This window comes from Zalophus californianus, chromosome 9, assembly GCF_009762305.2.
Source record: "Zalophus californianus isolate mZalCal1 chromosome 9, mZalCal1.pri.v2, whole genome shotgun sequence".
NCBI classification, from domain to species: domain Eukaryota; kingdom Metazoa; phylum Chordata; class Mammalia; order Carnivora; family Otariidae; genus Zalophus; species Zalophus californianus.
In genome coordinates this window covers 64130154-64198316 of record NC_045603.1, presented here as the reverse complement: position 1 = coordinate 64198316, position 68163 = coordinate 64130154, and the positions used below count along the sequence as shown (strand labels likewise).

The window sequence follows — 68163 nt, the reverse complement described above, 5'->3', positions numbered from 1 at the left end:
GATCCTTGATCCCAGATTGGGGGAAATAGTTAGGATGTACATTATTAGGACAATTGGGGGGAATTCTAATAGGACTATTTATTAGATAATATTGTTCTATCAATGTTAAATTTCTTGAGTGGGTTAATAGTACCATAGGAAAATATCTTTGTTCTTAGGAGATGCATGCTGAAGTATTTGGGGGTGAAATATCATGATGCCTGAATCTTAATTTCAAAGGGATTGTGGCAAAATATTGACAACTGGTAAGTCCAGGAGAAAGGTAGAGTGGTGTTTATAGCAGGCTTCTTTCAACTTTCTCTGGGTTTGAAACTCTTCAAAATAAAATGGGGAAAAAAGATGGACAGTTTAAAGAAAAAACTTAATCCCGGAACTCACTCAAATGTTCGTGTGCATTAAAAATCACCTAGGAAGTTTGTTAAAATGCGGATTCTAGAGAATCAGGAGACCTGCGGGAGGCTTGGAATCTACTTTTTAACAGTCCCTCAGGTGACTGTCAAGTCCTCAGGCCACGCAGGGAGAAGGAAAATTCACTTAGCATTCCATGTCCATAAGCTGCTCTCCTGTTCTCCAGCTGAGGGGTAGCTGATTGGAAAGGTCAGGAAGGCAAGTGGAGATGTGATTTTAGGATGGGGCAGGACTGGAGATGGTGAACACAGGAGAAGATGAGGGTGCTGGGGGTGGCGTTTGAAGGCAGAGAATAGATTTTGCCCTGCTTCCCTGGCTTTTTGCTTGGCGGTGGGAGCTGCTGGGGTGGTATAGAGGAGGCTCCTAGGAATCAGGGCTCTGAACTCCTAATACCAGTGTTGCTATTCTATTTTACACACCCTTATGAATTTTTCTCAGCTATAGAAAGAAGGTCCAATAATGGTGAATTCCCCAAATTTCAATGTTCCGTGAACCTTGAGTCTTAGAGGTGTTCAGACTGCAAACATGTCATTCTAGCTTCTGACCAGAAGGTGGCAGCAACACATCTCTCTTTATTTTCCAGACCAGCTATCATGGGAAAGATTTTTTTCAGGGGCCTCAGAATTCCCTTCAGTTTAACCAACATTTATTTGACCTAGATCCTACACTATACTCCACAGCCACAAAGGTCACTAAGACCTGACCCCTGCCCTCAAAGATCATATTGTCAGGGATGGGGGAGTCAGATATATAAACAGATTAGTGCTAGTTTTCTAGCTGTGTGACCTTGGGCAAGTTGCTTAACCTCTCTGGGCCTCAGTTTTTTCAACTGTGGAATGAGAATCATAATAGTACCTATGCTGTAGAGTGATTAGGAGGATTAAAAATAATAACATGTATAAAATGTATGCCACATAGGAAGTGTTAGCTATTACTATATGATACAGTGAGAAAAATGATGGGATGGAAAAGATGCCCAGAGTGCCCCCTAACTGGGAGGAGTGGAGCCCCCAGAGGGAGATAATGGGGAAGGGATTCCACCCTGGTGCAGCCAGTCAGTCAGCGGGGACCCTGTGGCTGGACCAGCCTGGGAGAGAACCCACTTTGAGAAGTGTGGAGCCGGAATCCTCCCGGCTGAGGCTCATCTTGGCTCCTACAGGGCCAGAGCCCAGAACATCAGCAGCTCCTGACCCATCAGGATGTGCCTTCCTGCAGAGGGAGCCACTCTTAGCTTGCTGTGCAACCTCAGACAGACAACTTTGTCCCTCCGAGCCTTGAGTTCTACCTAAGTGACGGGGAAAGGAACCCACAGAACCACGGGATGGTGCCAAGTTCCACATCTGGGCACCACGGAGAATTGGCTGGATAGTCAGCCAGTACAGGGGAAGCAGGACTTGGAGCTAGGGGCGTAAAGGGTGCACTAGGAAGGCAAAGAGATCTTGAGGATGACACTGGACTATCCCCAGGATGTGGACTGGAGGTCGAGCCAGTCCTAGATCTCTGAAGGGCAGGGGGACCCCAGCTGACACTTCATTACAAGTAATCAGGGCTATGGCATGGGTCCTCTGTGTCTCAGTTTCCTCCCCATCACCCGGTAGGGGAAGAAGGCCATCAACAGTGCTGAGCACCTGCTATGAGCCTCATGACATGCTAATTACTTCATGCACAAGTAGTACACGAAGTACTTAGATCTCACTTACATGTCACAACACCCAGGGATGGAGGTGTCATTATCTCTATTTTACAGATGAAGAAATGGAAGCTCAGAGAGGACAAGTAAGTTGCCAAGGGTCACACAGCTCAGAAGTGCCCAGGCTGGTGGCCTGATCTCTTCTCCCATGACCTTCTCCTTCATTTGACTTTAGCCTCCGTTGCCCACTCCCTTAAAAACACCCTGGAAATCTTACCACTCATCAATACCCCAGCTCCAGAATCACAAATTCATGCATCTCACTCTCTGAAAACAACTTCCTACCCTCTCGGTGCCTCTTTCAATTCCCCTGTACTAGGACTGTTCTTTGGCCTTGCCTGGGAGACCAGCTATGGACCTCTTTACTCTCCCAGTCTCCCACCCTCACCTGCCAACACACCCTTTCTTCATCCAGCTTTGAGTCCCTGGCCTGTTGTTCGGTAGCACTTCCCAGTAAACTTCATTGCTCACCTTCCTGACAAACCCCTGAATGCATCTAATTGTCATTTTTCTCCAAGCCTTTACCAGAGCAGCTGGCTAATCCTTGTACAGCACATATCGCGTGCCATGCACTAAATGCCTCACATATTATAACTCAGCTAATCCTCCAATACTATGAGGAAGGTACAATTCTTATTGCCCTATTTATGGATAAAGAAAATGGAGTGAACAGAGGGAAATCACTCACCCAAACCCAAAAGCATACAGCTAATTAAATTGAGGAGCCATGATCACACCCAGGTGGTCTGTCCAGAGTCCATGTCTTCATCAGTACAGTGGGGAAAGATCAGCCAGGCAGTCCTTGGCTCCTTCCGCCCTGGGTCCAGAACCGCTCTCAGCCACTAGTGGAGACACTCCAAGAGAAGTCCAGATCCTCACTGCATTCGGCAGCTGGCAATATCACTTGGGAGATCAAGAATGATAATAGTAAAACTAACTTACGTTTCAGCCATTATCATATGTGTCCTAAGTATTTAATTCTCCCAGCAACAGTATGAGGTAGAGGTTACGATTATCTACATTTTACTGGGGGACATGGAAGGGCATTGTAACAAGCCTAAATTCCTACAACACACAATGTTGGAGTCAGATGGGAAGCTTGGCAGCTGGATGCCCAAGCCCTGGCTCTTAACTGTGACCCTTTCCTACCTTTCTTCCTGGCTCTTTCTGAGTAAGCGGGGGAGTCTTCTCTGACATGCTGGCTGGCCTGCTTCCCCCACCCAGGCCCCGACCTCACTCCCTTCCTCCACAGCTCCCTGAGCCTTGCTGAGGCGGCCCTGGTCCCCTCTCCTCTGAGGCACCGGGGTGGTGAGCTGGGAGCTTAAGCAGCGAAAGGCTGGGAGCTCCACCTGCAACTGCCTGGGCTCAGCCCAAGGGGCCTCTACGCGACGCTCAAAGGCCCAGATCTACCAGCAGTGACCTATAAAGACAGAGCCTGGGAAGGACCAGCTCAGGCTCCCAGTTTGCTCCCCATGGACAGCAGACAGGGACAGGGCAGGGCCTGGGCTGGGGTCCATGGGGCTCCAGGCCAAGGGCAGCTGGGGCTCAGAGCCTAGGGCTGTGGCACAAAGCACCAACACTTCCCCAGCATCTGCGCCCCGCCCCCCACAGCCGCCAAGCCCCTACCCCCAGCCCAGGCTGGGCCGCACCCCTCCCCACTCCTAGAAGTCAGGGGGACAGGCCCGGGTTTATCCATCCCATTCCCTCTCTCCCATCCTCCCTCTCCCCATTCCCCTGGCAACCAAACCAGACCCATCAAGGAGAAGGACCTGGCAGCTGTGCAGGGAGAGACTAATGGCCCGGAAGGAAGGAGGGGCCTGGAGAGGAGACGTGAAGGAAGGCAGTAGGGATGTGAGCAGGCGGGCGTTGGCCCATCTCAGAGGACACACAAAGGAGGGGAGGTTCCTCTGCCCTGCAATGCTGAAGAGCTGGCTGGCCAAGGAGCCGCCCTCCTCACCCCCTCACCCAGAGATCCAGCCTGGAGTCCCAAACCTTCTTCCCCAGTTGCCCAGCTCTAGTCCTCAGGGCCTGTCTGAGGTGGACCTGTCTGAGCAGGAAAGCCCTGGAGTCCCCGGCGGCGGCAGCCCTATGGCTCTTGGCAAACCCAGCGGGCCTCAGCACCCTGGCTCCTGCAGACCACCTGAGCTGCCTCTGTCTGCTCCGGGGCGGCCTGTGCCTGAGTTCTGGAAGCCACAGACATGCAAAGGCCAGACGTCAGCCTTCCTGAAAACTGGGGCGGGGGAGGGCCGGAAGGGATGTGTGGTTGTGTGTGTGTGTGATGTGTGTGCCTATAGGTGATGTAGTGCTCTTATGCATATGCATCTGTTTGTGTGCACAGGCTTGTGGATCTGCTTTGGGGCCTTCTCTCTCCTCTTTCAGTCCCTGGACCACCAGCGATGGACGCTTTCTCTTTCTCCATCTCTTCCCCATCCAGCCCTGCCCATCCCTGGGTACCTGAACTCCTCAATACTGGTAACCGGTTCCTGCCAGTCCATTCATCTCTCAGCCTTGGCAGCAGCTGCTGCCCTCAGCCCCCTCCCCTTCCTACCTCAGGAATCACTTTGCTTCCCGTAAGGCCCATGACTGAGCAGCCGTTGGTTGGGGGAAGGGAGAATCCAGTAAAGCTGGACAGCCTACAACTGGCTCGTTCAGCTCGGCCTCTGGCCGGGCACAGACCCTCCGGAGTGGGACCCAGAGCTGGGCCCAGCCACCCTCCACGCCCCGCCCCCCCCCCCGGGCCGACCCTGTGGCGGCCTGGTGTAGGTCCAGGTTTGGGAGCTGTGTCTTTAAGGCTGAGCCATCAGCAGGCAACCCCCTGGCCAAGTGTCCAGAGGAGGGGGAGGGGAAATGGCCAGTCCATTAGCTGCAGAGCTGGCGCCAGGCAGCAGACCTCCACGGGGCTCTGGGGATTACGGAGGGATCAGCCCTTCCCCACCCCCTGAGCTTGCTCGCCCTCCTGTCCCCCATTCCTCCCTGGGTGTGGTAACAGAGAGGTAGCTGACAGCAGGTAAAATCAGGATCTAGCCTTCAGGGGACAAGTGGGGGCACAGGCCCTGGGGCTGAAGCCAGGCCAACTCTCCATCTGCCCTGGGCCACCTCCTCACCACTCAGGCGCCAGAAGCCTGCCCTTCAACCTCCAGGCCTCCCATCCCCCCCTTTCTCTTACTGCTGTATAACTGACCTAACATTATATTAATTTCAGGGGGACAGTGTAATGACTCTACGTTTGCACATCTCCGATTTTTACCAGCTCTTTCAAGCGGGAACCCCAGCTCCTGTCAGGCCCTCCCACCCTAGGCTCCCGCTTTGGATGCCTGCTGGAAGGTGCTGACCCCCATCCCAGGCCTGCCGGTGGTCGCCAGGCCCGCTTCCCTCCCCGCCAGCAACAGGGGGAATCAAGTAGGCAGGGTGCCAAGAGCCTTGGAGGGAGGGTGCGGCTCTCCTGCTGCTCCGCAGGGGTGGGGCGTCCCCCTCCCCACATAGCCCCGCCGTCAGGCCAGTGGGAGGAGCTGCCCGTGCCCCCCCTGAGCCTGCAAGGCTATAAAGCCGCCTCGCAGCGGTCTGCAGCTCCCTCCCAGCTCCCGGACCAGCTCTGCCAGGGGTGACTGCCCATCTTCGGCCGCCATGAGCCACCCGTCGGGCCTCCGAGCCAGCGTCACTTCCACCTCCTACCGCCGCACCTTCGGGCCACCGCCCTCACTGTCCCCCGGGGCCTACTCCTATGCGTCCAGCTCCCGCTTCTCGAGCAGCCGCCTGCTGGGCTCGGCGTCCCCCGGCTCCTCCGTGCGCCTGGGCAGCTTCCGCGGCCCCCGGGCGGGCGCGGGCGCCCTCCTGCGCCTGCCCTCGGAGCGCCTCGACTTTTCCATGGCCGAGGCCCTGAACCAGGAGTTCCTGGCCACGCGCAGCAACGAGAAGCAGGAGCTGCAGGAGCTCAACGACCGCTTCGCCAACTTCATTGAGAAGGTGCGCTTCCTGGAGCAGCAGAACGCGGCCTTGCGCGGGGAGCTGAGCCAGGCCCGGGGCCAGGAGCCGGCGCGCGCCGACCAGCTGTGCCAGCAGGAGCTGCGCGAGCTGCGCAGGGAGCTAGAGCTGCTGGGCCGCGAGCGCGACCGGGTGCAGGTGGAGCGCGACGGGCTGGCGGAGGACCTGGCGGCGCTCAAGCAGAGGTCAGGGGGCAGGGCCGGGGCTGGGCGGCGGCCGTCGAGGCGGCTGCTCCTCGCTCGGCTCCCTGCCCGCCCAGCCGCCGGAGGGAGTGGCTCCCCTCGTCTACCCAGGCGCGTGCAGGGAGCAAGCTCGCCCGCGGGCTCTCACCGTCCCCCCCACACACACCCGCCCTCCTCCTACCACCGTGCTGCCTCTCTGGGGAGGGGAGGGAGGAGCCACTATGTCTGCCCTGTGTATAAAGGGGGTGCCATCTCAGCTCCCAGCCCGTTAGAGAGAAAGTCGGGCAGCTTGAAGACCCCTCCTTCCTCAGAGTCCTGGACAGTAGCAGCCTCTAACCTAGACCCTGGGGTGCGCGGGCGGATGGTTGGGCGGTGACCCTGCAACTCAGCCTCTGCCCATTCTCCTCGCCAGGTTGGAGGAGGAGACCCGCAAGAGGGAGGATGCGGAGCACAACCTCGTGCTCTTCCGCAAGGTGAGCCCGGGCCCCACGTCAGCGCAGTCTCCCCACGTCTACCCCCGCCTGCGCATCTAGGGTGACAAGCGTGGGCGCCAGGAGGCGACCAGAAGCCTCCAGAGACAGGCAGGGAGGGCCTGGCCCTTCCTCGGCCTGAGCAGTCCCTCCCTGCTCTTGAACCCCCTCTGACACCCCTTAAGGACGTGGACGACGCCACCCTGTCCCGCCTGGAACTAGAGCGCAAGATTGAGTCTCTGATGGATGAGATTGAGTTCCTCAAGAAGCTACACGAGGAGGTAGGTGGACCGAGTGTCAGTAGAGGCTTCGAAGGTTGCAGGTTGGTCTCATTGGAGCTGAAAGGCAGGCGCTGGAGAAGATTGGCGAATGCAGGGGAGGACTCGCCCGAAGGAAGAGAAGTGAGATTCGCTGGGTAGACGCAGCCCCTCAACCCGCCCTCTACAGGTGGTTTGACTCCCACCCCTGCGCCACCTGGTGGCGAGCAGCGGAACTGCACTCCATCACTTGGCCGCGGGCTTGGAGCACACCAGGGCGCGGGACGTGCGCTCAGTCCTCGGTGCGCTGCACTCCCTGGCGCCCCCTTCTGTTCATTCGAGCGTTTCTTCTCTTTTCTGTGCGTGAACTGCGCGGCCCGCATGGGATCCGCGCGGCAACCTCGACAACTTGTTGTCCTGGGCGGCAGGAGCTGCGAGACCTGCAGGTGAGCGTGGAGAGCCAACAGGTGCAGCAGGTCGAGGTGGAGGCCACCGTGAAGCCTGAGCTGACGGCGGCGCTGAGGGACATCCGCGCGCAGTACGAGAGCATCGCGGCGAAGAACCTGCAGGAGGCAGAGGAGTGGTACAAGTCCAAAGTGCGAGAGCCCGGGAGGGCGAGGGAGGGTCTGGGCGAGTGGGGCGCTGCGGGGAGCGCGCGTGCCGTCAGCTCACGGCTTGTGTTGCCTCGCACGCCGCAGTACGCGGACCTGTCCGACGCCGCCAACCGGAACCACGAGGCCCTGCGTCAGGCCAAGCAGGAGATGAACGAGTCCCGACGCCAGATACAGAGCCTGACTTGTGAGGTGGACGGGCTGCGCGGCACGGTGAGTACCCGACTTCGCGCCCAGGCCTGGGGGCGGGGGGCGGAGGATGAAGGCTGTTCCCCCAGTTGACCCCCTGCTGCCCTCCCAGAACGAGGCGCTGCTCAGACAGCTGCGGGAGCTAGAGGAGCAGTTTGCCCTGGAGGCGGGCGGGTACCAGGCGGGTGCCGCGAGGCTCGAGGAGGAGCTGCGACAGCTAAAGGAGGAGATGGCCCGGCACCTGCGCGAGTACCAGGAGCTCCTCAACGTCAAGATGGCCCTGGACATCGAGATCGCCACCTACCGAAAGCTGCTGGAGGGCGAGGAGAGCAGGTAGGGGGCGGGGCTGCTGGAGGGTGAGAGTGTAAGGGGTGGTAGGGATTGGGTGTTCAGGGAAGGGACGGGGCCTGGGTCCAGTCGCTGACCCCTTGCTTCGCTCCCAGGATCTCCGTGCCGGTCCATTCTTTTGCATCCTTAAGCATAAAGACGACTGGTGAGTCTCCCACGCCTGGCTTCCAATCTGCCTGTCCCCTGGTCCACTTCTGCCCCGACCAGACTCTTGCTATGTATGCTTCTGCTCAGGGATCGATTCTGCCCAGGAACGACTGAGTCCTAGTCTGTGCCCCCAAGCCCTGCCACTCCCCTCCCCTCAGAGATGAGAGGGAGGGCTTAAGAGGAGGGACACCGCAAGCCTCCTCTCTTCCACCCCGTCATCCTACTTTTTCCAGTGCCTGAGGTGGAGCCTCCTCAGGACAGCCACGGCAGGAAGATGGTTCTGATCAAGACCATTGAGACCCGGGATGGGGAGGTGAGATGGACCACTTGAGCCCAGGACCCCATCATTGCCCACACTATTTCTGAGCCCCAACCTGGCTGCCGCCGATGTTAGAGTATTGCGGGTTAGCGGTCTTTGGGGCTGGAGGGAGACAGGGCGATAGAGAAGGTGGACAGATAGGAGCCTCAGCTGGTTTTGCTGGAGAAGGAGACAGCCTACCCCACAGGAGAGCAAAGGAGGGTGGTGCTGAATGGTTTGTGCCCGTCACATGCCTTGCCCCAGCAGGTGGTGACTGAGTCCCAGAAGGAGCAGCGCAGTGAGCTGGACAAGTCTTCTACTCACAGCTACTGAACCCACTGGTCCAGAGCTCCCTACCCTGCCCTAGGCCTGCTCCAAGTCCCAGACCCCAACACCTCTACTGAATTAGTCCTCTCAGCTCTGCATGTGTCTAGGGGATGGCACAAGTCACCCCTTCCCTGACCTGTGGCCAAGCCCTACCCAGCCAGCAGTACCTGGCCCTTCTCTCCCTGCCCTGACACATATATATATGACCTGTATGTTCCACCTTATTGAGTCCTAGTAAGAGGCTGGCGATCCCCAGATCTGTTCTCCTCCTGCCATTATCCCATGACCAGTGGAGTGGGCCAGGGTCCGAGTTTCACTTGTGAATCAAATAAAACTGCTGTCAAGAGAAACATCTCCAGTGCATTTGTGTCTGTGGAAGTGGGGATGCCTGTGGGGAGCGGTCTCAGCAGTACTTCCCCCTTGCCTCTAGTCATTTCTTTTTTTTTTTTTTTAAGATTTTATTTATTTGACAGGGAGAGAGACACAGCGAGAGAGGGAACACAAGCAGGAGCAGTGGGAGAGGGAGAGGCAGGCTCTCCGCTGAGCAGGGAGCCCGACGCGGGGCTTGATCCCAGGACCCTGGGACCATGACCTGAGCCGAAGGCAGACGCTTAACGGCTGAGCCCCCCAGGCGCCCCGTCTCTAGTCATTTCTTTTCTGCATCCTGTATCTTGGCATCTCTGACCCCTGTCTATCCTTCTAGTTCTGCATCCACTCCTTCTCAACTTCTATTATGGCGGCCCTGAATGTCCAGGTGCCTTCTGGATGTGCCGTAGGCCCCTCAAACTCAACATGTCCAAAGGAGAGTTCCTCATTTCCCTCTGCACCTGCGATCATGTTCTTCCTTCAGGGTTCCCCACTCTAGAAGAAGGCACCACTAAGAACTTCTGCTGCCAAATTAGAACACCTCATCTTCTTCTCCTTTCTTTTCTTACCCCTCCAATTCTGTCAATTCTACTTCTTAATTCTTTCAAGTCTGTCTTGTTCTCCCCATCTCCACTGCCACCACCCTAGTCCAGGCCACCATCATCGTTTGCCAGGGTTCATTATCTCCCTCAGTGGTGTCTTGCCCTTGGCCTTGCCCTGCCACCCACCTAAACCTACTTGACACACTTGGCTAGCAAATCAGATTCTGCCACCCTCACTCTCCACCCTGCTTGAAAATGTCCACTTCTACAATGCCCTCCAACTCTATTCCATCCTGCCCTTGCCTTCAAGTCAAGATCCATTTCTGAGTTTGTTTAAAATGATCTTTGTCAGTCAATTATTGTGCTACGTGCAGGGAGTAAGCCAGGGTCCCCGCTCTCGAGGAGTTCCCAGTCTGGGGTAGGGGCGAGGGACTGACAAGCAGGTCATTACCGCCTTGTGAAGAGCGCTGTGACTGGGAAAGAAGATGACCTTGTGGGGACATGAGGAGCGTCTAACCCAGGCTTGCAGGAAACGTTCCCCCGCCCCCCATGATGCTGAGCACTGAAAGGAGCAGGAGTTATTCAGGTAAAGCAGGGAGAGGAGGAAGCCCTTCTAGGTAGAGGGTCAGGCAGGAGGTGAGGCAGAGCCAGGTTTTGAAGTGGAAGTACCTCTATCATTCTGGAATGAAGGACAGAAAGGAGGAATGGCCCTGAGGTTGCAAAGATGACATGAGGGCTAGGTCATGCAGGACCTCACGTGTCATATGAAGGCTTTCTCCGAATGCACCCTGAGGAAAAGGGAAAAAAGATGGTTTCATCAGGAGGGTGAGGCATTCAGATTTGCATTTTAGAAAGATCACTCTGGCTGTGGTGTGCAGAAGCCATTAGGAGGTGGAGAACCAGGTCAGCGGCTGTTGCAGGGGAACAGGCAAGAGGTGATAGTGAGCAGAGAAGTGGGTGGATTTGAGAAATATTCAGGGTGGAGGGACTCTGCTACACCCGAGGAAACATTGCCACTGGGGACAGGAGGGAAATAAATAGCAGAGATGACTGAAGGTTTTGGCTTGAGTCAGGCAGATGGTGGATCTTCCACAGAAACAAGGAAGACGAGAGGAGGGGGAGGAGGGGGCCCAGACAACAGTCCGTTTTAGGCCCTACTGAGTGTGAGATGTTACGGAGCAGCCAAGAGGAAGACCTGGCAGGCGGGTGGATCCAGAGGTCAGGAGTTCAGGTGTGATGGGATATTTTGAGATACTGACTCTATCAGGATGCTATCTGCTGCAAGTAACATAATACCTCATTTTTTAAGAAAAAGAAAGAAATCGGGGCGCCTGGGTGGCTCAGTCGTTAAGCGTCTGCCTTTGGCTCAGGTCATGATCCAAGGGTCCAGGGATCGAGCCCCACGTTGGGCTCCCTGCTTGGCGGGAAGCCTGCTTCTCCCTCTCCCACTCCCCCTGCTTGTGTTCCCTCTCTCGCTGTCTCTCTCTCTCTCTCTCTCTGTCAAATAAATAAATAAAATCTTAAAAAAAAAAAGGAAAAAAGAAAAAGAAAGAAATAGCTCATGTAACAAGGAGCCAGAGGTAGGCAGGCTCTGAGGGCTGTTTTTTCAGTAGTTCAATGATGTCATCAAGGACTTAGATTCTGTCCAAGGTTCTACTCAGCCTTCCTCCTTGAAGCTTTGTCCTTGGGATAGTTCTCCTCATGGTCCCAAGATGGCTGCCAGCAGCTACTGGGTGATGCTTCCCTCTTCACATCCAGTGGAGGAAAAAGAAAAACCTCCTCCCGGGTATGAGATACAAGTCCTTTCCTTTAGACTGTCCAGCTAAGGCCATTGGTGTGCCCAATCCTGGAGTAGTAACAGTTGCCAGGGAAAGCTACTGACCGGCTTGGGCTAATCATCTGATATGGAGTGGGTGCTGAGAATCAACCACAGTGTCCATTGCAAATATTGTGCAGGCTTCCCACCGCCATTGCCCTCCACACACAGGCGCACATATACACACGTTGTTTATACCTCTTGCTTTCTCTCCCTTTCATTCAGTGGCACTTATTACCTCACAGGAGAAATATTACTACAGAAAAACAGACAAAAGCTTTGGTGTGGCCTTGGGAAGGCAAGAGAAAGCTTTCAAGGGGGGAAGTGGCCACCGCACCGGAGGATGCAGGGAGCATGGGGTTGGATAACAGAAAATCTGGGCTCCATCAGCAGGGAAGATGTTACAGACCTCAGGGAGGGCCCCTCAGCGCAGGGCGGGGCCAGAGACAAAACACGGCCACTTGAAGAGTGAACCCAGGTGAGGCAGTGGAGAGCTGACTACTCTCTCGAGATACTTGAGGAAAGAAAAGAAAGAACCAGAGCAAAGGAAGACCTGCATTTAAGAAGTGAAATTTTGGAGAAAGGCGAAACCAGACCAGTAATTTTCAAACAGTGGGTCATGAAACATTGTGATATAAATTACTGGGTCAACACCAACATTTAAAAAGAAAAAGAGGGGCACCTGAGTAGCTCAGTCGTTAAGCGTCTACCTTCGGCTCAGGTCATGATCCCGGGGTCCTGGGATGGAGCCCCGCATCGGGCTCCCTGCTTGGCGGGAAGCCTGCTTCTCCCTCTCCCACTCCCCCTGCTTGTGTTCCCTCTCTCGCTGTGTCTCTCTCTGTTAAATAAATAAATCTTAAAAAAAAAAAAGAATAGAAAGTGTTAGGGTATGGTGAAACCTTTCAATGTATTTATATACATGTGTATTGGCTTGTCATATAAAATACATTTTTTTTATCTTGGATTGTGGCAAAAAAAAAAATTGAGAAAAAACCCATACTTGAACATGTTAAAATGCTGGGGAGAATTAGAAAGAATCAAATTGTCATGGGTGGATCCAGCCATCTGTTGAAATGACACAAACTCAGACTTGGCTATGATTGAAGAGTTTTAGGAAAACTTCAAATCCAATTCTAACCAAGGGGGATCAGATGTTAACCTCAGGAAGACAGGGCTGGGATTTGATTGTAATTAAGAAAGCTTATACCACATTGATTTCATTGTACTCAGCTTGCTGGAAGCACGGAGATAGTTCCCGTGACATCTATAAGAAGGTCATCTCAAAAGCAAGGAGGTGGCCATGTTTATTTAGTAGTTCCTAGAAGGAACCGGATGTGGTGGGTATGTGGGCAGGTGTCCTGGACCCCGGGGAGGTGCCCACTATTGTAGCAGGGATGATTCCTTAGGGGCCACCTGCAGTGGGTGGAAGGAGCTCATTATCTGCATTGCAAAGAACAGAGACTAACCAGACATCTCAGGCAAAGGGGAGTGAATTGTGAGCTTACACCCGGAAGTAAGGGGACTGAGAATTGCAGCTGCCTGGGGTGGAGTGGGAATGGCTTCCAGGAACCCAGAAACGGGTGGGTGACCTGGCCTCCTAGGAAGAACGGACTCTGTGGCCCCCCAGGCCCCACCGAGCCTGAGAAGTGACAGAAAGGCCCCTCAGCTGCAGACGCACACTGCTCCCTGATGGAGGCTTCTACTGCTTCTATGGCTCCTGTCACCATGAGCAAATGCCCTCATCCCCCACCCTGGCCTTTGCTTCTCACAGTCCTTCTCACTTTTTTTTTTAAAGATTTTATTTATTTATTTGAGAGAGAGAGAATGAGAGAGAGCACGAGAGGGAAGAGGGTCGGACTCCCTGCCGAGCAGGGAGCCCGATGCGGGACTTGATCCCAGGACCCTGGGATCATGACCTGAGCCGAAGGCAGTCGCTTAACCGACTGAGCCACCCAGGCGCCCTCATAGTCCTTCTCACTTATGGCTTCAATGGTCCTCTGGCTTCCAGGGTCTAATAGCCATTGCCTGCTGACTTCTAGGGCTTTCTTTGGTTCTGCTTTCATTTCCTTTCACAGAAGATGCCCACTTTACTAGCCTTAGCAGATTAATTGACATTTCCCATTTCCTCTGTAAAACAGACCAACACATGTCCAAAACACTGAGCTCTTGGGGCTGACAGGCTGCTTTCGCCCCCTGTGCACTTCCGCTCCCACCGATTAACAAATGTTGATAAATGTGGAACCATTGTTGGCTGTATTTGTTCCTAAACCTGTTTTGTTACATAATCCCACATTTTCAGCAAATGTTTTTTTAAACTCATCAAAGAATGTGGAAAGTACCGTTTTAATTTTAACAGATAGCATGGTGATTAAGAATCTGCATTTAAATCTTGGATCTTTACTCACTAGATACATGAAAGATCTATCTAGTATCTTTCTCTGGGAAAGATACTTGGCCTCTCTTTGCCTCAATTTCCTCATCTGTAAAATGGAGACAATTGTAACAAGCTACTTCACAGGATTATTGTGAAGAATAAATGAGATGATTCATGCAGGGTTGAGTGGTCTTAGCTATCCCGTAGGCAGGAGAATGAGGGGACATGGTTCAGAATATGGCCTCCCAGATGGCTTCCCTGAGCAAGGTGGCCTGGGACGATCATAAATTATAAACCAAGGATTGCAGTTGAGTTATTCTTCCACAGTATAAACATCAGAGGTTTTTTTCTGTTTCAAGAGGATAGCTTGAGCATGTCCTGCAGCTTCTCTTCATACTGTATTTATTTCCTATTACTGTTGCAACAAATTACCACGAACATAGTGGCTTAAAACAACAAATTTATTATCTTCCAGTGCTGGCAGTTAGAAGTCTAAAATGGGATGACAGATCTATGTTCCTGCTAGAAGCTCTGGAGAAGCCTTATTCAACTTCTAAAGACTGTCCACATTCAGTGGCCTGTGACCTTTTCCATCTTCAAAGCCAGGGACCCCATCACTGATCTCTGCTTGCCTCTGGTAAGGATCCTTGTCATTACATTGGGCACATTTAGACAATCCAGCTTAATCTCCCCATCTCAAAACCTTTAATTTATGTCATTAACGTCCCTTTGCCATGTAAGAAAATAGCCACAGGTTCTGGGCATTGGGATGCGGACAGGGGAAGGCATTGTTACACTCACCACGGTTCTGCCCTCTGGTGTCCAAAGATGCATGTTGGTCTCATCTACAAAATATATTCACCCCATTTCAGGGTCCCCCAAAGTCTCAACCCATTACAGCATCAGCTGAAGGGCAAACTCTCATCTAGATGTCATCAGCTCAGAAGTCTCAAATCTCATCACTTAAACCACCTACATTAGGTGTGGGTGAGGCTCTGGGTATAATGGATCCTGGGGAGCGGGGAATCTCCTCTCCCTCCGTGGACTTGTGACACTAGAAAACAAGTTATCTGTTCCTAAGATACAACGGTGGGACAGGCAGAAGGTAACAGCTACAGACATTCCCATCCAGAAGGGGAGAACTGGAAAGGAAAAAGGGGGTTGCAGAGCAAATTCAAAATCCACCTGGCAAAACCACATAAGGTTGCAAGGCCTAGGCATGCTCTTCTGTGGCTCCTGGCCCCGCTTCCCGGCCTCACTGTCTGGCCTGGGAATCAGCCTTCCTCTCTCTTGTGTGTTTTCAGCTATTCGTTTCCCGGGTGTACAGTCTGGGGTGGGGGGCGTCTAACAGCTTTCTTCCATTTTACCCTTTGTCTGGCTCTTTCAGGACAAACTGGTAGGGTCTCTGTTTGCAAGACATTCTCAGGAACCATGTGGGTCTCCTGTATATGGCTCTGGGATTTACTCCAGTAGACAAGAGGCGCCTCCACAGATCTTTTTAGACAATGCCATTTCTCTGCTTGGTTTCTGCTGACATGACTGAGGAAATCCATGGGTCACATGGCTGATCCCTCCAAAGGGGCCTTCATGCGATTGAGTACTCTGACCTCTGATCCTTCCTAGGCACTAGCAAAAGATTGTCCAGGTACATCCTCAAATTTCTCCTCAGAGCACACTTTCCTGACAGCAAATGGCCTAATTTTAGCATTGTTTGCAATCTGGGTGGGATGAAAATTTCTAAAATAACAAGTTCTGATGCCTTTTCTGCCTCTTTCCTCTCATATTTTACTATAAACAAGCAAGAAAAAAAAAAATCAGGCCACACCTTCAACACCCAGCAACTCAGATGAATACCCCCGTTCACCCTCACAAATTCTGCTTTCCACATAACTGTAAAACACAATTCTGCTAAGCTTTCTGCTACTATATAAAAAATATCTCCTTCCCTCCATCTATCAATAACATATTCCTCATTTCCTTCTGAGTCCTTGATGCCAGCAGCACCTTTAACGTCCATATTTCTCCCAACTGTCTGTGGGGATTTAGGTATTCTGCACGGTGCTTCCTCACTCCCCTCCGAGCCCTCACTAGCAAACTGTAACATTCCTATTTCTACTAACAGTCTCTTCAAGGCAAGCTAGGTAGGCTTTTCCTATCATCCTCCTCAAAGTTATTCCAGACTCTACCCGTTACCTAATTCCAAAGCCACGTCCACATTTTCAGGTATTTGTTACAACAGCACCCATTTCCCGGTACCAAAACCTGCATCGGTCAGAGTTCACCCGGAGAAGCAGAACCAGCAGGAGATATGTGTTAAGAGATCTATTGCAGGGAACTAGATCACACGACCGTGGGGGATTGCTGGGCAAGTTCAAACCCTGGAGGGCAGGCCAGGAGGCAGAGTGGGCCGCCAGCGTCCTGCACAGGTGGAAACTGCTGCCCACAGGTGGAGCCCCCTGTTGGTCAAGGAAGCCCCAGCTCGTCCCCGGAAGGCCTTTCAGCGGATCCAATCAGGCTCACCCAGCCGATCCAGGATAATCTCCCTGCAAGTTCCCTGATTGTGGATTGTAATCACATCTATAAACCTTCACAACAACGCCTACCTTCGTGTTTGGGGACTGTAGCCCAGCCAGGTCAACACATAAAACTGACCATCGAACATCCAAATCCCTAGAAATGACAGAAAACATGTATCAACAAATTAACAAATACTTAGCCACACCCTAAAACAAACAAACAGAAAGCATTCTTAGTGGTCCAGAAATCCAGAAATCAAGGTAATTCTTTTCCCCCCCCAAAGGTCCTGTTTTATTGTTCTCAGTATAGTCCCAGAAGTCCCCAAAGAATGAAAGCCAGTACTCCAACAAATAACTGAACATGTGTGTTCATAGCAGCACCATTCATAAGCGCAAATGGTGGGAAAAAAATGAGAATGTTCATCAGTGGATGAATGTATAAACAAAATGTGGTCTATCCACACGATGGACTAGTATTCAGCTATAAAAAGGAAAGGAGCCCTTATATACACCACAAAAGGGACAGAGGAATATATATATATTCCTGGGGTGTAGGAGCCAGATAGAAGAGGCAGGGCTCTGAGTTGGTTAGTTTGCATATTGAAGGCATGCTCCTGGCTGAGTCCTCTGCTAGCTGTTAAGAGCCAGCTAGCCCTGGAAAGGCAGCCTCTTTCTAGTTTTATGTTATTTATTTATTTATTTATTTTTAGTTTTATGTTTTTTGATTTCTTTTTTAGGATGTCAAAACACTATGATATGCAGAAAATTAAATATATATATAGATATACACATGCACACACACAGTGTTGATCCCACACAGTCAAAAATCCATGTATAACTTTTGACTCTCCAAAAACCTAACTATTAAGAGCCTGCTGTTGACCGGAAGCCTTGCTGATAATATAAACAGTCAATTAATACATAGTTTGTATGTATTGCTTTATATATATTATCATAGATTGTATTCTCACAATAAAGTAAGCCAGAGAAAAGAAAAGGTTATTAAGGAAACCGTAAGGACAAGAAAATGCATTTATAGTACTGTACTGTTGTGTTTTTTTTTTTTTAAAGATTTTATGTATTTATTTGACAGGAGAAAGAGAGAGCACGAGCAGGGGGAGCAGCAGGCAGAAGCAGAGGGAGAAGCAGGCTCTCCGCTGAGCAGGGAGCCCAGTGTGGACTCGATCCCAGCACCCTGAGATCATGACCTGAGCCGAAGGCAGATGCTCAACCAGCTGAGCCACCCAGGTGCCCCAGTACTGTACTGTTTTTATTGAAAAAAATCCATGTATAAGTGGACTCGCACAGTTCAAATCCATGTTGTTCGAGGGCCAGCTGTATATACATATATGTATAAACCCAGATCATCTGAAGAATTCTAGAATTCTCCTATTGAAGATTAAATTAGGGGTGCATTGCTCCAATATTTACAAAGGGATAAATGGAAAATATAAAAGAAAAGTCAAAAAATGGATAATAGATGCACAAATGCCTAAATCTGTCCAACAGGAGTTTGAGTGGGAGAGAATAAAATAAACTAGTACTTCCCAAACTTCAGCATGTATACAAATCGTGTGAGGATCTTATCAGAATGCAGATTCTGATTCAGTGGGTCTGGGTGGGCAGTGCTGCCAAGCCATGAACCAGACTTTAATAAAAATTCTCCAATGCAAAAGATAGGTGTAATTGCAAAGCCCTTCAAGTGCTCCTTTGGATAAATCAAAACACAACCAGGACATGTTACTGTTAGATTTCAGGACTCTCAGACCCACTCCAGCCCCACTGAATCGGAATCTGCATTTTAAGTCTCAGGACATCAACAATAAAGAGGAAATTCCAAAAGCTCACAGAGAATGCCTACAAGGGAATAAGGATCATGGCGACATCAGACTTCTCACCAGAAACACAAGCTACAAGAAGATGACAGAGAAATATTGCAAACACACTGAGAAATTGTCTCAAACCTAGAATTCTATCTTCAAAGTATCAATGATTTGATGAAATTTTAAGACGAAGAATTCGGAATTTTATCACCCACAGATTCTCTCTGATAGAATCTTTAGAGGAGATACTCCAGATAAGAAGTTAAAAAACGAAACAGTAGGGCAGACACCGCAGCCCTGAGCACCCACACAGGCTGGCCATGGTCAAACCCACCGTCTTCTTCCACATCGCCCTGCGCCACAGGCCCCTGAGCTTCGTTTCCTTCCAGCTGTTTGCAGACAAAGTTCCCAAGACAGCAGAAGACTTTTGTGCTCTGATCACTGGGGAGAAAGGATTTGGTTCTAAAGGTCCCTCGTTTCACAGAATTATTCGGGGATTTCTGTGCCACGGTGGTGATGTCACACTCCATCGTGGCACTGGTGGCAAGGCCAACTATGAGGAGAAATCTGAGGATGAAAATTTCATCCTGAAGCACTCAGGGCCTGGCATCTTGTCCATGACACCTGCTGGATCCGACACAAATTGTTCCCAGCGTTTCATCTGCACTGCCAACACTGAGTGGTTACCCAGCAAGCATGTGGTCTTTGGCAAGGTAAAGGACGACATGAATATTATGGAAGCCATGGAGCACTTTGGGTCCAGGAATGGCAAGACCAGCAAAAAAAATCACCATTGCTAACTGCGGACAAATCTAATAAATCTGACTTGTGTTTATCTTAACTACCAGACTATTCCTTCTGTAGCTCAGGAGAGCACCCCTTCACCCTTATCTGCTCAAAGTATCCTATAATCCTCATGCTCTCGCTGCAGTTCTGTGGGCTCCATATTTTCCTTGCTCCCTTCCAAGTCTAGCTGGATTGCAGAGTTAGTTTATGATTATGACATAAAAACTAAACAACAACAAAAAATGAAAAAGTAGGAAAAAGTAGTCATGGAAAAAAGTGGTGGGATATGAGAAGCAAGGGTAATAAAAAGAAAAAGTACTAAAACTTATTAAATCTAAATAAATAATAATTATAAAATCAAAATATTTTCAAGATAAGACAAAAACAAAAGCCATAAGGGTCATCTTGTGTGGATGCTTAGAGCTACCTGCCTGTCCTCCATCTGTCTATCTATCCAGTCATCATTTCTGCAAATATTTGTTGCGCACCTGCTCTGTATCAGGTCATATGCCAGGTATGGGACAAGGTTGCCCTGTGGGTACAAAGACGACCAAAATAAACTGTTCGCTCGTGGAAGTTACAGTTCAGTGGAAAAGACTGATAATAGTAAGCAGGCAATTAAATATATAATTAGAAACTGGAAATGCCATGAAGGAAAAGAACAAGGCATTGTGAGAGAGAATAACAGTGAAAGGAATAATAGGGAAGATCTTTCTGAGGAAGTAAGAGGGAAAAATAGAATCCCAATAATGGTTAAAAATGATAGGAGCTGACATTTATTGAGTGCTTACTCAATAAATTACTTTTCGAGAATTAACTCATTTAATCCTCAGAACAATCTATTAGACAGATACAATATTATCCACATTTCATAGGTGAGGAAATTTATAGATGAAGCAACCTGCTCCAAGTTCACAGAACTGGAAAGGAGGAGATGGGGTTTGAACCCAGGTGGCTTAGCTTTGGACGATGGACTCTGTGCTGAGGTTGGGAAGGAGTCAGCCAGCCCGGGAAGATGCCCTTAGTGTCCAGACAGAGCTCTCAATGTTCGAGGAACTAAAGAAAAGCTAGTGGAGGCTGATACTGCTACCTGTGCTCTAAAATTTGTTTTCCCTTCCAGCACAGTCATAAAAAGATCAGCTGGCATATTGCTGCTGAGAATAAGGACCGTATTTCCTAGCTTCCCGGAAAGCTAGGATGGCCATGTGACTAAGTTCTGGCCAATAGGATGCAAGCATAAGTATCACGTGGCAAACTGTACCCCCTCTTCCTTAAGGGTTCGCTGGCGAGAGCCCAGTTCCCCCTCTTCTTTGTTCCTTCCTCCAGCCCGTTGTCTCTTGCTCACATGCTGCCACCCGGAGCCTGAGGACGAGGGCCATACCCTGGAGATGACAGAGTAGTAAGCTGGAAGAAGCTGCCATACTAGCCCTGGACGGCATACTACTGGAATTGTAAAATTATTATTAATCATTGTTATTTTTTAGAGTAGTGTCAGGTTCATGGCAAATTGAGTAGAAAGTATCGAGAGCTCTCATTACCCTCCTGACTTAATCAACTCACGCTACCATAACAAAGTACTATAGACTGGGTGGCTTAAACAATACCGGTCCAGAGGTGAGAAGTCCAAGTTCAAGGTGCCATCGTGGTTGATTTCTGATTACGGTTCTTTTCCTGGATGTAGACAGCTACCTTCTCAGTGTGTCCTCACATGGGGGTGGTGGGGAGCAAGTTCTTTGGTGGCTCTTCTTACAAGGGCCCTAATCCCTCCATGAGGACCCCACCCTTATGACTTCACGTAAACCTAATGATCTCCCAAAGACCCCATCTCCAAATACCATCACTTTGGGGCAAGGCCTTCAACATAGAAATTTGGCAGGGTGGTGGGGCACGACACAATTCAGTCCATAGCACTCCCTGTCCCCACACACATACAACCCCCATCATCATCCTGTACCACAGTGTTCTATTGGATTTTTAAGTAAAATATAAATAAGTAAATCTGTATCTCATTTAAGCCACTGTTGAATGGGGTTTATCCTAACTGACCCAGCCATATGGAGAGGAGGCACGGGAGGACATCATGCAGGGCCTTGGAAGCCACAATACTCTGGGAGATCTGGTGGATTCTGACTGCAACTGCAAAGGACTCTTTAAAATGAGTGATGTTACAATGTTTCTTTTTCTCAAGAAGAAATGGAATTGACAAGTTATCACTATGGTTACTAGATTAAGGTCTCTCTAGTCCAAGAGATAATTTATACATTTTATAGCACACAACAAAATTCTTTTTTAAAAAGATTTTATTTATTCATTTGAGAGACAGAGAGAGACAGAGAGAGCACAAACAGAGGGAGAGGCAGACTCCCTGCTGAGCTGGAGCCCAACATGAGGCTGAATCCCAGGACCTGAAGATCATGACCTGAGCCGAAGGCAGAAGCTTAACCATCTGAGCCACCCAGGTGCCCCCACACAACAAAATTCTTATATCTGTTTGCTCAGAGTTGTATGCTTGCTACTTTTTTATTTTTTAAAAAGATTTTATTTATTTATTTGAGAGAGAGAGAGAACACAAGCTGGGGGAGGAGTAGGAGAAGAGGGACAAGCAGACTCCCCCTTGAGCAATGAGCCCATGCGGAATGATCTCAGGACCCCTGGATCATGACCTGAACCAAAGGCAGACACTTAACCAACAGAGCCACCCAGGGGCCGCATATGCTTGCTACTTTAAAAGTTTGTCAGTGGGGTGCCTGGGTGGCTCAGCCGGTTAAGCGTCTGCCTTCAGCTCAGGTCATGATCCCAGAGTCCTGGGATCGGGTCCCGCATCGGGCTCCCTGCTCAGCGGGAAGCCTGCTTCTCCGTCCGCCCCTCCCCCTGCTTGTGCTCTCTCTCTCAAATAAATAAATAAAATCTTTAAAAGAAAAAAAGTTTGTTAGGAACTAGAAAATGCTTGCTTCTTAATACCTCAAATAAGAAAAGAAAAACTGCAATTGGTTGTCAGCGTTGTCAGTCATTTGTGCATTGGGAAAGATTCTACAAGGGGAATACTGACACGTTTCTTCTAGGAAACAGTTACCAGGCCACATCCACAGAACCTGACCATAAATGAAGCTCTCTTTGCTACACCTTTTAAGGCAAATGAGTCTCGGGGCTCCTGGGTGGCTCAGTCATTAAGCGTCTGCCTTTGGCTCAGGTCATGATCCCAGGGTCCTGGGATCGAGCCCCCGCATCGGGCTCCCTGCTCAGCGGGAAGCCGGCTTGTCCCTCTCTCACTCCCCCTGCTTGTGTTCCCTCTCTCACTGTGTCTCTCTCTGTCAAATAAATAAATAAAATCTTTTTTAAAAAAAAGGAAAATGACTCTCAAATATTTGAAATGAGAAAATAAACCTCATCAGCAGAGGGTTAAAGAAAGCACTCTAGGTTAGGTCTGATTATTAACATCTGCGTATATGAATTTTAAAACAAAAGAATTATAGAAAAACCCTTTTTGGCTGATCTCAGTCTTTTTTTTTATTGCTGAATTTTCCATCTCAATTCATTAACTGGATCTGGCAAAGAGAAGAGAGCCCATATTAATTTGGGAAGTTCCTAAGATATTTGCTAAAGACAGTAGAAAAACTGAACTATTTTATTTATTTTTTATTTTTTTAAAGATTTTATTTATTTATTTGACAGAGAGAGACACAGTGAGAGAGGGAACACAAGCAGGGGGAGTGGGAGAGGGAGAAGCAGGCTTCCTGCCAAGCGGGGAAGCAGATGCGGGGCTCAATCCCAGGACCCTGGGATCATGACCTGAGCCGAAGGCAGACGCTTAATGACAGAGCTATCCAGGTGCCCCAAAAAACTGAACTATTTTAAACATGGTTTATAAAGGCCAGTCTTGACCTCATGGTTTTCAATATATTTAGATATAGAAAGAGAGATGTAAATGTGGTGTGTTCATGCATATGTGTGCATATAGACTATATTTGTGTGTGTAGACTATATTCCCTAGATCTGTTCACTGAGAGGAACTGGGACACCAATACGCTAATGGCAATGAGCAGAGTTAGTGTCCAGCTCTTGGTTACTTTTCTTTTCTTTCCTTTTCATTTTATTTCTTTTTTTTTCTTTTCTCTTCTTTCTTTTTTTCTTTTTTAACATTTTATTTATTTATTTATTTGTCAGAGAGAGAGAGAGCAGGGGGGGGTGGGTGGCAGGCAGAGGGAGAAGCAGGCTCCCCACTGAGCAAGGAGCCCAATGCGGGGCTCGATCCCTGGACCATGGGATCATGACCTGAGCCAAAAGCAGACACTTAACTGACTGAGCTAATGACAGAGCTACCCAGGCACCCCTCTTTTCTTTTCATTATTTTTAATAGGCTTTATTTATTAGAGCGTTTTTAGATTTATAGAAAAATTGAAGAGAAAGTACAGAGGTTTCCAAATACTTTCCCTCTGCCACCCTAAGAGGGAAAGGATTCCCCATATAGTTAACATTTTGTATCGGTGTGATACATTTATTACAATTGATGAACTAGGGGCGCCTGGGTGGCTCAGTCATTAAACGTCTGCCTTTAGCTCGGGTCATGATCCCAGGGTCCTGGGATCGAGCCCCACATCAGGCTTCTTGCTCAGCGGGAAGCCTGTTTCTCCCTCTCCCACTCCCCCTATTTGTGTTCCCTCTCTGGCTATATCTCTCTCTCTGTCAAATAAATAAATTTTTAAAAATCTTAAAAAAACAATTGATGAACTAATGATACATTATTATTAACTAATGTCCATAGTTTACATTGAAGATCACTTTTTGTGTTGGACAGTTCTCTGGGTGTTGCCAAATGCATAATGTCATGTGTTCACTATTACCGTATCATACAGACAGTTTCCCTTCCCTAAAAATTCTCTGTGCCCTGCCTGTTGATCCCTCCCTCTCCCCTACCCCTTGGCAACTTTCCTTCCTGCTACCTCTTGCCTTTTTCAGAATTTCATATAATTGGAATCATATAGCATATAGCCTTTTGAGATTGGCTTCTTTCACTTAGCAATATGAATTTAAGATTCCTTTTGTTGGCGTAATAGCTCATTTCTTTTTATCACCAAATAATATTCTATTGTATGGCCATACCAGTTTGTTTATCCATTTAGCTATTGAAAGACATCTTGGTTGCTTCCAAGTTTCGGCAATTATGAATAAAGCTACTAAAAACACTCATGTGCGGGTTGTTATGTAGACATAAGCTTTCGACTCATTTGGATCAGCTCTTGGTTTCTAAATAACTTACTCCAGTAAAAGGAACCAGAGCTCCTTGGAGAAATGGCTGATTCCAGAGCTGATGTAGGGAAAGTATAATTTGAGCGTGAAACTTGTTGCTATGCTAGAAAGAGAAGAAATGCTAAAAACTGATAAATGCTAAAAAGATGTAGCCAAGCTGACAGGACACAGAAGATGACTCGAAAGGGCCCCAACTGACCAAATCAGAGTCAACCTGAGTGTAAAAAGAAACAATATTAGTAACTGGGTAGTAATCCACTGAATATAACAGGAAAGTATGAGTCCATACTGATGTAATTAAGTAAAGTGAAAGTTGGATGAGGAATGGAATATTTACATAATCTCAACATACTCACTCACACAAAATAAAAATTACAAGGGGAAAGAGTGATTTAAAGCAGAGAAAGCTGGTCTTACTTTAATGAAGTAATCAAAGTAATAGGACATACGGAGGTGCACACCACCTGGTAGGATGCAGTAGAAAGAAAACAGCATCATTTCCACGACGGTCCTGCCAGAGATGCGTGCCCTGAGTCTAGTCACGAGGGACAGCAGACAAACCCAAATTGAGGGGCAATCTGCAAATAAAGGACCTGTAATCCTCAAACGCATCAAGATCATGAAATTCAAGAATGAAGGACTGTTCCAGATTGAAGGAGACAACCAAATGCAACACCTGCTTCTGGGCTGGGTCCTTTTGCTATAAAGGATATCACTTAGAAGACTGGCGAAACTGGGGCGCCTGGGTGGCTCAATCCATTAAGCGTCCGACTTTTGATTTCTACTCAGGTCATGATCTCAGGGTGGTGAGATTGAGCCCTGCATCCAGCCCTGCATTGAGCCAAAGCATCAGGCTCCGCACTCAGCAAGGAGTCTGCTTGAGATGCTCTCTCTCTGCCCCTCCCCCACCCCTCTAAAATAAATAAATCTTTAAAAAAATAAAAAGAAGAAGACTGGTGAAACTTGAATGGGGTCTGAAGGTTAGACAGAAAGAATGTATCAGTATTCTTTTCCTGATTTTGATGGTTGTATTGTGGTTATGTAGGAGAATGTTCTGGTTAGCAATAAAAATACACTAAAGCATTGGATGGAGATGGGGCAACATAGTGGTAACTTACTCTTAAATAGTTGAGAAAAAGTTTTGTGTACTAGCCATGAAAATTTTCTGTAAGTTTGAGATTGTTTCATCAAAAAAAAGGTGAAAATGAGAAAAACTTTAGATGGTTTCCCACTTCAGGGTTCAGGGTTGCCCCTGGTGCTGCTACTATGTTAATATAATATTGAAAGTTTTGTAATGATGTAAGAAAAAAATCAAACAAACAAAATAACAACAACAACAACAAAAACCCAGCAAGGTGTAAAGATTGAAAGGGAATGTATGTAACTTTTCATTTGCAGAAGATATAATTATCTCTATAGAAAACCCAAGAGAATCAGTAGAAAAACTAGGAAAACAAAGGAAAGAGTTCATTACAATTTCCAGATGGAAAATCAACTAAGGATTGATAATCCTGAATGGCTTAGTCAGTGGAGCATGCAACTCTTGATCTTGGGGTTCTGAGTTTGAGCCCCACATTGGGCATAGAGATTATTTGTGAGAAAGAAAGAAAGAAAGAAAGAAAGAAAGAAAGAAAGAAAGAAAGAAAGAAAGAAAGAAAGAAAGAAAGAAAGGAAGGAAGGAAGGAAGGAAGGAAGGAAGGAAGGAAGGAAGGAAGGAAGGAAGGAAGGAAGAAAGAAAAGGAAAGAAGGAAAATAAATTCTATTTCTCTGTAGGTAAAAGAAATATTTGCAGTGTCAAAGTGGACATGGGATTCATATACAGAATATACAGTAAAATCTTATAAATCAACAAGAATAAAGACAGGAAACGGGGCGCCTGGGAGGCTCAGTCGTTAAGTGTCTGCCTTCGGCTCAGGTCATGATCCTGGGGTCCTGGGATTGAGCCCCGCATCGGGCTCCCTGCTCCGCGGGAAGCCTGCTTCTCCCTCTCACACTCCCCCTGCTTGTGTTCCCTCTCTCGCTGTCTCTCTCTCTCTGTCAAATAAATAAAATCTTAAAAAAAAAAAAAAAGAATAAAGACAGGAAAGCCAATAGGAAAAAATGCACAAATGACATGAGGAAGCACTTCCAGAGAAAGAAGTTCTATTGGCTAACAAGAATATGAAGTAACACTCAAACTCACTAGTAATCAGAAAAATGCAGTTGAAAATAACCAAGAGTCTGGGGCGCCTGGGTGGCTCAGTCAGTTAAGCCTTTAATTATTGATATGGGCTCAGGTCATAATCTCAGGGTTGTGAGATTGAGCCCCGCGTCAGACTTGTTGCTGGGTGTGGAGCCTGCTTAAGATTCTCTCTCTCCCAGGGCGCCTGGGTGGCTCAGTCGGTTGGGCGTCTGCCTTCGGCTCAGGTTGTGATCTCAGGCTCCTGGGATCGAGCCCTGCATCGGACTCCCTGCTCAGCAGGGAGTCTGCTCCTCCCTCTCCTTCTGTGCTCTCCCTCCCTCTCTCTCCCTTTCAAATAAATAAAATCTTAAAAAAAAATTCTCTCTCTCCCTCTCCCTCTGCACCTCCCCACTCCCTCCCTCTTTAAAAAAAAAGAAAGAAAATAACCAAGAGTCCACTTAATACCCATTAGAATTATAAAAATTAGAACATTGTATAACATCAAATTATCAAGAAGATAATTCTCTAGCATTGTTCATAGAAGTGGGGAATGGATAAGTAAGTATGAGGGATGCCTATCATGGAATCCTATGCAGTTGTTGTAAGCAATGAACTAGATTAAATACAACAATAAGGTTGGATCCTAGAAACAGTTGGCTGAAGAAAAATAAAACCAAAATCATATCGTAATGCCACTTATGCAAATTAAAAACATATATCCTAAACAAACTGTAGTAGGTTGAATAATGACCCACTCCCAAAGATGTCTATGTCTTAATGCCTTAATGTCTTAATGAATCTGTGAGTGTTACCTTATATGGCAAAAGGGATTTTGCAGATGTGGTTAAGGACCTCGAGACGGGGAGGTCATCCTGGATTATACGTGTCACCCAGTGTTATCACGAGGGTCCTCATTAGAGAGAAGCAAGAGATCATCGTGAGCAGTAGATGTGATGACAGAGGCAGAGGTTAGAGTGACGGAAGAGGGAGCCACAGGCCAAGGAATTCTGGCAGCCCCTAGAAGCTGGAAAAGGAAAGAAATGGACTCTTCCCTGAAGCCTCCAGAAGGAACAGAGCTGTGCCAACACCTTGATTTTAGACTTGACCTCCAGACCCATAAGAGAATATACTGGCATTGTTTTAAGCCCAAATTGCAGCAATTTATTACAGCAGGAATAGGAAACTAATATACAATCTTACACGTTTTATGAGCTCACACTCATAGTCAAAAAGTTCTATCAATCACATTAGAGTGCTGTGTATAGGACAGAGGAATAGGAGAGAAATAAGGGGTGTCTGTGATAGAATAAAACTGCACACAGGTCTGTACACAGGTCTAGCAAAGACAAACAGAAGCAGGTCACCCTGACTGCTATGTAGAAAACAGTTTGGATGCTCTGATAGGCATGGCAGATATTCTGGACATTGGCTCTTTTAAAGAGTTCTCTGATATAAAAATCAGTCTCCCTTGTAACTTGATTCTGTGAAGGTGATGCCCTGATGAACAGGCATAAATATTTTGGTCATTGAAAGGTATATCCTCTTGGTAAATCGTTCCATTTCTCTTCTGAATTTGATTAGTATGAGTCAGTCCCTAGATCTACTCTGGGTAGCCTGACAAACTCACATTTCCAGGTTTGTGAAGCTGAGGACCAGACCTGCATTGTGCTGACTACCTTAAACTAATGTAAAATCACTATACAGCCAACCTCCAACCTGGTGCCTCCCCATCTTTCAAATTTGGCCTTATCCCAAACACCTATATCTCAAACACCTAGCAAAGGGATTTACACACAGTAGGTGCACAATGCTTGTGAGTAACCATCCCTGTGGGTCTAATGGCTAGAATCTGGCACATTCACAGTGCCTGTCAGTGGAAGGAGGTGACCTTCTTTCCCTCAACTCAGACCACCTTTCTATTTTTATTTCCTACTATTTCCTACATTCCATCTACCCCTAAGAGCTCACTATTCTCTGAACACTCCATATTCTTTCATGGTTTTTTTTGTCTTTGTAGAACAGCCTTTTCTCTTTTATTTTTTTTTAAGATTTTATTTATTTATTTGACAGAGAGAGACACAGTGAGAGGGGGAACACAAGTGGGGGAGAGGGAGAAGCAGGCCTCCTGCTGAGCAGGGAGCCTGATGTGGGGCTCAATCCTGGGACCCCAGGATCATGACCCAAGCCGAAGGGAGACACCTAACAACTGAGTCACAAAGGTGCCCCGCCTTCTCTCTTTTAAAGAAGTTCGAATAATACTCCTTGGAGGTCTTCCCTGTCACTCCATGCATTCATTTGATCAATTATTCATCCCTCCATTGACTCATTCAACAAATATTGAGTACTTTACAAGGCAGGCACAAAGCAGGCATTGAAAATATGATGGTAAGCCAAAAATAAAAGGTCACCACCCTCATGGAGGCCTAGCAGGGGGATGGAGTTTAATAAACACAATATATTATGTTCACATTGATGAATAATCAATTATCAACTGAGATGCATGCTCTGAGGAAATAAACACTGTTCTCTGAGAGCACAGAACCAAGGAATCTTTTTTAAAATCAGGGCAGGTTGTGAATAGAGGGGTTCAAGGAAGACCTTTAAAGGAAGTAACAGTGACTATCAACTTGGAGGCATGAATAGGCAAAGTGGAAGCAACAAAGGCATTCCAGACGGAGAGACTAGAGGGACCGTGAGGAGTTTGAGGAATTCAAAGAGGCAATGAAGTTGGAAAGCAGAGAATAAGATGCAGAGTGTGAGTGAGGAACAGTCAAGGCACAGTGGTAACATGACCAGATTTGCAATTTTGGAAAGATTGCTCTAGCTGCTATGTGGTGAATGTATTAAAGTGGAGAGCAAGAGAGAATGGAGGCTGGAAGACTCTTGCAATCCTCTAGGTGAGATTAGGGTGGATTAGGGAGGTGGTAATGAAGAGGAAAAAAGTAAATGAATTGCAAAGATATGAAATGAAAAGTAGTAAGAGTGAAAGAGAGATCGTAAGGAGAGGGAAAGAGGAGTTCGAGAATGACTCCTGGTTCTTGGCTTGAATAATAGAATCCGCTGTAGTCAGGGAGAAAATCTACCAGAGTCCTGTACACTTGAAACCATCGCCCATTTTCCCATCGTCCATTAGAGGTCACCACTCCATTGTAACCAGGGTATTCTAGGTTCCCTCTGTTTCACACCCCTGCCTGCCAATAATAGGCAGGTGACGCCCCTCTCCCCAGTCCTCCAGGCTGTGGGTGTTGAATGAGTTCCAGTGACACTGAGTCTTGTTTATCTGCGAAATGGAGACCAATCCTCACCGGGTTGTGAGGCTCCTGTGAGAAAAAGATGGTTTGTTTGTTTGTTTAAGATTTATTTATTTACCTAGAGAGAGTAGCGGGGGGGGGGGGGGGGGCTGCGGAGAGGGAGGAGAATCTCAAGAGAACTCTCCACTGAGTGCAGAGCCCCACGTGGGGTTAGATCTCACAACCCTGAGATCATGACCTGAACCAAAATCGAGAGTCGGAGGCTTAACCAACTTTGAGCCACCAAGTGTCCCAAAGATGGTTTATTTTTATTTTTATTATTGGTTAGGCTCAGTTCTATTCCCTCCAGCCCTCTCTGTCCGTTTGGAGGCGCTTCATCCTCCCAGGCAGAAAGTGCAGAAGACGTTTCCTATACGTGTCTGGAACTGCGTCCCCAGAGTTTCAGCCGCTCTCTAGTCAGAGTCGGCTCTGGGGATCCCGCCAGCCTCCAACACCGTTAGCCTCTTTCAGGACCGCCAGCCCTTCCCCCAAGGCCGCGAGAACAATCCTTCAGCCAGCAGTCTCCAGACCTCGCGAGAGTAGGGAACGCCCGTTGTGGCTGGGACTCGGAGCGCCACGCCTTCCCCTGCCTCGGAACGCCCCCCTCCTTTCTCTTTTCCCGCCTCCCACCCCGCGCTCCGCTCTCGGATTGGCTGACTGAGTCGGGTCAGTTTTTTCCTGGCCAGAAAGCGGCTCGACAGCTAGTCCTTCTTCTGGCCCCGCCTCCGAAGCCTGTGGATTGGACTGCTCAGCCAGGTGTCACGCGCCCCCGCGGGAGCGCAGAAGAGCCAATCAGGCGCTCGGCGTATTTTACAAACTGGGGAAGTAGCTGCAGCTGAAGCCAGTCAAGAAAAAGCGAATGAAGTGGGGTGTGAGCCAGAGTGGTTCCGAGGAAGGTGCGGCATGGAGATCTTGGAGGGAATGGGGGCTGCGGGGCTCATAGGGAAGAGAGGCAGCTCGGGGTCCTGGAGCGAAAGAGTAGGATCGGGGTGCCTGGAGGGAGCGGCTTCCTGGAGCGGCCTTGGAAGCATCAGGTCTTCTGGGCACATGGGTTTGGGCGGAGGTGGGAGCTTCAGGAATGTCAGAACTGATGCTCCGAACTGGCTGACCTTTGATCCCAGGTCCTGCTTTCTTCCCCATCTCAGCTGTAGCCGTCATGACCACCCTCCAAGCCACGAAGGATCCTGTCCTCAGGGGTGTATCTCCTACTCCTAGCAAGATTCCCGTCCGCTCTCAGAGACGCCCGCCTCTCCCCACAGTCAAACCCTGCGCCCTGGACCAGGAGAACCAAGATCCAAAGGTAAGAGGGGCCTGCTGGGTGAAGACAGTAGCTGCAAGGAGACAGCACATACCACCAATGCACCCCAAAGCTGACCCCAGCTTTTTGTCCTCCTCTCCCCCAGAGATTGGTGCAGAAGCTCAGCTTCGACTCAGCAGGCCCCAGGCGGAAAGTCACACATCAAACAGAGAAATCAGAGAGATTGGTGGGGAGCACTCAGCTCCGGAACCCCTTGGAGGAACTGAGGCCTAGCCCTGGGGGACAAAATGTGGGGCCTAGGCCCCCTCCCCAGACAGGTACCTGTTGGAGACTTGAAAACACCCAGTCTCCTTGTGTGGGCTTGGGGGAATGGGATGGTGCTGCGAGGTTTGGGAGCTTTCCACTACCCTGGTCCCCTGCTTACTCTTAAGAGTCCTGGACCCTGCTCCAGGACAGCTCTCTACCCCTAGAAGCCCTCTCTCTTTTTCCGCAAAATGTTCTCTCTTCAGGGAGCCTCGGTGGCTCGGTCGTTAGGCATCTGCCTGTGGCTCGGGTCGTGGTCCCAAGGGTCCTGGGATCGAGCCCCGCATCGGGCTCCCTGCTCAGCGGGAAGCCCGCTTCTCCCTCTCCCACTCCCCCCGCTTGTGTTCCCTCTCTCGCTGTGTCTCTCTCTGTCAAATAAATAAATAAAAGTCTTTAAAAAAAATAAAATAAAAATTAAAAAAAAATGTTATCTCTTCTAAAGCCTTTCCCAGCTCCCTCAGTCACAATCAATTGCTCTGTGTTCTAATACTTCACAGTTCTTTTATAGCGTGTCCTTACTTTGGCTTGAGCCTGTCACCTCTTTATAGTTTGATGGTAACTTCTTGAGGATGGGGGCTTTCTCATTCATCTCAGAGCCCCAGTGCCCAGAATAGTGTCTTACATAAAGTAAAGTTCTATGAGCTTTGGTGAGCTGAGTTCAATAATATGAGTCTCTTCGGCTCACCCTTGCACCTCAAGATGGCTACGCTGCAGCCCCTGGCCCCATCAGCCTTCCTCCTTCTCACTTTCCTTCTCCTCTTCTCTTGCAGAGGCTCCAGGGACCATAGAGTTTGTGGCCGACCCTGCAGCCCTGGCCACCATCCTGTCAGGTGAGGGGGTGAAGAGCTGTCGCCTGGGGCGCCAGCCCAGTCTGGCTCAGAGAGTACTGATCCGAGGGAGCCAGGGAGGCACCATCCGTAGGGGCCAGGTAATCAGAGAGGATACGAGGAAATCAGGCTGGTATGGACTGAGGAGGGAGTCCTGAGCCTGTGCTGATAGCTTCATTTGTGGTGTCAGGGTGCCCGGGCCTCTGCATATTTAGCCCCTAGAACCCCTGCCCACCGACTGGACCCTGCCAGGGCTTCCTGCTTCTCGAGGCTGGAGGGACCAGGACCCCGCGGCCGGACCTTGTGTTCCCAGAGGCTGGAGACTCTGGTGAGTGCCTTGAGGGGCTGATGCTCAGTGCTTCTGTGAGCTCCTCCCTGGGGCAAAGCTGGCCCTTAGGAGGGAAAATACCTTCTGATGAGCCAGAGCAGTTTTGGATGCTGATGGGGCTGGTGGTGAGGCCTGAAGGTTTGGGGCCCACCTCTGATTCTGCTTTTTCCTCTTGCTCCCATGGGTCAGATTCCACCTTCAGGACCTTCCTTTCACCCCTCTGCTCACCCCAGTTTCCAGGAGCTAAGAAGAGTGACAGGTGGCGGCAGCCGGTGAGGAGGAGAGGATCACTTGGAAAAGAATGATCCAATGTCTGATACAGGTGTCCCTCAGAGCTAGAGTTTTCCAGTAGCTTTAAGACTTCCCAGCAACCGAGGGAGGGGAAGGGGGAAACCTGTGACTGCCCAGGGTGAACCCGTGGAATAGGGTTCAGACCTCCACATCCAGGTCTCAGTATGACATCAGTTTTTTTCAGTTTGAGGGGGAAGAAGGAACAGAAATGAGAAATGTTGTCTCTTTTGTTTAGTAGCTGGAGCATAGACTATGGCAATAAATGGGATTTGGGTTTGACTCCTGACTCTCAGCACCTACTAGAGTAAGCTTGCCTTAACCCCCGATCTTCAGTTTCTTTAATCTGTCAAATGAGGATAATGTTTGTAGCATTAGAGGTTGTTGTGCAAAGACTTAAATGAGATGACGTTCGTAAAGCACTTAGCAAAGTGCCCAGCTCATACTTGGTACTCGGTGACTGCTAGCTTCTGTCCTTATTGTTGTCAGGACTTCAGTGAACCAGACCTCAGGATTGCTCCTGGAGACCCCAGTCCAGCCTGGTGAGTGTGTCTGGCCAAGGGAGAAAACAGGGGCAGATGGGCTGCCTGAAGTTGGAGAAAGCTCAGCAGGTGGGGAGGGGGCTCGAGGGGAAGGCCATATCAGAAGGAGCCGCAAAGGAAGGGACCTTGATAGGCCAGAGGTTGCCCAGTTGCACTTGTGTCAAAGGAGGTGATCCTCACTTCAACCCTTTCTCTGCCACTTCCTATAAGATTTACCTTCCACTCACTGTTCTGTCCTCAGCCCTAAGAGCCATCATCACATCCCTAGCCCACTTGGGGTGTTCAGATTAGTAAGTGATTACTGAGATAGTGCTGGGCTCTGAGGGGGATGCTGGATGGGTCCCCACTCCTGATGGTACAGTGGGGGCTGTCAAACTGGCACACCCTCTTTGGAGGTGGCAAAACCCGGTGCCAGATGTTGGTGTGTGTTCTAGCACTACAGCAAACTTCCTGTCTCCTCCTAGCTCCCTCTCTTCCTGAAGGAGAACATGAAGTTGTTACTCGCTCAGATGAAGGAGGAGGGGGCCCCCTAGGTCTGGCCCAGCGGGTACCATTAAGAGAGATAACCTACACCAGGGTGAGATGAGACCCTTCTGGGATGGGGGGAGGCAGGGGAGATGTTTGGGGGAATTCTTTGGCACTGGCCAGCACTGAGGATTGTGGGTGGGCCTTGGGATGTTAATTGAGTCTGTGTTTGCCCCATGGGCCCAAGGCCTCTCCAGAGTAGGACTAGTCTCTGCTTACCAGCTGTCTGGAGCCTGGGGCTGAGAGGTCACAGTCTGGTATATATTTGTATCACACATCAGATCAATGCTGAGAGTGAGACAGATCTGATGTTCATTGACTCCACAAGTTATTGACTAGTTACTGTGTGCCAAGCAGTACTCTAGGTTCTGGATACACAGTAGCAAATAAGTTCACATTCTAGAAGGGGGAGACACAAACAAACAAACAAACAAGCCCATATGTAAAATATATAGCATGTCAGGTGGCGATGAGTGAAAAGAAAGTAGACACTGAAGGGGGTGTGGGAGTTGGGGAGGGGGCATTGCAATTTCAAATAGATTGGTCAGGGAAATCTCATTGAGAAGATGATATTTGAGTGAAAACCAAAAGGAGTTGGGGAAGTGAACCATGCAGATATCGGGGGAAGAATGTTCCAGGCCAACTGAACTGCAGATGCAAAGGCCCTGAGGCGGGAATGTGCCTCATGTGTTTAAGGATCAGCAGAAAGGAGACTCCAGCTAGGCTGAAGCAGAATAAGGAGGACAACAGGAAGTGAGGTTAGGGTGATGGCAAGATCAGTTTGGGTAAGGATTTAGAAAACTGTGAGGCCGTGCCTTTTCCTTGGAATGAGTGGAAAGCCATGGGGAGGGGCGATGAACAAGGGAGAGACAGGATTTGATTAGGTCTTAAAAGAATCACACTGGCTGCTGTAATTGGGAGACAGGGGAGTGCAGAGGGGAGCGATCACTCTTCCACCTTGTTCCTCCCCACAGGACAGCAGTGCCTCCCACCTGATACCCTCCCCTGGCCGTGGGGCACCACCCATCACCCATCCATCACCCTTTGGACGGGCTCAGCGTGTACCCTCTCCTGGCCCCTCAGCTTCAGTATGTATCCACCACTCCCGGGGGCTGGGCGAGGGCAGAACAGTCTGGCTGGGATCCCTGCCAGGTCTAGGTTTTGCTCCTGCTCAGCCATCTTCCTCTCTCCCCAGACCTCGTATTCGGTTTTGCGGCGTCTTGCCATTCGTCCCAAAACCCAGTTCACACCCATCCTATCGGCCCCCAGGGTTCAGCAGGTAAGAGAAAGCAGGGGAGGTACCTGACCTGGGCCAGGGCGGGGGAGGAAGGGAATGGACGGGTACAGGGAGAGTTATGATGTCTCCCTTCTGTCCCAGGCCCAGGGTTTGAGTGGCCTCTCCCCTCAGTCATGCCCGGAAGAGCCTGCCCTGCCCTGGGTAAGTATCTGAAGCCTTTTTCCGTGCTGAGATCCCAGCAGTTTGAGGCAGGTGGGCTCTCTGGAAAAGCTACTAACTCTCCAACTCCCTGGGCTTCTCTGCTGCCCCTCCTCATCTAAGTTTAGGGCCTCTCAACTAACCCGATGCCTTCCTCCTGCGGGTGGGGTCAGACTGATCTTCTTTCCGTCCCAGACTGGCTTCCTCACCTAGCCCCTCTCCTCCCATGTGGCAGGAGCAGATTGCAGTCCGGTTATTTGACCAGGAGAGTTGTATGAGGGCGCAGGAGGGGCCTGGGAACCCCCCTGTGGCGACTCCTCACCCTAGTACAACCCCCAAGCTCCAGGAGCTGAAGATGCAGGTGGGTGTGTGTGGGCACCAGCTTTGAGGCCTGATTGGCAGTGGCAGAGCTGGGAAGGGGACACAGGAGGAGAGGAGAGGATGGGAGCAGGACAGTGTGGGTGGGGACTTGAACCCACACCTTGACATCACCCTGGGTGCTCTTCTCCTGCCCACAGCGCATCAGTATCCTGCAGCAGCTGTTGCGACAAGAGGTAGAAGGGCTCGCTGGGGGCAAGTGTGCCCCCCTTAATGGAGGCTCCTCTCTAGAAATGGTTGAACTTCAGCTCCTGCTGGCTGAGATTTCTAGAACCCTGAATGCCCCAGAGCAGAATTCAGGGGCCTTACACCTTCCTGAACTGTTACAGGGCTCGGGGCTAGCAGAGCCCTGCCTTCCAGACAAGTGTGAGGAAGCACAGCCCTGCCCAGGAGCAAAGCTGGAGATAGCTCAGCCCTGCCCTTCAGCAGAGCCAGGGCCCCCAGAATCCGGCCATAGGAGGGAGCCTGAGGTATCAGAGCCCTGCCCTCTGGTAGAGCCCGGACGCCTGCAGGGAGACTCCCACAGGCCGACTGGACTCCTAGAGCCCTCCCCTAGGATAGAACCTGGGGCATCAGAGGCCTGCTCCCTGGAACCTAGAAGTCCAGAGTCCAGCCCACAGCCCTGCTGCAGTCAGTGGGCTCCAGCGACCACCAGCCTGATATTCTCCTCTCAACGCCCACTTTGTGCCAGCCCCCCTATTCACTCACTCCAGTCTCTGAGGCCCCCAAGAGGCCAGGCAGGTAAGGAGTTGGTCAGAAGGGATTGCGAACAAAGGAGGTCCTCATCTCTCACTGGGAGCGGGGCCCCTACCTCGCACCAGGCGGTCCCATGCTTTCTTTTCTCCACCTACCCTGCCCCAGCCTGGCGCTCGTTCAGGAAGAAAGGAGGAGTTGCACCTCAAGCTCCATGCTCCTACTTGGCTTGGCCCCTGGTGGGGGAGTGGGAAAGGGCCATAGATGGTGGGAGTATAGGACCCCAGAGCCTGCCCTGAAGTCTCTTTGGCCCTCCGCCCTCAGGTCCCAGCAGTCTTGCCCCTCGAACCCTGGCCCTAAGGCAGCGCCTCAAAGCATGTCTGACTGCCATCCACTGCTTCCATGAGGCCCGCCTGGATGATGAATGTGCCTTCTACACCAGCCGAGCCCCACCCTCAGGCCCCACCCGGGTTTGCACCAACCCTGTGGCCACGCTACTTGAGTGGCAGGATGCCCTGGTGAGCCCCCCATCCGCAGCCAGGCTGTGCCTGCACAGCATGCCTGTGGAAAACAGGGTGGTGCGGGTGCTGGGGAGGGGGCGGGGGCAGGGGTCCAGTCTCTGCTTCTCCGCAGAGGTCAGTGGGGAAGGGTTGGCCATGGTTCAAGGATGGCGGGGCTGTGACAGTCCTCTCTCTCTCCAGTGTTTTACTCCAGTTGGTTCTGCTGCCCCACAGGACTCTCTATCATGATGCATCCACCTCCTGCCCTGCCTTGCTCCTTCCTTTTAGTCCTTATTTATTGTCCGCCCCATGAGAGTGGGAGCCCATACTGTACCCTTCAATAAAGTTTCTCAAGTGTCCAGAGTGTCTGTTTCCCGCTGGGCTGATCTAGGCCCGCTACAGCTGTTGCTCTCCAATTGCCCACACGGTGGCAGTGTCCTCCAGCTTAGAGGCAAGCCCTGGGCTCTCCGGATGCCCCAGGCGGCCTCACCTAGAAGCTGTCCCGGAGACGTCCCTCTCCTGCCCGCCCCGCCCCTCAGCAAGCTCTAGGAGTGCGTCTGTGAATTGGGGGAGTGGGGGACTGGCAAATCTGGATCTTTTCGGACCCGCTCTTCTTGCGTTTTGAGATCAGTGCCCCTCCCAGGAGACATCCACTCCCTCCTCCCCTAGAGCTCCTCTTCTTATAACTCCCCCTGCCTCAGGCAGAGAGCAGAAGCACCAGAGCCATATCTCTGGACTCCCCCCGTGTTAGTGCCATTCTGGCTGGCGTCTCCCTACACTACGAGGCCTCAGAGCTCTCTTGAAGCTGATACGCCTCCCTTTCTATGTCAGAGTAGAAGCCCTGGGCTACTCCCCTTCTCTTCCCTCGACCCCGCAGACAGGCCTTGCCAGGGATTAGTAAACCTTTGCCTCTGGCAGAGTGGTAGGACCAGAGTCCTTGAGAGGAGTGAGGGAAAGGGTCAGCCATTCTCCCCGGCACCAAGTTAAGAAGCGCACACATTCTCCACCTTCACTTTATTGGAAGAGGTAACAGCAGCTGTAGCCCCAGGGCCTAGGCAGGATGGGGGTGAAGTGGGGACTGTACAGAATGAGTTTTAAATGCTGGGGAAGAATTCACTGGTTGTTCCAGTTCACGGGAAGGCTGCTAGGCCGGAGCCTGGAGCCTGAAAATGAGGATGAAGGGAGGAGAGGATGGCGAGAGCAAGCTGTGGTGGCAGGGGACAAGCGCCAGCCCAACGTTTCCTCTCCTCCCACCTAGACGGCCTCCTGCTTCTGCTCTGCACCCCCCCCACCCCCGCACACACGGCCGCCACCAAACGCCAGGGCTTCCTTTCCGCCTGCAGCTCCCGCCCGTAAAGCTGTTCCCCAGCCCCCCTCCCCCCCCCCGCACCCCGCCCTAGAGAGGGCCCCGACCTCCGCCACTCTCCGGCGGCTTTCACGGGCGAGTACTCTGACCCCGGGGGGTGGGGGTGGGGCTTCCAGGGCCGCTCGGCTCCTGCTCCGCCCGGCCTCCTCCTGTCCCCAGCCACTTCCACCCCGGAGCGTGGAGAGTCCACCCAGCAAGGCCGCCTCGGGAGCTGGAGGTCCGCCCCGCCGCCAGGCTCTCAAAGGATGGGGTGGTGCCTTGGGTGGGGTCGGCTGAAGGTGGGTGACGAGGGGAGCGGAGGTGAAGGGCGAGCGGGGTGCGGGGGGTGGGGGCCCTGCTCAGTCTGGGTAGATGATGAAGCCGGAGAAGGTGCTGTACTTGTTGGTGTTACCGCCGTGCACCTTCCCGCCGTCCAGCTTGATGAAGACTTCGTCGCCCACATCCAGGTGCAGGATGACGCTGTTGCTGGCGTAGTCGTAGTTCTGGTCCGCGTCCTGAGCAATGGCGCTGGCCCGGACCTAGCGGGGGAGAACAGAACGAGCCCCTCAGCCTGTGCGGAGCTGCGGTGGCCAGAAGCGCTGGGCGGAGTCGGTGCCGCTGGGCCTGTGAAGGCGGCACCAGGGGAGCGGACTGCAGGGGTTAGGGAGGACAGGGAGAGGGCAGGAGAGCGCTGAGCTTCTCAGGCACTGCCATTCCCTAGCTGTGCCACTCGACAAGTTTCACGCCTTCTCTGGTCCTCAGTTTGAACCAAAAGATGGGAGGTAATAATAGAGCCGACCTCATAAGGTTGTTCGGATTAAATGAGTTACTACATATGAAGTCTTAGAACAGCGCTCTGCATTTAGAAAACGCTGTATAGGGTTTGCTATTATTATAATTTAAACAATAAAATTAGCCTGTAGGATAGTTTCTAAGATTTTGAACCCGCTCTGACCTCCTAAAGTTTCGTCCCCTTCCCTCAGTGATAGGGCACAGGTGTGTCTGTAGCATGCAAGCAAGGGCGCCGGCCACGGGAGGGTGCAATGATGCATTCTCGCCTCTGGGTGCCCTTTCCCCTTCTAGCACCCACTGGCGCCACGACATGGGGGTCGCCTTCCACCCCAACAGGTAACCCCTTCCTCCCTCTGGCCTTGCTGCTGGTCGCCTTGGGCTGCCAGCCCCTTCCCCAGCCCCCCTCTTCCTGTCCCGCGGGGGCTGGTTATTAACTCATTAATTATTCATCATTATTCTAATCACTATTTACCGTCCCCAGGGCCGCAGCGCCCGCGCCGAGGAATACAGAGTGGGAGCCTCGGGCCCCGCCCCCTCGGAAACCGGCACACTCTAGACACTCACCCCCTCCTCCTGCTCACAGATACCCTGCATAGACCACACACACCTACTCAGTGCCACATGCAGACAGACACTGCTCTGTTATCACACGTTCGTACCCTGCACCCACAGACACACTCACATCATGCACACACACCCTCATTCCCTTACACACATACAGCTCTCACTCCCATACAGACACACATACACTTTCTTTTTCCTTGGGTTCCTGGGCGGCCCTGCTGGGAGGAGACCCCAGTGCAGTGCCTACTAGTCCTGGAGCGGGAGGGTGCTGCAGCCATAGCAGGACCGGGGTTCGGACCTCCAGGACCAGCAGGCCTGATGCGCCACGGTCAACACCACCCCACGGCGGCGCAGGGCATTCAGAGGTCACTGCTTAGCCCCAGTCTTACCCCCTGCAGCTTGTGGGGCCCAGGCGCCTCCACCAACCCCCACCCCTGCGGCCTCTCCTTCCCTCTCTGCGTGTCCCCGTGCTCCAGCTGAGTCCTTGGAGCTATTCTCCCAAGCCAAGGTGGCAGTGACTCCAACTCTGACCACAGGGACAGGGAGGAACAGAACCTGGAGGCCAGAGGTTGCCTGGGAAGATGTGGGGCCTACAGAACCAGGCCAGGGTCCAAAGCTTCTGCCTTATCTGTCCTTTGCCTCTTTCCCCCGCCAAATCCCTTTCATCATGCCGCCTGGCTGACCCGTGAACTGCCACACGAGTGCCACCCCTGCCTACCGACTCAGTATTAGCTCAGGGTAAGGCCAGCTCTAGAATTGGTCACAGGCCCTGGGCGAGTGTTGTCTTTCTTTACATTTTACTCGAAAATTCAAGCTGAATGCCTCCCCATGAGAACAGCTGCTGACTGCTCTTTGCCAGAGACCTGGATTCCATTCTAATTCGAAGGAGCCAGACTCCAGGTAACTCACCCACCGTGAGGCTGGGAAACCCGAAAGCCAAAAGGGCTGCCTCAGAAGAGAGGGTGGCCCAAGACAGGACGAGAAAAGACGCTAGCTGGCAGGGTGCGACACCAAAGAAGTTTTGGTGTAGGGCTGCCTGTAGTTGGATTGTGAGGTTAGCAGCTGTAGAGACATTAAGCTTTGAGTCCTGAGTTCTGAGTCTAACACCATTCCTAACGCTCAGTGAGACCCTGGGCAGGTCATTTCCTTTCTCTGGCCCCACTTCCTCTTCGGCTAAATGAAGCAATTTATAAGTTCTTGGCAGCCTGGCGTTTCTGGACTCAGTGACGCTGTTGGGAGAGGGGTTCGAATGCAGGCCTCGGGTGTAATGAGTGCAGGGAGATTTAGAAAGCTACCGGGTCGACTCTGGGCCTGGGTGGGGGAGGGGCACCTCACCTGTCCATTCTTCATCAGGTCGGCCCACATGCTGGTGCCGTCACCGCCGCGCATGAGCACATGGTAAGCGAAGAAGTAGACACCTGGCATGGGGCAGGTGAACTTGCCGCTGGCCGCCTCATAAGCGTTCCCCACATTGGTCACCACGTCGTCGAAGCGCAACACCTCGTAACCTTCGTGTGGCCGCCGCAGACCCGCGTAGAAGGCAATGCGAGGCACGTAGCCGGCAGGGGGCGCCACCCCGCCAGGGCCTGGGCCGGGAGGACCCGGTGGACCTGGCCTGCCCGGCTCTCCTGGGGGCCCTCTGGGACCTGGGGGTCCCGGGGGCCCTCGCAGGCCTGCCTTCCCGCGCCGGCCCACCTCTCCCTTGGCGCCCGGAGGGAAGGGGGGCACGGAGGCGGGCGCGCCGTCGGGTCCAGGGCCTCGCGGCCCGTGTGGGTCGCATACCATGCGGCAGCGACCCAGCATCTCATAGTGCGCCGGCCCGCGGGAGCTGTGCACCAGCAGCGGAATGGCCACCAGCAGCAGCAGCACCATGGCCACCCCGACGGCCGCGCCCGCCACCCGCTTGCGGCGGTTCAGCCGCGAAGCGGCCAGGGCCAGCAGATCCTCCTCACTCTTGGGCGCAATGGCGGCGGAGGCCCGGGGCTCTCCGAGGGCCCCGGAGGCGGCGGCCGGGCTCGGGCCTGGGTCGGGACCCCCCCGACGGCTGCGCCCGGCCCCCCCGCCCCTGCGGGCTCCCGCCTCAGCGGTGCCGTCCCCCCAACCTTCCGTCAAGGCGGAGGTCCCCCCCGTGGGTTGGGCCAGGGGGCTCCCGACGGTTCAAAACCCGTGGTCCTCTATTACCCTCCTGTTCAGCCTAAGGTTCCCGAGCGCCTGAAATCAGCGGCTTCGCGGACGGCCGGTTTCTTACAGATCTTAGGATGCCTGCTCTCCGGACAGGATGGCGGCGCCTAGGTCCCCGGCTACCCAGACGGATCGCTCCCGGCCGGAACGGGGCACTACTCTCAGCGCTCTGGACGTCCCGGGCTCGGCGCTGCGGGTGGCGCCCACCGGACGCGACCTCCTCGTAGGTTTGCGCTCTGGCTCTTGGCGAGCACTGACGCACCTTTCTACCCCAGTCGCGGCCCCAGCCCCTGCTAGAGCCCTGGCCCCGCGTTTCTCTCCAGCTAGAGCTCTCCCTCTCTGCGTCCCTAACCTTCCTCCCCTCCCTCCCCGGGGCGGCAGTGCGGGTGGTGTGAGCCGCTGCGCGGCGGGAGCCTGTATAAGCGGCCCGGGGCGGAGCGACCCCTGGCGCCCAGAGTGGGAAGCGCGGGGGCGGGGCAGGCAGAGGCCCCCACCCGCGTCCCCCCCAGCTTCTCGGTTCCTGCCTGTTCTGAGCCGATTCTGCAGGGATTCACTGCCCCCACCCAATCTTTACTTTCACCCCACCCTGAGTTTGGTATTCCCAGAACCTGGAGGAAGCCAGAAATAGATATGGGATAAAAAGGGGTCGACATACACACACAGAAAGAAGACAGAGGTGGATTCCAGAGGTAAAAAAGCAACCCCCCCCCCGCCAAAAGAAAAGCCCACAAACAAGAAGGGCGATAAAAGATAGAAATTCACCACCCCACGACCCTCAGTGCCGTGACCCAATAACATATGGTAAAAGCTTCAACGAGTACATGTTGGCCTGAGCTGGAAAAGGCAAATTTCCAGCCACCCGTACCCTCGACCCCCAATGTTGGGGGGGCGCAGAGCAGCGGAGAGGGTGAGGGAACCAGAGAGAAAGCAGATCAGCCTGGGGGAGTGAGCAGGAAACCGACAGGAAAGCAGAGAAGGAGCGACAGAGAAATCAGAGACAGAAAGCCAGATAGAGACGCAGAGACAGAGACAAAGCTTCGAAAAGAGACTAACTGACAGGCCCAGAGCGGGAGAGGGGGAGACAGAGACAGAGAGAGAGAGACAAGAGCCGAGACAGGTTGACAGATTGAGAGAGAAATGTAAATGGCGCGCTGCAGAGAGACACCCAGGTCCGTGTTCGGACTCCAATGTGACATATCAACTGTGGGGAAGATGCGGGGGCGGGGCGGTTCTTCCAACAGAGTGGTAGGCTCTGGGTCTGTGCATTGTGACAGTGCGCTGTCAAGTGTGGACGAGGCCATGGGACCCTGGCCATGTGTGTTTCTGTGTAAGTGGGATTGTGGATTGTGTGTGTGTGCTGTGTGTGTGTGTGTGTGTGTGTGCACGTGCTGTCTGAAGGGAGGTTTTTGTATTTGGCTTCCTCTTAGCCCTTAAATGTGGGGCCCCATGAATGCCATCTCTCCTATTTTAGGACTGAAAAGTAGAGAATCTACTGGGGAGAAAGAGTCAGAAAGCAGCTGTAGTCTCCCACTTGTCCTGCCCAGCCCAGCCCAGCACCACTCCTGCCCAAGTCCCAGACGTTGTCCAGATCCAGCATCTCTGCCTCTTTCCGCTTCCCAAAAATTTGTGGTTAGGTGGCAACCCAAAGAAGTTGGATCCCACATAGTAAATGTTTGAGGGAGGGATTTGAAATTGATTATGCAAATTAACACAACTAAAATGCAAATTAAATGCTGGGCACCCTCCTGTGAGAGGTGACTGTTTCTGTCCTTCCGAGTGACCAAGAGGGGACACAAGCTTTGATAGATCCCCCTCTGTGAGGGGTCAGAGTTCAGGAAAAAAGCTAGTGGCTGAATCCTTCCTTAGGGTCTGGCACCTCTGGAGGAAATTTCTTGCTCACAAGGGACCCTAGGGCCAGAGGTTTGGAAAAGGGGCTCCAGGACTGGCAAAAGTGGGGATGTTTGGAGACCCTGGAGGTGGACAGCTGCAAAGGATCTCTTATTGACTAGGATAAGCCAGGACTGTAATATATAGGAATAAGTTATGCAAAATGGAGGGCATGGGGCACACCAGGGCATGATTATTGGGTGGAAGGTGATTCCCCTCATCTTGTTTTCTAAACCCCTTTCCTGCAACCCCCAGCCCATAATGGTGCAGGAAGAAAGAGGTTGCTGAGGCTCGGCCGGTGTGGAGGGAGGCCCCTACATGCTTGAAAGGGTTGGGAGAGAAAGGATTGGCAGTCAGTGGGGGAGGGGCCTCCTCCTCCAACCATAAATACAAATTTTATTCAAGGTCTTTGTCGCCATTTGTCTTCCTCGGGGGGCTGAGGGCCATGTCGGCCCTGTGCATGTCTAATTCCAGAACTGCTCCCCCAGGCTGGATGATGGATGGATCAGAGAGGAGAGAGCAGGCCAGGGCTCAGGCTGGCCTACCCTGCCCGATCCTCAAGCCCCACCGTCCCCAGGTCCTGCCACGCTTCTCCTTCCTCCTCCCCCCTCCCCTGCCCTCCCTCCGCTGACCAGAGGCCCTCACTGCTCAGCCCCATTCCCACTCTCCTACTCACCGAGGCCCTCTCTTTGAGCCCCTCACCTCAGCCCCTTTCAGGTCCCAGCCCTCTTCTCTCTGGAGCGTCCCTTCTCCTCCCGTCCCCAGCCCAGGCTGTGAGCTGCGGTGACCAGCAGGGCTGCAGGCGGCAGCGGGTCTGTGTGGTGGGGGGGAGCAGGCTTGGCTCACAGGGAGCTGAGGGGCCAGCTCCATGAATTTATTCATGTTCTGTTGCTCTTTCCCCACGCTCTGGAATGAAGCTGCCAGCTCACCAGGTCCTTATTGCTTCCCCTGCAGCTGTCACATTCGGCCGATGAGGGACCTGGGTAGGGTCAAGGCCAGCCAGTGCCCCTGGGGCCAGAAGCCAAGTGTCTGGGCTCAAGAGGAAATGCTGAGGCCCAGGCTGGGGTCTGGGACGATTTATCCAGAGCTCCCCAGGCAGCCAAACTGGGAGACCCCAGGGAGGTGGTGTGGTTGGGAAGGGAAGTAGGCAGAGAAGGGTGTGCTGCAGGACGTGGCAAGGACAGTGGAGGTGGGGACGAGTCTGATGGGGGAAGGGGAGGGGAAAGGAGGCCTTTAAAGAGTCCCCTATACTCCCCTCTTTAAAAGCACAGCCCAGGGGTGCCCGGCTGGCTCAGTCAGACGAGCATGTGACTCTTGATCTTGGGGTTGTGAGTTCAAGCCCCACTTTGGGCGTAGAGCTTACTTAAAAATAAATAAGTAAAATAAAAAAGACAGCCCAATCTGAATCCTACCTTAACCTCCACCCTTGACTCTGCACTACCCCGACCCTAATCCCAAATTATATACTTGACTCCTCTCCAATCCTAAAATGAATCCTAACTCCATAACCTGAGCCTAAATGGAACACATCTCTTGTCTGTCTTGTCCTGGAACCCAGGGGTCTCCCAAGAATTTCCCCCAGAGCTTACAGCCAGGTGTGTGTCAGAGTTCTGAGGACTAGACTTTGGATTAGCATGTGATTAGCATATGATTTGCATGTGATGTGTGCTTTCTACTCTGAGGAAGTTTTTGTGTTAAAATTTTATGAAGTCTAGTGGAAAGGTCCTGGCTCCTTGAAGGTTCTCTCTTTTTGTTCCTTCTCCCACACTCCTCATCACTGACCCAGACCCCCCCAAGGGAAGAAGAGGAGTGAGGAGACGAGCAATAGAGGGCTCATGGGAGGAAAGATCCTAGCAGTGTGACCTGTCCCTGTCACTAGCAGGGGAACCTCCACAAACCTCAGTTTCCTCATTTGTAAGAGGAGAGAAACCAGCTGGCTGATGTCACATTACGATCTAAGAAACACTTTTGTTTGCTTGCACTCTCTCCTTCCTCACTTTTTGGGGTAATTTATAGTGTGGCCCCCACCCCCCACACACACACGTTGGCTTCCAGCTCCCACATGTAAGAGCACACAGAACTTGAAGCAGCCTGGGTTGCCTGGTACCAGACCCCTGGTATGAAGAGAAAGGAACTTTGCCCACCTGAGAGGACAGGGGATGGAAAGGCAAACCATACAATTGAGTGTTTGCTGTATTTTAGGGCTTCCATATGCAAGTTCTTACTGCATCCTCACAGCACCCCTGAGAGGTGGATATAGCGGCTCCATTTTTACAAATGAGGCAATGGCCCAGAAAGGAGAAATGGCTTGCCTTGTATCACCCTGCAGGTGGCAGGCCTAGAACTAGAGTTCTGATCTCAGTGCCCTGGGGAAGAGAGACGGAGATGGAGACGGTGGAAGGGGGAGAGAAGCAGGGCAGGGGTGAGGAGTGAGATTTGAACGGGTCTCAGAGGAGATCTATGTGAGTGAGGCCAACAGGGCAGGGCCTTGGCTCAGTGTCCCTCATCCCCCACCCCAGCGCTATGGAGACTGACACCCAACAGGTGCTCAATTGTTGGCTAACCGTCGGACGAAGTTAGCTGCGGAGAGGAGCCATTCAAAAGGAGGAGTGGGCAGAGAATAGGGATGGAGAAGGAAACGAAACCAATCGGAGGAAAACAGTTTTCAAGAGGCAAAAGGGAGGAAAGCTGGCCGGGTCAGGGGGGTGGAGCTGAGGGGGCCGCTCTCCTCCCACCACCGGTGGGAAAACAGTCTCGGCCCAAGGTCCCGCGCACATTTTGCCCCATTGCGCGGAGGGTCGGCAGGCCCTAGGGCTGCCACTCCTCCTGGCACCGCAACTCCGTGCAGCCTGGGGTTCAAAGGGCCGCGCTAGTGCCCACTGGGCTGAGGGCAGGCTCCTGGCCCCCGCCGGGAGCGGGCAGAGACTCTTTCCAAGGTGTCTGTCGGGCAAGATCGCGCTGCTGACTTACTTCCGCAGCCCTTGACCCCTGGCCAGGTGCATCCCCTCGCCCTGGCCTCCCTCTCCGCCTCCTTTTGCTCCCCCCTCGCCCCCACCATCCGCCCGCTCCAGCCTCCAGTTAATGAAATGTGGCGAGCGGCAGCACAGACAGCTGTCAGACCCCTCATTTCTCCGCCGGGATATTGGATCCGCGCTGGGAGACCGACAGGTGAGCAGAGGAGGGGGTGTGCGGGCGGCCGAGGGAGGGGCGCCAGCTGGCGAGACCCGGGAGCCCAGGAGGCAGCGCCAAGCTCGAAGCCTCGAGGGCAAGGCTAAGCGGGGTCGGCCCTAGGGTGCTCTTTCTGCTCGCGGCTCTTTCCTCTTCTCGAACAAGCAGGACACTTAACAAGACCCATATCCACCGCGCCCGGACCCGGGTCCATCCGGGACGCCTGGTCCTGCACCCCAGGCCGGCCTGGCTACACTGTGAGTGGCTCTGAGTCGGCGGCCGCGGCCCGGTGCTTCCTCCCACCTCCTTCCATCCCTTCCTTCTTGCTCCCCCTCCTTTCCGCGCTCCCTCCCCGGCGGCCGCGGCCTTTATTAGGGATTCCGCGGCTGTCGGTCCCGCCATCCATCCTGTCCGCCGGCAATTAGGCGGCCAGACAAAGAGCAGCTTCGGATGGATGAGGGTCCCGGCGGATCGGAAATGTGAAGGGTCAGCGCTGCCGCCCGCGGCGCACCCCGCTCCCCCCTCCGCATAATCACCGGCCGCCCGTCACTCAGCCGGCCGCCGGGGGAGCTCCGGGGCCCGGGCTGGGGAGAGGGCGGGGGTGGGACTGCAGCCTAGGCGCCTAGGGCAAGGCGAGGGCGGACCTGCAACAGGGGCGCCTCCTGAGGGAGAACCGAGGGCTGCGGGAGGCCGGAGGCACCTGCAGGAGAGAGAGGGCAGGATATGGCCCCGGGCGTGACCTGAAGGCGGACTGGGGGACCGCTGCCTTGGGGGCTTCCAGTGCGGAAGCAGGGATCTAGCTGCAGAAGGGAAGCAGGTGGTGGGCCAGGCGCCCCCTGCTGGGAGACTGGGGGACGAAGCCCTAAGGGCCTCCGGTCTGTACAAGCGGAACTGCGCCCAAGACGAGCTTTCCTAGGGAAACTGAGGGTCTGTAGCCTGGTGCGCCTCCTATCGGAATAGAGTGATACTGCGCTCCTATTGCCCATCCCTAAGTGAAATCCAACCCATCCACGTCAAATCCAGAAAAGCTCTAGGGCTGGGCGAACCCGCACGCAACCGAGAGGAAGTTCAAGGAGTCCAGGTTTTACTGCGGATTCTTTGGCGCTAGCTCCCAGCTGACAAATCAACATCTCAATCTGACAATTAGTGGTCGAGGTGGGGGGAGAGGGGCTCTCGCCGCCTGGGCCGCTTAGCCCTCCCGGCGGGCTGCAGAGAGGTGGGCGGTGGCTGGCAGTGATGAACGACTCCGGGGGGGCCCGGGGCCCGGAGCGCGCATTCATTACTCCACTGACAGGCTGACGGCGGGCCGGACGAGCAGCGAGTGGACGTGCCCGGAAAGAGGCCAGTGGCAGGAGGGAGAGTAAGGGAAGCGTTTAATAGCCCCACCGACCGGTCAGCTCCCGATTCTTCGCCTCGGCCCCGGTACTTGACTTCCTTCCTTGAGCTCGGCCTCTCGGCCGTTGGAGCTGGCTCTGGTTGTAGAATTTGGGGAGTGGGGGCGGGAACCTAAGCCCTCTCCTTGGGTTAGGCGATTTAAGGTCTAAGAAAGTGTGTAGACAGGCCTTAGGACTGGGCGCTTCAGCCTGACCTGGGAGGAATTGTGCATGTCTGCGCGCACAGAGGTGGTGTGTGTGACAGGGATTGATGCGTGTGAGTCATACGTGGACGTCAGTGACAGTGTGGGTCAGTTTTAGGAATGTGTCGACCTGATTTTGTCAGTGGTGGTGTCTATTGTGTGTGTCTAAGGATCAGCCGCAACCTCTTCTTTCGTGTCTGCGCTGCCCCCACCCCACAGACACACTACTTGCTGTCAGCTCGCTCCAGTTCTGTAGGAAATGGCAGGGTGCACAGTGACAGCTGAGGTATTCTGCTGGGAGTGGGGGGGATAGATGTTAACTGTGAGGATGCTGGTGTGGACAGGTGCTCCTTTCCATCAAGTCCACCCCAGACATCACCCCTTCCCCAACCTTCCTGAAAGTAATGGATGCTTTTTCCAAAGCCTGGAGACCCAGTTGCTGAGTCCTCGGGCAGGAAGCGGTTACTAGAGTTTTCTATAGTCCACACCCCTACATATACACAGTCTTCATCACATACAGGATGTGTTCTCCAACACATCTTAGTTCCCCAGGCTGGTGGTGGTCAGAGGGGAGGACGTGGATCTCAGGCAGGGGTCAGACCATCAGACCTCTTTGGAACCTGGGCTAGTGGCCCCTGAGACCCTTATCTTTTGGATCTCAGGTCCAGCTACTAGTTGAAACCTTGGGAGAATAATGCTAATTCTAGTCCGATTCCTCTCTCTAATAACTCTTTCTTCACCTGGCTCTGTCCTCCCCCACTCTTAAACACACCAAAAGGTTAAACCTGACTTCTTTCCCAGTCCTGAATCTCCTGGGTCTATAGGGCAGAGCTGGGGGGTGATTCTGGATCTCTGGTCTCCCGTTTTGTTCAGTGTATCTTTCAGCCACCTTCCCTTTGCCTTGCTCTTCCTCATAGCTAGGAAGAGCCTCTATATCTTTCTCTCTGTACCTCTCCTTGTGCCCATGTTTAGGGATCTCCTCCAAATTTGTTTCCCTACATTTTGGGGGATGCCTTTGTTCCTCTGTGGCTTCTCCGTTTGGGAATATGCCAATGCAACGGTGAGGCCCATGGGAATGGGAAAGGAAGCAGGGCTTCCTTCCTGCCCCCGTATAGAGGCGACTGCAACCCAAGGATGGCCACGACCTGGTCGCTTCTCATTCAGGGCACAGGCACCTGGTCGATGCCCCGCTGTCCGCCCCCACCCCCGCAGCCGCCCTCCTCCATCCCCCACCTCCACCCCCCCCCCCGCCCCTCCGCCCGCCTGGAAAAGGCAAATTTGACATTTTTAAATCCCGAGCCTTAGAGGGATCGATGCGGCCCCGGGGGGCTCCGCCCGGGGTCGATATTCCTGATTGGGAAGCGGCCGCTGCGCCGAGCCCGCGTGTAAATCACCCGGACCGGGGGAGGGGGCACGGGAGCCAACCCGGTCCCAGGCGCGCTGAGCCCGGCGGTCTCCCGGCCGGGCCGACCCTAGGGCAATGGAATGAGGAGACCGACAGGCCTCAGAGACTGGGAGACAGGCCCGCGCAGGGGTTCTCCCCCCTCCCCGGCCCAGCTCTGCCAACTCTGCGGGCCGGCTCCGGTCTCGCTTCAGCGGCCGCCACCCTCCGTTGCCCCTGGAGCCGCCGGGGAGGCCGGTGTCGGAGCCAGCCATGCGGCGGCTCCTCTCAGGCCGCTCCCGCGGGGCCTGGGCTTCGGCGGCGGCTGTCACGAAGCCGACAGGCCGGGCTGGCCGGCAGGGGCGGGTGGCGGGGGAGAGGTGCGGGGGGAGGAAGGCTGGCGCGGCTCTGGCTCACAGTGGACGCGCAACAGATGTTTGCGCAATTGAGGGACAAGGTGGCGTGGGGGCACCGAGCGGCTGGAGGGCGCGGGCGGGGCAAGGGGTGGCCTAGACCTGTGGGGGGTGGGAGTCTGGCCATCCAGCGGGAGTGAGCAGGCATCCGAGGGGCGCTCTGGGGACGGCTGAGCTGGGATAGACCCCCTCCCGCTGTGGCCGCGGTATCAAGAACAAAAGAGAATGGGCGAGCGGGGAAGTTTGGGCCCCACATACAACGGCCGCGAGGGCCCCTGCCCTCCAATCCTCACAGTCCTCTGTTGGGGAAACCGAGGCAGCCGAGGCTGAGAAGGGCCGGGAAGGTTAAAAAAGCGGGACCTGCAGCGAGGCTGGGGCACCGACCAGAGTTCCCGCGTGGATCTCTGGATTCACCTGCCGGCCCCGGTCGGCTTGTGGGTAGATACTCCGCCACCGCAGTTCAGACCCTCCCCTCCCGCTTGAGCTTGTCAGATCCCCCCACTTCCCACCCCGCGCCAGTTTATAGAACAACAATTTGGGGAAAACAATCCGGGCCGAGTGACGGCCCCGTAATTGTGACAAAGTGAGTGCGGGCGGCTGGAGAGAGCGCTAGGGCGGGAGCGCGGTGGGGCGAGGCGGAGGCAGGGGCGCCTCCTGCCCGCCCCGCCGCCCTCTCGTTCTCATTCCGGTCACCTCCCATCCCTCTCCTTGACTCTTCTCCAATTCTTCTTCTCCCGGCCCCTCGCGCCTCCCTTCGCTTGTTCCTCCATCAGTCTTCCCTTTCCTCTCGGTAACTGCTCTTCTCCCGCCCCCACCCCGACAGCCCCTCCCCCGGTGCGCTTTTTCTTCCCTCACTTCTCCCTCTCTCCTCCGCCCTCCACTCGTTTCTCCATCTTTTCCGCTCACTCCTGTCGCCCCTGGGCCCCTGGCTCCGACCGCACAATCCGCTTCTCTCCCCGCCCAGCCCTCGCTTCCAGGGATCGAACCCTGAGCCCCGTCCCCGACCACCACTCTCTGGGAGGCCATCGCCGCCCAGCAGCCCTGGGTTCCTCCGCCCTCGAAGCTGGCGGCGCGCGGCGGCCCAGGGGCCAGGCGGGCTACCCGTTCCCTCCCCGTTCCACCCCTGCCTCCCCCACCCCACTTCCAGCGCCGGGAGCGAGTTTGTTTGTCCAGCGGCGGCCGCCGCCGCCCGAGCTGTTTGCCGAGCTTAGCGCGCCGCCTGGCAGAGCGGGCCCAATTAAGTCTCATTCATTATTCAGCGCCCTGTCCGCCCCCGCCCCCAGCTGGAGGCTCCAGCGTCGCTTTGGGGCCCCTCCCAGCCCTGGCCCCTCCGTGAGCCCTCAGGCGCCTTAGGCGAGCTGCGTGCCCTCCCCGGGCCGGGATAAGGGCTGAGGGGCTGGCGCTGTGGAGGAACAGAAGCACTCCGTCCGCTACGCGGAGGAGACCGGCGTGGGGGCCACCAGGCCCACCCCACCCCCAAGTCAAGGCTGGGGGACCTTGGAGATCCAAGCATTTCCTCTACAGAGGAGGAAACAGGCCCCAGAAGCGGCGTGACTTGGCCAAGGTCATGTAGCAGAACGAGGATTGGAGCCCAGGGCACTGAAGCGAAGGCATCTTGCATCCCAGCTCCTTCCCAGCATCGAGGTGGGAGGAAGGCAGACTGCTCTGGTGCTGCGGCCTCGCTCTCGCTCTCGCTCTGCTCTCCCGATGGGACGCCCCTCACCCCATATCCCTTTTTGCTACTGATTCTGCCTCTTGCCGGTAGACCTCAGGATACAGCGGACTTGGGCTCCCGCTAGATCTGGAGGCCCCTCAGGTCTCAGGCTCAGGTCTCGATGTAATCCCCCTGACTGGCATGCCTGGAGGTGGGGCAGATGAGGCAAACTCGGGGGCTGGAGGTCCTCTCTGGGACTCTCCATGGGTGAGTCAGCCTTAGAAGAATTGGAAGTGGAGCCATCCAAGGCAGTCTTGAAAGTCAACGGAGTAGGAAGAGAGCACACCCTGAGGTGAGGGACAAGTCACCCTCTCGTCTGTACGGTGGAAAGGGGCGACCAAAGGCCTTTTTCTGCGTTTGTGGGGAACCGCTCTGGACTGCTTTGCCCGGGCAACTGGACAAGGTGAGTCTGGAGACCCGCCCCGCCACGCCCTTCCGTAAGCGGCAGCGCCACCTGGTGGCGGCGGTGCCGCGGTGCAGGCGCGCTGGGCCCGGAATGGGGCGCTGCGCCAGCCCCTTTGAGCCCGGGGAGGCTGGATGCGCCCTGAAAGCCTTACCCCGAGTTTTCCCGAAAGGGCGGGCGAGAGGAGCCCGAGGCTGAAAGGTGATCCCGAAGAGGCCGGGGAGGGGCGGGGGGTGCTTAGGGAGGGGCCTGATCCGGACGGCCCCACTTCCGTGACACAGCAAACACAGAAAGACAAAGTCCATTTGGGTGCAAGTGGGAGCGGAGTGAGAGGGGCCATTTTGACTTTCTAGTCAAAGGAAATGACTGGTCTGACGGGGTCTGGGAGCCGGAGTACGCAGGTACGGCCGCCCACCCTGGGACTAGCGGGTAACTGGCTGGTGGTCTTGAGGCCCACTCTACGTAGCGGGGAGACACTGGCAGGCACACGTTGGCATCTGGTTTGGTGTTCTGGGTGTTCATCAGGCCTCTTTGTAGAGACTCCAAGTCCGCCTTTGCGGGGTGCCAGGGTCTAGGTCAAAATGTTAGTTTTCCAGAGCTGTTTAAGTGGAGGGACCTCAGGACCCTCTTTCAAGTGTGACTTGTGGGAAGATTGCGTCGCTTGGAGAGATGGGAAGGCTGGAGAGGGGCTGAAACCTTCGCCATGTGTCTGAGGGCAGCCATAGGGTGAACTTGAGGAGCGTTGGGAGGGGCAGGGGACTTTCAAAATGTGTAGGAACTTTAGAAGGGCATTCTGTTCACTCCTGTTCACTCCACTCCCCCCGTAAGTCATTCCAGGAATCAGTGGTCTGAAACTTAAGCTGCTGCTTTTCTGTCCGTGTGCTGAGTTCTACATCAACTGAAAGTATTTAAAAACATTTTTCTCTCCTAAATTTGGAGTTGCTATGCTTGTAAAAAAACAGAAATGAGGTGCCAGACCAAAGGGTATGGGAGAATCTGCATTTGAGGGGCACTCAGGAAGATCTGCACTTGATTATTATTGGAAGGAGAAAATGGTTTGCTGGGTTGGGACCTGGACATAGTCTTACCACTGCTTTTTTCCATCTCTTAGGGTCTAAGGATAACTCTGGGACCATAACAGCCATGATTCTCACAGATGACTCCAGATTTCTGCATTCTGGGCAATGTCAGGTGCCACTGAACTTGATCTGACACCCATTTCCTAGAGGATGGCCAAGGGGCTCTTGGTGACCTATGCCCTCTGGGCTGTAGGGGGCCCTGCTGGGCTCCACCACCTGTACCTTGGGCGGGACAGTCATGCACTGCTCTGGATGCTTACCCTGGGGGGGGGTGGCCTGGGCTGGCTCTGGGAATTCTGGAAGCTCCCAAGCTTTGTAGCTCAGGCCAACAGAACCGAGGGGCAGAGGCAGAGCTCCGGAGGGAGGACACCCCCTCTGAGTCTTATTCGCTTTGTCGCCCAGATGATAGTGGGCATCTATTTTGGCCTGGTGGCTCTCATTAGCCTTTCTTTCATGGCCAACTTCTATATTGTGGGCCTCCCACTGGCAGTTGGCTTAGGGGTCTTGCTGGTGGCTGCTGTTGGCAACCAGACCTCAGACTTTAAGAATACTCTTGGGGCAGCATTTCTTACTTCCCCTCTTTTCTACGGCCGCCCCATAGCCATCCTGCCCATTAGCTTGGCTGCCAGCATTACAGCCCAGAAGCATCGCCGCTATAAAGCTTCAGTTGGGTCAGAGACGCTCAGTGTTCGGCTCTATCGTCTGGGCTTGGCTTACCTGGCTTTCACAGGCCCACTAGCCTACAGCGCCTTTTGCAACACAGCTGCCACCCTCAGCTATGTGGCAGAAACCCTTGGCTCCTTCTTGAGTTGGTTCAGCTTCTTCCCCCTCCTTGGCCCCCTCACGGAGTCTTTCCTCCTTCTGCCTTACCGGGTCTGGAGGCTGCTGGTGGGGGATCCTGGCTTCAGCAGCGGCTACTTCCGGGAGTGGGAGAAGCTCTATGAGTTTGTTAGCAGTTTTCACGAAGAGAATCGTCAGCGGGCTTACCAGGTAAGGCTTTGTTCTCTCTCATTCCTGGCTGGGACAGCTCTGGGAGTTAAGCTAAGCTTCATTGGAAATGATGCCCCCTTACATGGGAGTACTGTTTTCATGTCTGCTGGGTTGGGCCGTAGAAGAGTGTCCTGATTTCTTTGGGCTTCTGTGTGCAATGGGTGAAGGTACAGAGGCTCTACTAGTGAGTGGGAAGAGGATACACATATGTTGTTTACTTTTTATTGAAATACATGTAAAGTGTATAAGTTTTATGTATACATCTGTGTAACCACCACTCAAATCAAAGTATAGGATATATCTAGCACTAGGAAGGTTCCCTTGCATCCCTCAGAGGGAACCTCTGTTCTGACTTCTGTTACCATAGATTAGTTTTGCCCATTCTTGAACTTCAGATAAATGGAATCATTCAGTATGTACTCTTTTATGTCTGACTTCTTTCTTTTTAAAATTAATTTATTTATATTTTATATTTTATTTATATTTATTTTTTTAAAAGTAGTCTCCATTCCTAACATGGGACTTGAACTCACAACCCTGAGATCAAGAGTCACATGCTCTACCAACTGAGCCAGCCAGGCACCCCATGTCTACTTCTTTCATGTATTTATTTATTTATTTATTTAATTTTTTAAAAAGATTTTATTTATTTATTTGACAGAAAGAGACACAGCAAGAGAGGGAACACAAGCAGGGGGAGTGGGAGAGGGAGAAGCAGGTCTCCCGCCGAGCGGGGAGCCCGATGCGGGGCTCGATCCCAGGACCCTGGGATTATGACCTGAGCCGAAGGCAGACGCTTAATGACTGAGCGTCCGACTTCTTTCATTCAACATTATGTTTGTGAGATTTATTCATACTGTTGCATGCAGTATGACTAAATACTGTTACAATTATAAATTGTTTCCATTGTTGTATAGTATCCCATTGTATGAATATACTACGCATTATCTGTCCACTCTACTGTTAATGAACATTTGGGTTAGTTCTAGTTTGGGACCATTCTGATCAAGTTGCTGTGAACATTCTTGTACATGTCTTTGGTGGATATATATGCTTATTTCTCTTGCAAGGAAGAGATCTTGTCAGGGATGTGAAGTCCCAGGTTAGAAAATGGGCAGCTGTGATTCAAGGCAAATCTTCATTCTTGCCATGAGATCCAGGCTAGCCCATGTTTCCAAAGGCTGGAATGCTAATCTGAGGCTCTTGGTCTTTCTCTCAGACAAGTAGAAGCCAACTCCAGAGATAGCACAGCCTCCTTTAGCAAGCAAGCAGGAGAGGCCCAGGTGCTCTGAAATTCACGGAATTCTAATTTGTCAGCTTCTGTTTCCCTAAGGTTTTGAGTCTCTCAGAGGGGGCAACAAATGAAGAAATACATCAAAGATACCGGCAGCTAGTGAAGATCTGGCACCCTGACCACAACCGGCACCGAACCGAGGAGGCTCAGAGGCATTTCCTGGAGATTCAGGCTGCATATGAAGTCCTGAGTCAGCCCAGAAAGCCCAGGGGATCCTGGAGGTGAGAAGAAATTTCCCCTTGGGAATGGACTCTTTCTGGCAGAACCAAGCAGCTTGTCCCAGCCCAGCTTTGCCCACTTGGGTCATCCCAATAGCGTTAAAGAAACTGACTGTTGGCAGTGGGGATGAGGACAACTTAAAGGGGTAAGAAAGCTTTTGTGGTAGAAGAATGTATTTATGTTGCAAATTTCTGAATTCTCATTATTGTATTCCTGACAATTTCTTCTTAAAATCAGATAGTGAAATGAAAGGCATATTATAAAACTAATAAAATATCTTTTAGAGAATATACTACCATGCCCTACCCTGTTACATTGATGAGTGATGGAAGAAGGTTGTTTATTAATTTCATTTCACTCCTTTCCTTTCTTTCCCTTTCCATTTCTTTTTCTTTCTTTCTTTTCTTTTCTTTCTTTCTTTCTTTCTTTCTTTCTTTCTTTCTTTCTTTCTTTCTTTCTTTCTTTCTTCTCTCTCTCTCTCTCTCTCTCTCTCTCTCTCTCTCTCTTCCTTCCTTCCTTCCTTCCTTCCTTTCTTGTGTGCAAAGCACTGAGTTAGGAGATTGAAGGAAAAATATGAAGGTTCTACTATTTCACAATCTGTCCTGTGACCGTAGGGATAAGAGAGGGGTTAAATTTTAAAATTTCAGAAAAATATCTTGATTCCATTTATAGGAGAGTTTTACTAGGAGCTACACTTTTCCCAGGAAGGAACAAGCTGCTGTGGGATGGGGGTAGTACCCCCATCACACACTCTTCTGCTTGATGAAGTATTGTAGAGAGCCCTCAGATTTTACATGGGTGGTTGGACTGGCTGAATTCTCAGGTGTTCCCAGAACTTGGGGTATGACTCTGAACTACATACTCTGCTGCCTAGGAGCTTACAGTCTGGTGGGGGATATAACATACACAGATATCAAAGTTCACCTCCTTCAGTGTTTTGAACTAAGTGTCATAAGTATAGAGTGTGGGGCGCCTGAATGGCTCAGTCGTTGGGCGTCTGCCTTTGGCTCAGGTCATGGTCGCAGGGTCCTGGGATCAAGCCCTGCATCGGGCTCCCTGCTCGCCGGGAAGCCTGCTTCTCCCTCTCCCACTCCCCCTGCTTGTGTTCCTCTCTCTGTCAAATAAATAAATAAAAATCTTAAAAAAAAAAAGAAGCATAGAGTGCACTGGAACATTGGCGAAGGGGCAGATGACATTGTTTTATGGGGACTCATGGGAAAATTCATGATTTTATATCTCATGTGCCTTTATGAGGACTTTGGGGAAACTCTAGGGAACCAGCAGCTTGAGCATCTCAACAGGGTCTTATTTAGAGCCTATGTAACCAGCCAAGTGCGGAAGAAACAGTCTAGGATACACAGGGATAATGGAGAACAGAAACATGATGTTAAAATTATATACCTTTAGGGCGCCTGGGTGGCTCAGTTGGTTAAGCGACTGCCTTCGGCTCAGGTCATGATCCTGGAGTCCCAGGATCGAGTCCCGCATCGGGCTCCCTGCTCGGCAGGGAGTCTGCTTTTCCCTCTGACCCTCTTCCCTCTCATGCTCTCTATCTCTCATTCTCTCTCTCTCAAATAAATAAATAAATAAATCTTTAAAAAAAAAAGAGAAAGAGACTTAAAAAAAATTATATACCTTTACTCTAGCTTTCTTGCTCTTCTTTTGTGTTTGTGTACATCCCTCAAGCTTTTTTTTCTTCTTTTTATTTCCTGGAAATTAACTCTGAGTGGTATATATATATATTTTTTAAAAGTAGAATTATTTTGGCTAGTATTCCTTGCAGATTAAAACAAAATATAGTCTTATCAATGGAGAAGAATGAAATTTGTAGATTTTTTTCTTTGTATTCATGTATTAAAAAAATTAAAAATTTTTTGCCAATGAATTTATATACCATGATTTTAAGACCAAATTAACTTTTACATCTTTTTAAAGTTGCCAAAAATTGATATACACTTCTTCTGAAAAACACTTACAATTTGTCAGATTATCACATGGAATTTTAATGAGGCATTTTCATAGGCTATTGATTAGTAACTTATTAACATGATATGTAGTAGTATTTCTGCAAAATGTAAATATATTAAAAATAGTCTATAAGGAAAAAGACACAAAAGAATGATTAAGGGCTTTACTTGATTTGGAAAATTATTTTACTGTTCTCAAATTTTGTTATGAGCTTTTGTTACAAAAATATAGCTATATTTTGATTTATTCAAATAGGAACTATTGATGAGCAGTTTCTGTTGTTTTAACATGAGCAATGCTATAATAAATATCTTTAAATGTGTATGTCAGTGCTTTTTGTTTTTTGATGCTAGATTCCAATAAGCATAATGTGTGTTTTATTTTATTTTTATTTTTAAAGTTTTATTTATTCATTTGAGAGAGAGAGAGAGAGCATGAGCAAGGGGAGGGGCAGAGGGACAAGCAGACTCCCTGCTGAGTGCTGACTTGGGGCTCAATCCCAGGACCCTGAGATCATGACCTGAGCCCGTCAGATGCTTAACCGACTGAGCCATCCAGGCATCCCCCAGAATGTATATTTTAAATTTTCACTGATACTGTATCAGGTTACTTCCAGAAAAGATTGTAGCAATTTACACTTCCACCAGCAATGTAAGAAACTGGCCCTTTCCTTGTAACTGGAATGGATTGTCATCACTCTTAAATTTTTGCCAAGATGATAGGTAAGGAATAGTATTTGATGACTTTAATTTGCCTTTCCCTGACTCACAGTAAAGTTCAGCATCTTTTCAAATTTTTCTCGGGTACTTGCATTTCTTCTTCAGTGAATGCCTGAATGTATTATCTCCCTTTTTTAAAAAAAAAAATTATGTTTCTGCTTATCTTTATGAAATCTATTTTGTTGGTATCCTTGCTTGTTAAGAACCTTAACCCTTTGTCATAGGCGTTATAGATATTTTCCCCCAGTCTATGATTTGTCTTTTGACTTTAAGCATAGGTTTTATGATCACAAGGATTAGTATTAGAATTTGAATCTGGTTCCATTATTTTCTAGCTGTTTGTTATCTTGGGTTTCTTTAGTCTCTGAGAGCCTTAGTTTCCCCTGAAAACTGAGATACTAATTTGTACTTTTTTTTTTTTAATGAAGTGGGCTCCATGCCCAACGTGGGGCTTGAACTCATGACCCTAAGATTAAGAGTTGTGTGTTCTACTGACTGAGCCAGCCAGGAGCCCCCATAGTATGTACTTTTTTTTTTCTTCCAAGATTTCATTTAAATTCAAGTTAAACAGTAGTATATACTTTTAAAGGATTGCTGGGATAAAGAAGCTACCATATGTAGAGTGAGCAAATATAACTTTAATGTAACACTTTCCCCTTTTCAGCCCATGTAAGGAAATAGGGCTTGAGTGTCTAGGGAGTTAACTGGTATGGAATGAAGGTTCTACTTGTAAGGCTGCATTTTCTTAGGGTGTATTAGTGTATTTTCTATTTTTAAGAAAATTTCCTCTTGATTTCTTGAAAATCACTGTAATGCTTACAGATAACAGTTAGAAGTAAATAGGAATGATGGATTGGTTGTGTTGTGGGGGTAGGGTTGTCAGTGGTCCCTCTCCCTCACCCATTCTTTCCTAGACTCTCTCGTTTTTTTTTTCTTTAAGATTTTATTTATTTGAAAGAGACAGAGTGAGAGAGAGAGCATGAGCAGGGGGGAGGGGGAGAAACAGAATCCCCTGCTGAGCAGGGAGCCTGATGTGGGACTCGATCCCAGGACCCTGGGATCATGACCTGAGCTGAAGGCAGTCGCTTAACCGACTGAGCCACTCAGGCGTCCCTCTCTCTTGTTTTATAATTAAGAAAAATTCCAGCCTTTTTTTTTTTAGCTGTTTATGGGGAACCAGGGAAGTGGTTTAGGTTTGGCTGTTCTTAGGCTGTAGTTGTAAAATGGGGCAGAGCTCTGGGCCAGTTGTGATAGCAGAAGTCCTCAGAATGAGACAACTCTGAGGGTAAGATGAATCTCTGGGAAGAAGCTGGGGAACTGCTAGTAAGATGGCCCTTTTCACCTGCAGATTCTCCTTGCAGAAATCTCTTGTCATCCTTTGGCAGGTTCATTTCGATTAGGGAGGCTATTCCCCGACATCTGGAGTCTCAGTCCTTCTATGCAGAACAGAGAGGTAGTTATACTCTCTGAGGTGCTACAGCATGGTGGTCTCACACCCAACTCTTAGCCAGGCCACACTGGTCACTTTAGTGTGGATTGGTTTTACACAGGAGAAATTTTTGTGGGTATGGGCTGGGGCACTAGGTTAGAAGTGAGGAAGAGGTTAAAGAATGTTTACCTCTTAGTAGGAAAGACTGGTTAAACCATATTTGGATTTCATCTTCCTTCTTGTCCTGGCCTGTGAACAGGTACTGAAATTGAGTCCTTACCAGGATTAAACTACCTGCACCTCTCCCCTCCCCCGACTCCGGGGACATCTGTTCATATGCCTAATAGCCAATGGTGTAGCCCAGCCATTTTTTGAAAAGAAAGAAATGGTACAAAGTCATGTGACTTGAGAACTTCTGGAAGGGAATTCTGCTTTGCCACCAATGCGGGGACATTGTAATCACTAAGAGACCTTTCTGGGGATGTGCTTCCCAAAGCACCTGACATAGCAAAAATCAGCTGAAAGTAGAAATTCATTATAAAATAATTATGTATTTATATAAACCTAAGACATTAGCAAGTGTGAGGTCTCCCTTATTCTCTACCTGAGCAGATTTAATGAAATTCAATGATTTCATATTCTCCCACTCCCACAAATAAAAAAATGTATAGACCCTTTAAAGAGTTGGAAAGGAATTGAGAAGGCCTCTTTGCCAAGTGCTCGTTCAGTGCAGAATCTTGAGAACAGCTTTCCTCAAAGATTTCCATTTCAGCTTTCCCTTCAGTTGGAAATCTGCTCCCTGTTTCACCTTTTGGGCATCCTTAATTGTTAAGTTCTTTTATTGGACTGAAATTTGCTTCCCTGTAATTTCTTTCTAGATCTGCCATCTCTTGTTACAAAGAACAAAACCCAACAAAAAACCCTTTCCTGATAAGAACCTGCCCTTCATCTCCTATCCCTCTAAATCTTCCCTTTTCTGGCTAAAACATTGCCTTGTTTGCAGAAGCACTGTAGTTTAGTAGAAAGAGACGGAGAAGTGAGGTGATGGGCTGCTCCCTCCACCTCTTGTGGGAACAGCCTGCTGCTTTACCACTCTGGGCCTCAGTTTTTCCTTTGTAATATGAGGAAGCCAGACTTAGATGACCTTGGATACTGCTTTCCACACTAGATGCTGGGTTCTTAACTTTTCAGCTGAGGCTTGTGCTAAATGGTTCTGTTTTGTCATCTTCTGTCTGCCCTCTTGTGGACACTGTCTTGGGAAGAAAATAAAATATTCAGTTGCTTGAAGAACCATATAAAGGCCACCCACCCCCCCCACAAAAAAATTCACCTACATTAAACAGTTTTCATGTATTCATGTTCTATTCTAGTCCTCATCCATAAACGTACATAATTAATTTTTACATGATTGAATCATATCAAGGACACAATTTGGTGCGGCTTTTTCCCCCTACTGAATCATATGCATTATATATATTATTATGAAGGCATATATATGTATATATATATTACTATGAAGACATACATATATTTAATTGAGATGTAATTCACATACCACAATATTCATCCTTTTAATGTATACAGTTTAGTGGTTTTTAGTATATTCATAAGGTTGTGCAGCCATCACCACTATCTAATTCCAGACGTTTTTGCCTTCCCCAAAACCAACCCCATACCCATTAGTGATCACTCTCTGTCCTCCCCTCCCCTAGTCCCTAGCAACCACTAAGACTTTCTGTCTCTATAAATTTACCTATACTGGACACATTATACAAATGGAATCATACAACGTCTCCTTTTGTGTCTGGCTTTTTTTTTTTTTCACTTAGCATAGTGTTTTCAGGATTCATCCGTGTTGTAGCATGCATTATCATTCTGTTTCTTGTTTTATTTTTTCAAATAGCATATCGTTATATTTTAATGCTGTATAATATTCCCTTTTTGGGAGACATTTAGGCTATTAATATATATATATATTTGTTGTTATAAAGAATGCTGCATCAATATCTTCATGTTTCTAATTCATCTGTTCTCTGAATTATTTCAGAATAAATTCCCATGGGTGGAATTACTGGGTCAAAGGGTATGAACATTTTTATAGGTCTTGTCAATACTGCTCTTAAATTGTGCCCAGAACTAAATGCAATTCTCAGATGTGTTCAGACAGAACGGGGTACTGTGGGGCTATTAAGTTCTCAAGGTCTGGACAATATATCATCCTTTAAATCAAGCAGTCTAAGAATTTATTAGCTTTTTTTGGTTGCTCATTGAGCTTATAGCCAACTAAGGCCCTTAGATCTTTTCCTAGGTACTGTGTCTTAAAGCTATGCTCGCATCTACTCTAGGACCCAGGAGGCTTTTTAGGACTCCCTGACTTGAATTTAGTATTTCTTTGTTTTCTCTTTTGTTTATCGGTAAGTGGTCCTAACAAGCTAGCTGCAACTTTGGGTTTATTGCAGTCTTAGCTAAGAACTGCAGATGGCGCCTTAAGGCTGTCGCAAGGGTCAAATAGGTCCCTTCACTTTTTTTTAAGGATCTGTTCGTGGTCCTGCTTTAGCAGGTTCATTACCATAATTCAGTCCTCCCCTTTTGTTGGGAAGGAAAGAGCAACTGTGAAGTTGGATTTGGGTGTTGTTCAGGGCAAGTTCCAAATGAAGCGTGTTTCCTAAATGTCTTTTGATCTCCTGGGGGACTCTGGGGCAGTCTGTCTCATGTGAGAGCTTTGCTTGAACACACATTTCATGCCACTGAGTTTTTGGCTTTTGAAGTTCACACCCTGAGAAGCTGATTTCTTGGTTTCTCTTCATATTCCTTTCCATCTTTCTCTTGGTCGCTGTAAAAGATTGGAACATGTTCAAGTACCTGGTTTTGTTCATTTGTTTTGTTAAGGTGGGTTTTGAACAACAAAAGGAAAAAATTTACATAGGGTCCTGCTAAAAGGGACTTCATTTCAATAATTTGTTGCTCTCTTTATTTTCATTTTCCTTTTCTTCCCAATTCTCTTCTTTCTCCTCACCTCTCTTCCACCCTTTCCATAGCTCATATTTGCTTATTTGCAAACGATTATAACTTTTAGCGTCACCTTTGATTTTTCCGGATTTAAACCTCACTGACAAGTTTCAACAGTGCCTTGTGTAGGAAAGTTGGAAGGGAATCATTTTAAATCCATTCTGTACCCGACCTTAGTCCCATTTCTGGACTGAGAAAAGTTGTGGGGAACGTTGTCCTCTGGGCAGTGGCTGAGTTAGCACAAGAACCTGGCTTGCAAGCACCACCTGAAGGGACATTTTTCCTAGCATCCATAGGTCAGGCACCTTTCAGATGAATTAGTATAAAGAAAGGAACAGGTAGGGCATGCGGGAAATATAAATAAATGTCTTCTAGGGGCACCTGGGTGGCTCAGATGGTTAAGCGTCTGCCTTCGGCTCAGGTCATGATCCCAGAGTCCTGGGATCGAGTCCCGCATCGGGCTCCCTGCTAGGTGGGGAGCCTGCTTCTCCCTCTGCCTCTGCCTCTCTCTCTCTCTCTCGGGCTCTCATGAATAAATAAAACATTAAAAAAAAATAAATGTCTTCTATTCATATGTTTCCAAGGCATAGATCTGACGGCCAGGGAGGCTCCTTGTTACTCCTTTACCTCTCCCTCTATAGCCATAACCACCAGTTTGGACTTGGCTTCTCTTGATACTTTCTTCTTTTCACTCCTGGGGTCCATGGCAGAGAATGTAAATTTATTGCTTTTCTGTGTGATTTGGATTGGCAAGCAAATAGCTGCTCCATCTGGGCACATGGTGACATTTTATTTATATTCAGTGACTGGGAATTCATTGCCTCTCAGCAGTTGACTTTTCTTGCACAGTCAGAAGACTGATCATTCTAGACCCATGTCCCTTCCAACTCTAATTCTTTTCTATCAGTGCATTCCTTGTTCTCATGTTCATCCCTTTGCTAATGTCACCCTTCTTTCCTGTAATTATTTTTCCTCTCTGCTAATCCAAATCTTTACACTTCTTTTACATCCAGCTTAAGGTTTATTCCTAAATGATGCCTTCACTGATTAATTCCATCTCCAGTAATCTTTCCGCCTTGAGTTCCTTCAGCATTCTTGTCTAGTTTGGACCATTCTATCAAGCATTTTCTTACATGTTGCCATATAATCATTCTCTGTCTCCTGTTTGTAAGTCTTGTCTCCTTAACTATAGCAAAGCCCCTTAAGGGCAGAGACTGTCTTCTCTCCATGCAAATAACAGGACATTTAACAGTGCAAACAACAGGACATGTTATTTAACAATTTAAAGCCTCCTCTTTCTCATTTGTTACATGGGGATAATAATGCCTATATCACAGGGATGTTGAGACAATCAAATGAGACAATGTGTTGAGAATACTTTGTAAACCATAAAACATTTTACGGAGGGTAGACATTATCAGTTTTTTAAAAGATTTTATTTATTTATTTGAGAGAGAGCGCGCCTGAGTACACAAGCAGAGGGAGGGGCAGAAAGAGAGGGAGAAGCAGGCCCCCTGCTGAGCAGGGAGCCTGAAGCAGGCTTGGTCCCAGGACCCTGGGATCATGACCTGAGCTGTAGGCAGATGCTTAACTGACTGAGCCATCCAGCATTATCAATTTTTCAAACAATGGTCACAGACTGTATAAATGAAAGAGCATGCTTAAATTCCATGAATGAAGGTACAGTAAGGCAGTGTTAGTTATAAGTCTCACACATAGAAACAAAGTGACTAAAGATCAAATTCCGGGCCCCTGGCTTAGTTGGTAATCCATGCGACACTTGATCTCAGGGTTGTAAATTCCAGCCCCATGTTGGGTGAAGAGATTACTTAAAAAATAAAATCTTTTGGGGAATCTGGGTGGCTTAGTCAGTTGGGCGACCGACTTTTCATTTCGGCTCAGGTCATGATCTCAGGGTTGTGGGGTCGAGCCCCATGTGGGGCTCTGTACTCAGTGTGGAGCTGGCTTGGGCTTCTCTCTCTGCTCCTACCCCTGCTCGCTCACTCTCTCTCTCTCAAAATAAATAAAAAAGAGAGAGAGAGAATCTCAAGCCAACTCCCCGCTCAGCGAGGCAGGTAACATGGGGCTCCATCTCGAGGCCTTGTGATCATGACTTGACCTGAAATCAAGAGTTGGACTCCCAACTGACTGAACCACTCAGGTGCCCCATCTTTTCTTCTTTTTAAATAAAATCCTTTTTAAAAATGTCAAATTCAAGTTTTTAATGAACTTATAAGGCACTTTTGCTGAACTGTTTCAAATATGAGTTTTTGTTTTGACATTGCCACTAATTTTGTGATGTAACAATTCAACCTTTGATAATTTAAGGCCAGCCCCAGCCATAAACATCTGATACACAACTGAATTTGTCTGTTACTCATGTCTTTGGACCTCAGTTTTGTTATCTGTAAAATGAGAAATGCTAACCTAATAACCTAAACAAACCTCTTTTTTATTTTTTATTTTTTTTTAAGATTCTATTTATTTATTTGACAGAGAGAGACACAGCGAGAGAGAGGAAACACAAGCTGGGGGAGTGGGAGAGGGAGCTGGATGCGAGGCTCCATCCCAGGACCCTGGGATCATGACCTGAGCTGAAAGTGGACGCACAACTGAGCCATCTAGATGCCCCTAAACAAATCCCTTTAATAGAACTTTATTTTTTATTTTTTTAAGGATTTTATTTATTTATTTGACAGAGAGTGAGAGAGCACAAGCTGGGGAGCAGGAGAGGGAGAAGAAGCAGGCTCCCCATTGAGCAGAGAGTCTGATGTGGGGCTCGATCCCAGGACCCTGAGATCATAACCTGAGCTGAAGGCAGCGGCTTAACGAGCTGAGCCACCCAGGTGCCCCTTAATAGAACTTTAGACAATGAATGCTCAAAGAAACAAGAATCCCATAGAGAAGTCTCTTACGAAGAAAAACTTTCCTTGGGGGAAAGCTGCATACTATATAGTGCATTCATTTAATTATTAACAAAGCACATTACCATATTAAATACCCTGGGAAGTAAAGAAACCAGTTTAACTTTATTTTACACAGTGTTACCCACATTTATTTGGAACTGGGATAGTTTTTTCAGAACTATTTGAATTTCCATGAAATGAATTTTCTAAGATACACAATTTGGACTGTCCATGTGAATATTCTTAGGTATTAGAGGTGGGGCAATCAAAGGGAAAAGTACACCCTTATGAAATGTTCTCTGGTGGTCTTCGTGCCTATGGTGGTTTGGAGCTTCAAATTTAGACAACAGAGACTTCTAAAAGATCATGGTCCTTAATCACAGTATTCATTATCGTCTTCAAGATAATGAGTAAAATTTTTGTCTCTCAGACTAAATTCAGACCTTTTTGCCTAATGAAAATATAGAATCTTGCAATCAATCACTTCAGATACAAAAAGTCAACTCAAACAAACATATGAGAAAAATTCTGACCTCCAGGATCTATTTCAAACATATCAAATTAGATCTTATTAGTATTTGCAAAATATATCTGCCGAGGTGAAGATTATGTCATGATTTATCTTTAGTTCTAATTTTGCCACTAAGTCATTAGGTAACCTGGGATAAATTAATTCCCTTAAGGCTGAACTGAGATATATGGGTGTTATATCAAAATGATCTTTTGTAATCCTTAGCAGTTACTTTAATCATTTCAGAAATTTGGTTTTTTCTTTTTCTTCAAAGTATGTCATGTATTATATGTTGACTTTATTACAGCATTTCTTGTCCTCCAGTATAATTAGTAGATAGACTTTAAATAATTTGCAATCATTTCAAAGCAGGTAATTATCACTTTGTTTTATTGTGAAGTATGGCATATGAAATAGAAAATGTATATGTAAACAACAATGATAAAATTTAACTTAATAACTTAGGTCCGAAAGATATTTTTGAAGCATTTATTCAGTGTCTTTTTGGAGAGATAGAGTACAGCATGGAAAATGGGTCAAGGTGGTCCATGAGCTGCAGGATCCCTCTTGCAAACCTCACTTAGCAAGTCATATATGTGACACACCCTCCTTGAAGGACTATTATTTTTTGAGTAAAATTGTTTTTTGCAGAGGAATTTGTCCCAAATGAAAGAACAGAACAAGGCCATGGCTAGGAAAAACAAACACACACACAGAATTCTTTTTTGAATGCACCTACTGCCTCCCCAGGGACTTAGCAAAACGTTCCTTTTGATCACATTCAGAACTCTCCCTTAGAGACCTGTTAAATATGATATTCTTCATAGCATTAGATTTCCAGTCATGTTTTGACAGCTCTCATAGATTGGGCCTAGGTATGCTCTTTAATTCACCTCCCTTCCACATATCTACATATGGAATATCCACATATAAAAACTGTCTCCCATTAGACCACTGGCTCTCAGGAAAGGCATCAAGTGTCTTTTTTTTTTTAAAGATTTATTTATTTATTTGACAGAGAAAGACACAGCAAGAGAGGGAACACAAGCAGGGGCAGAGGGAGAGGCAGCCTTCCCGCTGAGCTGGGAGCTCGATGTGGGGCTCGATCCCAAGACCCTGGGATCATGACCTGAGCCAAAGGGCAGACGCTTAACGACTGAGCCACCCAGGTGCCCTAGGCATCAGGTGTCTTTCCCAACACTATAAGATTTCCAAGAATAGACTTTACTTTCCTCCCAAAGAAACTACATTGGTTTTGCAGCAATAACAGGGCCTATAATGAAGGTGTTTCCCAAGCAACTTTGGTAGGTGAAATCTGTCATTACGGGAAAGATCTTAAATCCTATTGGTTCAGGTCCCATTCTTCCACATGAAGTTTCCCATTAACCAGGGCCGTATCATCCCATCCCTACTCTGTATGGGAAGGAAGAGAAATTGTGGAAGAATTAATCATTCATTCCTGTGTTCCTACACCACTTTGCACTTTTCTGTTTCAACACTTATTACATGCTATTTTAGTTAATTATTTAATGGCTTCTATCCTCCTTTACAGTTGGATACTCTCTTTGGGGATAATCTTGTTCTATTCTTCTTTATAAGTGACCCAAAACCTAAAATAATGCCTACCTCTCGACTGGGTACTTAAGAATTTAGTAAATGAAAAGAGAGCCGGTATTTGGACAGTTTGCTTCTATTTGAATCTTTGAGAA

General features: G+C 50.2%; 5 protein-coding genes across 10 annotated transcripts; 4 read left to right on the top strand and 1 right to left on the bottom strand.

Moving 5' to 3' along the window:
- The first annotated feature begins 5693 nt into the window (after positions 1-5693).
- On the top strand, positions 5694-9242 carry PRPH (peripherin). Of its 3 annotated transcripts, none has more exons than XM_027593645.2 (9): positions 5694-6264; positions 6674-6734; positions 6917-7012; positions 7417-7584; positions 7687-7812; positions 7901-8121; positions 8232-8281; positions 8517-8596; positions 8849-9242. In XM_027593645.2, the coding sequence occupies exons 1-9, from the start codon at positions 5723-5725 to the stop codon at positions 8912-8914; spliced, it is 1410 nt and encodes a 469-aa protein (XP_027449446.1). In that variant the 5' UTR covers positions 5694-5722; the 3' UTR covers positions 8915-9242. The 3 variants fall into 3 exon arrangements, with proteins under 3 accessions (XP_027449446.1, XP_027449445.1, XP_027449447.1); XM_027593644.2 differs by having other exon boundaries at positions 8846-9242; XM_027593646.2 differs by lacking the exon at positions 8517-8596 and having other exon boundaries at positions 8846-9242.
- A 9423-nt stretch (positions 9243-18665) lies between these two features.
- LOC113923110 (peptidyl-prolyl cis-trans isomerase A-like) lies at positions 18666-19145 on the top strand. The gene has a single exon (XM_035721929.1). The coding sequence runs from the start codon at positions 18666-18668 to the stop codon at positions 19143-19145; it is 480 nt and encodes a 159-aa protein (XP_035577822.1).
- Positions 19146-30615: 11470 nt separating this feature from the next.
- LOC113922530 (trophinin associated protein) lies at positions 30616-37251 on the top strand. Of its 3 annotated transcripts, XM_027594521.1 has the most exons (15): positions 30682-30725; positions 30951-31129; positions 31233-31404; positions 32161-32318; positions 32408-32545; positions 32735-32817; positions 33323-33375; positions 33840-33952; positions 34875-34988; positions 35096-35179; positions 35279-35338; positions 35571-35696; positions 35854-36454; positions 36731-36924; positions 37108-37251. In XM_027594521.1, exons 1-15 carry the CDS (start codon positions 30689-30691, stop codon positions 37153-37155), a joined length of 2160 nt encoding a protein of 719 aa, XP_027450322.1. In that variant the 5' UTR covers positions 30682-30688; the 3' UTR covers positions 37156-37251. The 3 variants fall into 3 exon arrangements, with proteins under 3 accessions (XP_027450324.1, XP_027450322.1, XP_027450321.1); XM_027594523.1 differs by lacking the exons at positions 36731-36924; positions 37108-37251 and having other exon boundaries at positions 30616-30725; positions 30975-31129; positions 35854-36705; XM_027594520.1 differs by lacking the exons at positions 36731-36924; positions 37108-37251 and having other exon boundaries at positions 35854-36705.
- A 668-nt stretch (positions 37252-37919) lies between these two features.
- Positions 37920-42880, bottom strand: C1QL4 (complement C1q like 4). Its single transcript, XM_027594255.2, has 2 exons — positions 40943-42880; positions 37920-38790 (listed from the first exon to the last, which is right to left on the bottom strand). Exons 1-2 carry the CDS (start codon positions 41477-41479, stop codon positions 38611-38613), a joined length of 717 nt encoding a protein of 238 aa, XP_027450056.1. The 5' UTR covers positions 41480-42880; the 3' UTR covers positions 37920-38610.
- An 8728-nt stretch (positions 42881-51608) lies between these two features.
- DNAJC22 (DnaJ heat shock protein family (Hsp40) member C22) lies at positions 51609-57435 on the top strand. Of its 2 annotated transcripts, none has more exons than XM_027591641.2 (3): positions 51609-52330; positions 53442-54399; positions 55733-57435. In XM_027591641.2, the coding sequence occupies exons 2-3, from the start codon at positions 53560-53562 to the stop codon at positions 55916-55918; spliced, it is 1026 nt and encodes a 341-aa protein (XP_027447442.1). In that variant the 5' UTR covers positions 51609-52330; positions 53442-53559; the 3' UTR covers positions 55919-57435. The 2 variants fall into 2 exon arrangements, with proteins under 2 accessions (XP_027447442.1, XP_027447441.1); XM_027591640.2 differs by lacking the exon at positions 51609-52330 and adding an exon at positions 52593-52731.
- The last annotated feature ends 10728 nt before the right edge of the window (positions 57436-68163 follow it).

What these genes read in the sequence shown, in the direction of transcription:
- PRPH (XM_027593644.2), top strand. Translation starts at nt 5,723, where the DNA reads ATGAGCCACCCGTCGGGCCTCCGAGCCAGCGTCACTTCCACCTCCTAC. An exon ending in CTGGAGGGCGAGGAGAGCAG is followed by an intron (nt 8,122 to 8,231) that starts GTAGGGGGCGGG and finishes CTTCGCTCCCAG; the next exon opens with GATCTCCGTGCCGGTCCATT. An exon ending in TTGAGACCCGGGATGGGGAG is followed by an intron (nt 8,597 to 8,845) that starts GTGAGATGGACC and finishes GCCTTGCCCCAG; the next exon opens with CAGGTGGTGACTGAGTCCCA.
- LOC113923110 (XM_035721929.1), top strand. Translation starts at nt 18,666, where the DNA reads ATGGTCAAACCCACCGTCTTCTTCCACATCGCCCTGCGCCACAGGCCC.
- LOC113922530 (XM_027594520.1), top strand. Translation starts at nt 30,689, where the DNA reads ATGAAGTGGGGTGTGAGCCAGAGTGGTTCCGAGGAAG. An exon ending in CCAGAGTGGTTCCGAGGAAG is followed by an intron (nt 30,726 to 30,950) that starts GTGCGGCATGGA and finishes CTTTGATCCCAG; the next exon opens with GTCCTGCTTTCTTCCCCATC. An exon ending in GAGAGATAACCTACACCAGG is followed by an intron (nt 33,953 to 34,874) that starts GTGAGATGAGAC and finishes TCCTCCCCACAG; the next exon opens with GACAGCAGTGCCTCCCACCT.
- C1QL4 (XM_027594255.2), bottom strand. Translation starts at nt 41,479, where the DNA reads ATGGTGCTGCTGCTGCTGGTGGCCATTCCGCTGCTGGTGCACAGCTCC. An exon ending in ACCTGATGAAGAATGGACAG is followed by an intron (nt 38,791 to 40,942) that starts GTGAGGTGCCCC and finishes CTCCCCCGCTAG; the next exon opens with GTCCGGGCCAGCGCCATTGC.
- DNAJC22 (XM_027591641.2), top strand. Translation starts at nt 53,560, where the DNA reads ATGGCCAAGGGGCTCTTGGTGACCTATGCCCTCTGGGCTGTAGGGGGC. An exon ending in ATCGTCAGCGGGCTTACCAG is followed by an intron (nt 54,400 to 55,732) that starts GTAAGGCTTTGT and finishes TGTTTCCCTAAG; the next exon opens with GTTTTGAGTCTCTCAGAGGG.